The sequence below is a fragment of the Trematomus bernacchii genome, unplaced genomic scaffold (genome assembly GCF_902827165.1).
Source record: "Trematomus bernacchii unplaced genomic scaffold, fTreBer1.1, whole genome shotgun sequence".
NCBI classification, from domain to species: Eukaryota; Metazoa; Chordata; class Actinopteri; order Perciformes; family Nototheniidae; genus Trematomus; species Trematomus bernacchii.
In genome coordinates this window covers 10,907,763-10,968,710 of record NW_022987828.1, presented here as the reverse complement: position 1 = coordinate 10,968,710, position 60,948 = coordinate 10,907,763, and the positions used below count along the sequence as shown (strand labels likewise).

General features: G+C 39.3%; 2 protein-coding genes across 2 annotated transcripts; one reads left to right on the top strand and one right to left on the bottom strand.

Moving 5' to 3' along the window:
• Nucleotides 1-16,192: 16,192 nt before the first annotated feature.
• On the top strand, nt 16,193-21,099 carry LOC117499780 (indoleamine 2,3-dioxygenase 2-like). The gene is made up of 10 exons (XM_034152407.1): nt 16,193-16,301; nt 17,673-17,768; nt 17,904-18,023; nt 18,613-18,731; nt 18,915-18,929; nt 19,064-19,163; nt 19,323-19,440; nt 19,553-19,604; nt 19,826-19,974; nt 20,131-21,099. The coding sequence occupies exons 1-10, from the start codon at nt 16,212-16,214 to the stop codon at nt 20,499-20,501; spliced, it is 1,230 nt and encodes a 409-aa protein (XP_034008298.1). The 5' UTR covers nt 16,193-16,211; the 3' UTR covers nt 20,502-21,099.
• A 3,025-nt stretch (nt 21,100-24,124) lies between these two features.
• insyn2ab (inhibitory synaptic factor 2Ab) lies at nt 24,125-38,175 on the bottom strand. The gene is made up of 3 exons (XM_034152675.1): nt 37,010-38,175; nt 33,440-33,511; nt 24,125-24,334 (listed from the first exon to the last, which is right to left on the bottom strand). The coding sequence occupies exons 1-3, from the start codon at nt 38,173-38,175 to the stop codon at nt 24,151-24,153; spliced, it is 1,422 nt and encodes a 473-aa protein (XP_034008566.1). The 3' UTR covers nt 24,125-24,150.
• Between the last annotated feature and the right edge of the window lie 22,773 nt (nt 38,176-60,948).

The following is a 60,948-nucleotide window of genomic DNA, read 5'->3' as shown; positions in this document are numbered from 1 at the left end:
CATTTACCAGATCTTTAAAGAATAGGGCTATGATTGGCGATTTGCAGGTTGTACATGTTGCTGCACTTTTCCAACTACACTAAAAAACCCAATGTGGGGGTACACAGATGTAAATGTTATTTATTTTCTCTCCGTTGCCAAACATGTTTGACTACACAGCAGGCACACTGCCTAGCAGAGCCCGGGGAACCTTCTTTAGTTTGACTGACAGGCGGGGAGAGGATATGAGGCTTCACTGACCTGACAACCCTGGCAGAGAGAAGCTTATGAACTTTCACTGAGAGAAACAAAAATGGTGGAACTGCATGGCATTTAAAATGTTGTATAGGTGTTTTACATCAGAGCAAAGACAGTATTGATGACATTGTTCCTAAGCCTTGCCCCCGAAAAAGTCAGTCCAGCTATATGTTGGATGTCTCAATGATTCAAATCAGTTACTCGTACTCATATTTAAGCCTTTGTAAAAAGTTTAGTCAAACCCATTGACTGTATTGTCACCTAAGTGTGTGGTTGGTCTCAGTCCTTCTTTAGACATTAAGAAAAGTGACTTTGTTCAGTTTGGTGAAGCCTTGGAGCTCACTGTTGCTTGCAGCTTTATTTTAATTACTAAATGCATTTTCATAGCTTACTACAAGTTTGCTTACTTCTGACAGGGTGTGTTGAATGCTGGTAGGGTGAGGTTATTCTATTTTCTCAATAACTAGCACTTCAGCAATTGCTTTATCTACTTTTCTTTGCAGTGAGTTTAAGCAGCTGTTGTCAACACGGTTAAGACTCTCTTTCTTATGTTAGGAATACATTAAGTAGGACTTAAGTTACATATCTCTTCTTGATGTGAAGAATGTGAAGGACTGTATTTTTCTGCCATGGAGGCCAGGGAGATAGGATGTCCTTGACAGTGATAATAAGCCTCTTTTTCTAGCAATGTGTTGACTGGGACTTGAGGCACAATCTAAGTGATCCAACGTAAGGTAAGGAAATGTACTGCTTGCCCTTTTAACCATAAATATTAAATTCAGAATTGATGGTGACTGCATCTCTGTATTCGTTGTATAAATCATCCTCTCTTCTCTCTCTTGTGCGAGATCAATTCAACTTTCAGCGTCAGACATCGCGTCGGTCTCCTGGAGGCTTCTTTGATTCTAATTACTGGGCTCATTAAGGTGTCCCTTCACAATTGGTGATATTCTTACAGTACATTATGTTTAGAAGTATGTGCCAGGCCAACAGCTCTTCCAAAATAAAGCTGGGAGCGAGTGCACGGCCCGAGAGTAGTTATTGTAAAGGGCAGTATGTGCAAAGAAAAGAGCAAAAATTGGCCAAAATATGTGTCTTATTACTAATCTTTACAATATTAAAAAGTGTAGGTATAAATCATTTGTATTCCATTGAAATCTGACTAAAAAATGTTAAGATACCCTGCTAATGAGCGAAGTGACACGCATACAGGATGGTACACATAGCCTCAGTGGCAGAAGTAATTACAGTGAAGGTATAAGGGAGGCAGTAGAGCTCCTAATCAGTTTGTCAGCCTTAATAAGACCTTTCTCCTGCTGAGAGGAAGTAATCTACTGGAAACGTATTTGACTGATGAAGCCCCAAATCAACCACCAAGCCAGTGAATCCATCATATTATACAGCACATTATCCTGGTGTTATTATGGTGATCAAAGAGGTTAGAGTACAGAATCTGTCTGTCAGAATTCTGGCAGTGTACCCGGTGATGATATAGCACTTAGAATTATTTATGATTCTGGCAATAGAGATTACAATTACAATGAGCTCTGTAACACGTCCTTGCTAGACCTAAAAGTTAAATTAATTTACAAAATAAATCTTAAATTGAATGCAAAAGCTTTTTTATTAAAAGGATGAATTTCATTGAGCTATTACATGACACTTTTATATTGGTTCTGTGAAGGTCAGTCAAGATTTTATGTAATTCTTCTTCCAAATTCAATGTTATAACCAATTTCTTTCCTGTGTTAAAACTGCAAAGCATTGAGCCGAGTAAGATTACGTTTCAGTGCCAGATGACGTTGTGATATTCAGAATATCAACACAGTAACTGCTCTCCCCTTCCCCCCTTTATTACTTAATGCAATAAAAAACACATTGTGTATTGTGGCCATGATGAGAATGTGCTAATCATGATCACTTAAGCCCCAGAGGTTCCACCAATTGAAGGATAGCTGAATGTGCACTGTGACATGATAAACATGCAGTAAAGGGACCATCTGCCCATATGGTCGCCAATTACCTTACAGTCCCAGCTCTATAATGGTGATCGAGTGAGTCAGAGCAGTAGAATTATACACTGGGAATGACAGGTAAATGTCCCATGTGGCCAATATGTTTTTTTTCAGGATGATCCACTGGAGATAGAGTTGTTCTTCTCCCATGCAAAACTTAAAGTGTCTTGGCAAAAGACAGATTAATTATACATTTGCTGGCCGTCTGTCTTTCACTCTCTGTGTAGTTCAGTGTTCTCTGTGCAGAAATATGAAAAGGTCTGCTGTGTATGCACACCCTCACAGGACACGGTGATTCTAGTGACTCATTAGAATGAAAGTGTCTCGTGGCAAATCGTGACAATTGTTTTGCACGGGTAACAGTTGCCCCTGTCCTGGCAGTGTTACACAGGACGACCATCTGCAGCCCACATGTCAGAGAGCGGATGCCAACATGGTGGTGGATAATTGGTGAGGGAGGAGGGCTGGAACAGGGGGCTAAACCGAGTGAAATCAATTTGGAAGAGCTGAACTAACAGTATAAACACATTTGTGTGCACAAATACAGAGTGAGAGAGCATGGTACCATTTACACATCCTCCATGTATTCTGCAGTTTATGCAAGAAGCCTTTAGATAGATTCACTGACTGTGAAGGTCTTGGAGTTATTCATGGCCTGAGGGGAGCCATCATTCTTATACATTTCACTGCACCATTTGCTCCCATTTAACATCACTCATGTGAGGTAATGACAAAAGTCAATACGTAAAAAGACACGAGGAAGCACTACTGTAGCAGGACTGTTGACTCACACAACCCTAATGTACGTCTGCAGTAAAGTGCTGTGCACAATGATTTTGCATTTAAGTAAGCATTTGCATAATGTGTTTATTTTGTGTTGTTCAGAATGACAACCCATTCAACATAGAATAAATCATGACATTATTTCCCATGCCATGTTAAAATGGACTTATGTCTTCTTCAAGGTGATTTTTCTGTTTGTAAGCGGCCTCTTTGTTGTTTGACATTCTTCAAACAACACTCATTTGTTTTTGAGGTGTCACACCCAGACAATCATACACACACACAGTCACAAATACATTTGCACCAAAAGCTATATAATACTGAATGACAGACAGTCTGTCAAAACTTGCGAACATCTCATTTGTCTGGGAATTAAAACTGGAAGACAGCGGAGGAATCTCAGACAGCAATCTATCCCTCAGACAATATGCTTACCCGACTTGTATGAGCCAAATTATTATTTACAACCTGCTGTCAGCACAGAACGAATGAATACATTCACAAGAGTGCTTCGGACTGCATGAGGCGCAACATTCAACGTGCACGTTTTTCATGGATGAATGTGAGGTTATAGATTCCCAGATGAGAATCACCGCCGATCCAAGTTAGAACCCAACTTGTATTATTTAGTGTTTATGCTTTATTTTATACTGCTAATCATGTCTTTTTTGAGAATTTGACGTGAATTTATATTATTTACAAAATCGTAATCTTTGATGTGTTCTCTCTCTCTCTCCTCCCCTCCCCCCCCCCCCCCCCCTTTGACTGGGGTCATTAGTGTTGATTAATGTTGTTTGTTTGGCAGCATTGCAAGCCTAATGTTGAAAAGACACACTACAGTATCTGGTTCAGTGCATCTCTGGGAGGCTGCATGTCAAAGTTGTCAGAACTGGCTTCCAGGGACCACTGCTGATCCCAGGCAACTCACTTTAATCATCCAACAGCTCAGGGCTGCTGTTTCCTCACAAGACAAACTTAGGCTCAGCTTGCCGATGAAATGAGACCTACAGGTCAGTTAGTACGACGCAGATCATTGGTAGCAGCGATTGTGGGTTAAAAGACAGAGAATTCAAAAAAGAAGACGATATTTTGCCTCCATCTTAAATCTCAATTACAACAGTTTTCCCCCTTTGATCATAATAAGATATTAATATAAATGATTTTGAAAAAGGGTTTAGCAAAAAACAGAATAACCTTCTCCCATTCTGTCCATCCATTTGTCTTTTTTGTTCTAGTAATGTAGCCCACAATAATGCTTACATTAATGTGTAAACGTGTTGTTATATGCCTGGATATGCACCAACATTACAAAACCTGTTAACAAGTCTTTGGATTATATATTTGGTAAAATGATGGCTGTCGTCAGATGTAATCTTTTGCAATGCAGAACACCACAGACCACATGACACTTATTACATTACAATGAGGAGGTACAATATATATCTTCAATTGTAAGAAAATGAGATTAAAACGATCATTCTTAGACTAATGATAACCTTTAAGGTCAAATAAGTTTACGAGCAGACATTAGAAAGAATACTTTTAAAGTACAGAGAGATGAACACTTTTTTTCACATAGTAGATTACAATAAATGCTATACCATGACTTCTAGAGGCATTAATCAAATTGCGTACATAGGTGCATTTATTCAAGTGCAACTGTTGTCTGCATTCAACAGCTATTACACAATCTCCAACTGTCAAAAGGCATTTTGGGATTTTTCTGCATGCTGAAACCCTGGCACATTGGGCTTTCACACACAATTAACCAAACGCTATGTTGGCAGGGTGACTTGAATGTATAAATGGGACATGTTAATTACTATAACTACTAATATTCCGTAATTTAAGGATGTTCCAGAGATGCACAACTGTGGATTATTTTCTGATGTGTCTTAATCATGTTCAGGATATTCTGTTTAAGTATAAGTAATCAACTGCATGGTGCATTCCATAGTGTAAGAGCCACTGGAAATACAAATATATTAAAGCTTGATTACTGTGACATGTATACCCATTAATCACCATAAACCCTTTAAAATGCTCTGAGGTCTCGATCTATCACACATAGAAGTCATTTTTACAAATCTTACAATAAGGAAACTTTGACATCTGAGATAGGAATGAGGGCTTACAAACTAACCCATCTTTTACACAATGTAAGCAGTGAGGTGTCGCGGGGTCACACAGTGAACACATCTGTACACAGTGTCAGTCAAGTGGTACTATTAGCAAGGATCAACACTGCTAATGCAAAGGTCAACATCGAACAGCGTTATGCTGCACAAGCATTCTAATAGAGATAATGGGAATTGCTAATGACATTGTCAAGAGAAGTATATGAATAAACCCACTTAGCCTTTCACCAGTACTTGCCTCGTTGTGTAATGTTATGATGATCCATTGCGAAAATTGGTGGTAGTTTCAGATATTGTGGTGAAAAACACACAAACAAACTTGTTCTCATTTCAACGTATTGATAAAGGAGACCCAATGAGTGATACAGTAACCTGGAGAGCTGTGAACCTTGGAACTTATCTGGGTTGCTCTTACTGTCTAGATAGAATTATAAATTATTTACCAATAAGAGCAAATCTTAGTATTCAATTTATCTTGGTATCAAAACCTTGCACCTTGAATTATTGAAACACCAGCTCTATTTTAGCTGTTTGACTTTACCACATCACACATTTAATCACAGGGGTTACTGCACACTTCTTTGTTACAGAAACAGCAGCAATTCCAAACTTCATTCTTTTACCGAATGTCTTTTGCAGCGTTGCCCTTAACTTTAGTCTCTGTGACAGATAATTTGAAATATGTAGTTCAAAAAGGACAAAGAGAAAGCATTCTCTTTCTCTGTCCATTCCAGCATTTGTTCATTGCTAAGAAAGGCATCCTACTCTAGGGCAGAATGGATACCATCCAATCCTATCAAATCATCCTCTAGCTTTGAATAATAACCAACTTGACAGTGTCCATTTAGGGGGCTGGACTAGTGAATGTTGTTCAAAATAATGGACAGGCTGGCTTAGTGGGGGCTGCTGACATATATGTTAGAGGCGTGATTAGCAACAGGAAGGTCTCTGTACCTGTCTGGTGAGACATCTTCAGGAGAAATACTAGCGTGTGGATAACAAGGGAGACTGATAAATTGTCTGTCATAGTTTATCATCCCTCTCATTGTTCAAAAGAGTCACAGTTTTCACAGCTGAGATAGAAAGATACTGTATATCAATGACATGCTAAGGGTCCTGCTAACAAATGTTTATTTGATGGGTTGAATAATGCATTAACATTGCTAATCTTTTAGAATGCCTTCAATTATTTACATATTTTAACTGATATAGCTGCTAAAATTGTGTTAATATGGGGGAACACTCAAGCCACAGGAAGCGGTAAGCAGATGTTTTACTTTGAATCGACATGTCTTTGCTATTGATTCATTTGAATTGTCCTCTGTGAGATATTCATTATTCACAATTGTTCATAATTTGTTCACAATTTTGGGAAATCTCACATTCACTTTTCTTAAGATATTTTTTGGCATATTTGCCATATTTTTGGCTATCATTTGATAGTGATAGCTTGTATGGAGAAAATAGCATACAACAAAGGACCAGAATCAAACCAGGGATGCTGCGTTTACGGACTCAGTCTTGACCCTTAGTGCACAGCTCTACCAGTGTTGTGCACTATGCATTCTCTATATAGCCCTTTAGTTTTTAGTTTAGTTAGTCATCTTAGCTATTGCCTCTCCTCTTACTCCCCTGTTTGACGCAGGCAAGCAGCCTTGTAGCTCCACAGCTTTGTATGAACCTGATGAGTTGATTCAGCTTGCCCAAAACATTCATAAAACAGTGTCTTCTTCAGATAAGAACAGGACCAAGATGACATACAGTGTCAGAGAGCAGTAAGGACATCCGTGGTTCCATCTTATCAAGTGCAAAGTTCCCTGGAGCAAATCAGTCCCTGCTAACAGCAGAGCTTGCTTTTACTTTTTAGGAATAGTCAAATGTAAACATTTAGATCAAAGAGATAGTGTCTGACATCAGTTCAAGCTCTCCAGTTTTCTCCTTGTGTTCGAAGTCCTTGCTCCAAACGTTTCATCACAAATAATAAAACATTTAAATTAACTATATAAATTTTATAACAACATTCCCCTGAAGACAGTCTTATAATTGACCTGGTTTATTGTAGATATTACAGTGTTGGTCTACACTTAACTATAATGCATTATGTGAACAAAACCCTAATTAGACCAGGTTTAGCCCCAATTAAGCATTCCTCTGCATGCTGTAGACTAGAGGGTTAGCTCTAAATCTCAGGTGTGATCATTCTCATAGGCAAAGTACAAAGATCTTGACAACAATTCAAACCAAACTCTTTGGAGTTTGATGACATAGAAAAAAAATGTGTACATCCATAGAGCAATAAGTAGTGTATGGAACAGCACTTTCTTTGTCACTACCAACTTTTGAATCACATAATTAAAGCCAAGGAGAGCTGTGTGTGTACTGAGGAGTGAGTTGCTGTGAAATTTACTTTTTGTTATTAGTCGAATTTTGGGTAAAAAACTGGAATCAGGCAACATTTGAACAAGTTCCCCTGAGGATAGGACTGTCAGACTTAAACAGGCTTATGTTTGACACTCCTTAACCTTAATTTCATTGCTCAGCTTTCTTGAAGCCAGGATGAATCAGAATGAGCACTTATTAACTCTGCATAGATTATTTGTTTGGTAGTGTTGTGCGTGCATGAGTTTGTGTTCCACTCTCTGTCTGTCCATTTCTAATCTTGCATACCAGGACTCATCAGTTTGGCATTTTTTAATTACATTATGACTGTTTGCTTAAGGACTTTCTCCCTGTTGCAGAGATTGCCAGCTGCTACAGTTACGTTGGTACTTTATTTTTTACACTTAAAATTACAATATTTTTTATTTGAATATAAGGCTACATTTGACACATTTTTGAAGAGAAAGAAATATGTATATTAATCAGACAAATACTTATCACTATCTTGTTGAAGAGAGGTTTACATTTACCCCTACATATATTGGGTAAAATGTATGATGAATGGAAAGGAGCAGGGTTCGAGTTATAAACTGAGCTCTATGGGGGTCTTTGAAACTAACGCGTGCGCACGCATGCACGCACACACACACTCAAACTCAAACACACACACACACACACACACACAAAACACACACACACACACACACACACACACACACACACACACACACACACACACCACACACACACACAACACACACCCAATAATAAACATATGGACAGGGGTTTACTATTTTAAAAAATGTGCAAATGTATTTGGGAACCTATCCATGTGAACATATTTTGGGGGGTGGACCTCAAATCCTCTAGGGGGGTCCGGGGCATGCCCCCCCTGGTAAGATTTATTTTTAATTTTGGAGTTAAATGCATCAATCTGGTGCATTTTGATGGGAAAATAAAGAGACTAGATCTATGGAAACACCCATATGAAACAGATGCCACATCATGTAGACAGACAGTCACCCTGTGTGAGGCAAACCCACATTTGCGCAGCGTTGCGTTCACAATAGCCTACATTAAAAAAAAAAGATCGCTAGGCCATCGGGAAACCTCTCGGCCCTCCCGATGGCCAGTCCGGGCCTGCCAGCAGCCCTCTACTTGCTACAAACTTAAATATGAAAACATAGCCGTGGGAACATGTTTCAAATGGGGGGTGCTGCAAGAATTGAAACTGAGCAATCTCATTCCTCTGCATGTTTTTAAAGCTAGGCTAAATGAAATGCTCGTTGATACTATGGGTACTTGTAAATGTCTATAACTATGTAAATGTATCCTGTAAATATAATGTATGATGTCCTTTATTGTTTTATGTTTCATGTGGAACCTATATGCTGCAGGTCTCCCTTGAAAAAGAGATCTATGATCTCAATGGGACCAATCTGGTTAAATAAAGGTTTGAAATGAAATTGGAATGATTTCAAACCTGTTTTTATTTATCCTAATAATTATAAAGGTGTGCCTTGGAAATATTTGTTTACATAAATTGTGATAAAACCGTTTGAGACACACTGAGATAACTTAGACTAAAGTGAACTATCTAAACACTCAGAGTCCTTTACCTCACTGAGCCTCTCAGGGCAAATGGAAAATGTAACCGGGGTGAAAAGGGTGTTATCTTTACTTAATTATGAATGTGAACAGTTGTATCAACAGCTTTTACAATGTGCTGCTGACTGCTGGAAAGTGGTTTTACTTTAATGTATTTGTTTCGTCCATTGTGCTAATGCAGGTGGGGCCGACCAGTTATACAAGAGGTAGATAATAGCTGTACAGTCTGTACTTTTTTATTAATGAGCCACATGCCATGATGCACCAACATAATTGTATTATTTAGACTGATATTAAGAAGTTGAATCAACTAATTACAGGGCGAGAGAGTGAGAGAGAGAGAGAGAGAGAGAGAGAGAGAGAGAGAGAGAGAGAGAGAGAGAGAGAGAGAGAGAGAGAAAGAGAGAGATCAGACAAAGTGATATGAGTGATAGTGAAACGTTTTAACTTTCATTTAGCAAAAAATAGCGTGAAACTTTACATGCAAGTTCCAAAGTAACTTCCTGAAATGTAATTGTCTGCGGTGATTCTACGGAGTCCCCAAAGGCCCAAAATTGTGCACACAAAACATATTTTCGGCTGCCCGGGCATAAGGAAGTTGCTCTACTTATGAAATCTCTGTTAGTTTAAACTCCCACTTCACTACTTTACATTCAAAACAAATAGCTTATAAAATGTGGCACGGCATTATTGATAAAGCTACATATTAGTCTATAAAATAGTGACATCATACTTATCTTAACCAGCAACACCAATAACATACTGCTTCACATAAATGCATCGCAAATAATCATCAGTTTTTATTCAATGCATATAGAGGAAACAGAACCACACATCAACATTTCATCCATGCATTTCTTCACTTGTCAGTTGTTGTTCAAGCTCTCAAACAAACAAGCGGGCAGTACATCACATTGGCTCTTTTTGCTGCTACTTTGACAACATGGTTGCAACCAGTTTTGTTTTCGTGCTGTTGATGCCAATTTTCATTTTTTCATATAGTGAGTTGATGATTTCATAAACTAAGAGTGAGGTACATTTTCGCCTCGCAAATTTTCCATCCAAATGAAGCAACATTTCTAAATCATTTTCAGACAAATTTGACTACACATGTTAGTGTTGTTAGATCTTATTGTCTTATATTTTTGTACAGCACTTTGAATTGCTTTGTGTTTGAAAGGTGCTATATAAATAACTTGCCTCGCCTTGCCTAGTGATGACTCAAAATCTACTGGGATTAATAAATGTCCAAAGTGTCTATTAGCTTAGTAGGAAATCAACTAGAGCAATTGAGCATTGGAATAGAACATAGATAGAAAGAATAGGGAGGGATGAAACCCTCTTTAATGGTCACACATGCAGAGCACATAGCACACACAGTGAAATTGGCCTCTGCTTTTAAACCCATCCTAGTACAAGGAGTCTAGTACTAGGAGCAGTGGGCAGCTATTGTACAGCGCCCGGGGAGCAATGGGAGTGGGGGGGGAAGGGGGGTGTCCGGTGCCTTGCTCAAGGGCACCACGGCAGGGCAGGAGGTGAACTGGGACCTCTCCAAGTAGAAGTCCACACTCCATATTTAGGTCTGGTCGGGGACTTGAACCAGCGACCCTACGGCTCACAGTCCAAGCCCCTACTGACTGAGCCACTGTTGTTCCATAAGGCCCAATGAGAACAAACACGAGGCAGAATCTAAACAGGAAAGTGTAAAAACATGTTGAATCATTAAACATCTGATAGAACAAGAACAAGACACACCTAGTTTTTGTTTTTCTAAAAACAAACAATGAGGTAGATAATTGCTGTAAACATGTTTTAAGGAGGGGCAGCTTGGGCGTATTGTTGTACATAGCCGTGGGGAACATGTTTCAAATGGGGGGTGCTGTGGGGATGACACCAGAGCCGGTTTCTGACCAATTTTGCTGCCCTAGACAAGATTTTTGCTGGTTCAATTATATGTTATTTTATACAGTTAACATTTATTTATTCATCCATATTTTTAATCTCTCCAGTTTTAAAGGATATTGTTGGTTTACTGTCCTATAGTATACATGTGCCAAGAGCAAGGACTGTCTTAGGTAAGACAGCTTTTATGTGCGCAGCTCCACTTGCTTGGAACAATCTTCAGCAAGAATTGAAACTGAGCAATCTCATTCCTCTGCATGTTTTTAAAGCTAGGCTAAATGAAATGCTCGTTGATACTATGGGAACTTGTAAATGTCTATAACTATGTAAATGTATCCTGTAAATATAATGTATGATGTCCTTTATTGTTTTATGTTTCATGTGGAACCTATATGCTGCAGGTCTCCCTTGAAAAAGAGATCTATGATCTCAATGGGACAAATCTGGTTAAATAAAGGTTTGAAATGAAATTGGAATGATTTCAAACCTGTTTTTATTTATCCTAATAATTATAAAGGTGTGCCTTGGAAATATTTGTTTACATAAATTGTGATAAAACCGTTTGAGACACACTGAGATAACTTAGACTAAAGTGAACTATCTAAACACTCAGAGTCCTTTACCTCACTGAGCCTCTCAGGGCAAATGGAAAATGTAACCCGGGGTGAAAAGGGTGTTATCTTTACTTAATTATGAATGTGAACAGTTGTAATCAACAGCTTTTACAATGTGCTGCTGACTGCTGGAAAGTGGTTTTACTTTAATGTATTTGTTTCGTCCATTGTGCTAATGCAGGTGGGGCCGACCAGTTATACAAGAGGTAGATAATAGCTGTACAGTCTGTACTTTTTTATTAATGAGCCACATGCCATGATGCACCAACATAATTGTATTATTTAGACTGATATTAAGAAGTTGAATCAACTAATTACAGGGCGAGAGAGTGAGAGAGAGAGAGAGAGAGAGAGAGAGAGAGAGAGAGAGAACTACGCACTCGGCTCGCGCAGCACGCTCACAGGCATAGATTGTGCAATAAAGTATTGCGCACCTTGGAGGTGCAGTGCAGGCATATTGTTATTCAAGAGATGCGTTGTTCTTTTGGAAACATGTTTTTCTTTTAGCCTATTTACCTCGTTAAAGGTGGGGTAGTAGTTTGATGAAACCAGCTCGAGATCGCTAGAATTTGAAAATACACAACCGGAGAAAATCTGCCACTTCCTTATAGAGCCCCTCCTCCAACACACAACGAACGCGCACATGACCAATGAGGGCACGAGATAAGTTTGTGCACAGATGGAAGGCTGACAGGCAGGTAGGCCATCCAGTTATTTTAGTCGGGCCGGCTAAAATGATTGGTCGTACTTTTTACAGTACTACGGCTTCCACAGATGAAATTTTTTAATGGATTTTTTGTCAAAGCACTTAAGATATTAATTGCTATCGGGATGTTAAGAGCATTCCATGGAATATAACAAAAAGTGTATCTCGAGCCGGTTTCTCAAACTTACCTACCCAACCTTTAACGTAAATAATACTAATAATTACATTGACACATGCATTATTTGTGATTAAAATAATGGTTGTTGGTAATGTATTAGCGACCCCCACAGATATATGATTTCACTGCGTCCGTGGGAGCTCAGACCCCTCCTTATGGGAGCTCAGCTCCCATTGGCTCCCACATAACTCGAACCCTGGTATCTACCCTTTAAGTTGAAAGCAAAACAAATAAAAACAAAAAACATACCTTTAAAATAAGGAAAGCTCAAATAATGACCTGAAAACTACAGTATACTGTACACAACAAAATGAGTTTATAGCCTACCTTAATGTTAATCCACACAATTTGAACACTTTCAAATTTTCTTTGGGCAACATTCGATTTCTCTCCACCCCTTTAACTAGGCTAATTATGTTATGATCTGAACGCACATTGGGCTCCCATCATTAGGAGAGCAATATCACAGAAATTCACACATGAGTAACTCACAGTTTGGTTTCAGTCCTTGAGAAAAAGTTTGGAGTCCGAAAGAAGAACCAGCAGGCAGTTGGAGATAAAGTACTACTCTCCAAAAAACACGTAGGCCTATGGCCATTTCTGGGTAGCAGTGGCGACTTTTGATCCAGCAATTAGACGTTAGCAGCAGTTAGTCGACGTTAGCTTAGCAGTTAGTCGACTTTAGCTTAGCAGCTAGTCAATGTTAGCTTAGCAGTTAGCACAGACACACTCAATGATTTCACCCTAATCAACTGATATTTAACAAGAAGTGTGTGTCCTGGTCTACTGAAAACAGATTTCTTCTGTTTGGCTACATATACCAGGCTAAACGACCCTGGTGTTTTACATAATGGATGTACATCACAGCATGTAGGTTGTGTAGGCTTACTCCTGTTTTTTTCCCCTATTTCTTTTTGTTTTCTTACACCCTCCCTCTTCCTGACCTACAACCAATTATCACAGGCACGAACTGATCCTGACAGGAACCAATCATCAAAATAGCTGAAACTAAATGCACAATTAGTGTATTTGTATAGTTCTCCCCACTGTTTGCCTTCCCATTTGTGTTCAATTGGTATCCAATTGTTACCTAGCCTACATTGTTTATGATTAAATTACCTTAATTAGTTTCAAAATGTTTCTTTCTTTAGTTAATCACATTAGGCCAAATCAGTTAACTTGCTGGATTATTTTCCTGAAGTGTGTTTATTTGTTTTAATCCATTGCATTACCCCACTACACATAATATTGTAGATGTTTGGAGAGTTGGACTATTAAAAGTAGACCTATGCAATTCTGGTATTCACTTTTAAAAAGTGAAGTATGGACAATTCAAAAATGTTAATCTTATTCTCATACAAAATGTTACACAACCAACACTCAAAGGAGGAGAACAAATAAAAGGTCTTTCTCTCTCGTTCTGTAGATCTGCCAATTGGATACCATTCCTCAGCCTCCAGACAGTGTGGATGTGGGAGAGAAAAGAAAACAAGTTGGGAAGTAACAGACAGTGAGCGAAAGAAAGACAAAATGAAGAATGACCGGATAAAGGATTTGTGACTGAAACAGAGAACAAATCTACAAGATAAACTTCAACACTGCTACACCCCCTTTCCCACCCTGAAGTATAACATCTCTCCACAGATGCTGGCCTGATTCCTAAAAGTCCCTTTTAACAATTTATACTTCTCCTGTAACAGATTAATATACTGTCCTTTGCACTCCCTGTGTCCGTTAAACTTGGTCTTGAAATTAATTTGCACACCAAAGCTTTCATCCCTCCGCCTCTCTGCTGTCTCTTTGGAGGGTTACATGTTTGAGAGATTGCTAGCTGTGGCAGTGAAGCATAATGACAATGGGAGGCAGAAACTGAGGGCTTGCATGATGGGTGGTGGGGGAGACAATTGCTCTATGTTACTGTGATACAGCAGTTTGACAAAACAGCTGAGATATTCGTTTTGTTGGAGCAGAACACCTATCGTGGTGGCTGATAGCCACCCCCTCTGCTACGCGCCGTTCGTTGGATGAGGCTGATCTCTATTTAATAAAGAAAGGAATTGAAAACACCGGAATCAAAAGTTATAACAATTATCTGAGTTTACTGTGGTAGAAAACAAAACACGTATACAAGTTTTACAGAGTACTCCGGACTTCAGGTTTGTGATGCGGTTTACAGGTAGACAGACCAGCCTTCAGGAAACCAGAAGTACGGACTTCAGGTTTGGGATGCGGTTTACACGTCTCTAGACCAGCCTTCAGCAAACCAGAAGTATTTTTACATACAAAAACAACAGTATTTATATCCATATTTTGGGGCGGAGATGTGTCGAATCTTCCTTCCCATTTTACTCCGAAGCGAATCAGAGAGTCCGTGAGGAGGAGCTGTGTGAGCTGCTCACTCCCCCAGGTGTCCTTACTGGTTGGATCCACCTCTGGCCGGGTTCAATACAGCGAATCAGAGTTCTGACCAGAACGTGAGATTCTAAGGTTCCACAAGGTCAAAGTCAATCTTATCTCTGTCCCGGTATTCACGCCCTTATTTTCCCAACGAATATTTCACATAAACTGTTACTCTCAGACAATTAAACATTGTACATAGATATAATGAGCCCAGAATTTCCCAGCACCTCCCACTGACAGACGACAAAGCAGCCTCCACAAAGCATTTATGGAACCGGTGTCGCCATTCAAAAATATATCAAGCAGTTTTAATGTATGCATGACAAGAAAAGTGCCAACTCAAGCTTAATGTATTATGATATTACTAGAATGATGGTGTATCTATAGATATGATTTACGATTATAGAGTTTTTTTGGGGCTTTTCTTGTTACTAAAATCAGCATGCTTTGGAAACAAATCTAGATATTAAGAAAAATAATATATTCTATATAACATACTGATATGGTATGCAATGAAATCAATATTTTCAGGCACATCAAAAAGAACAATCACCTAGGCCTATGTAAAAACAGCTTGAACTGAAGGAAACTGACACAACCCTTTGAAAGACTCATATTGGTACACACAGGGCCGTCCCTGGCCAACATGAGGCCCCACGCAAAGTTATATGATGAGGTCCTCTGTTTCGCGAGCGTCGACGGAGGGGGCTGTGGAGCCGCATAAGCGCATTTTCGGCTCATTTTCGGCAATCCATTTATTAGAAAGTATAGTGTGCTGAAAAAAGAATAAATAAAAACGAAATCCTCAATGAACTTTTCTTGATACACAAGACATTTAAGACAGTTGTCCAAAAGGTTAATTCGTTGTGGAGAATCAACATTAAATGTTTATTTTTTTGTAATAATTCAAACAAAAATATAATCACTATTATTGCAATAAGGCGTATAGCATAACGTGCCAGTATACTCTTATTTTATATATTATATTGCAGCAGATTTTGTTTCAGTTTCTTTCATCAAAAACTGAAGAAATGGGAAGATGTCCTTTGTATTGCACTGGGGAATTGTATCTATTCTCTGTGAACTCCTTCCTAAAAGAAATGGGATTGGCTCTTTACTGTTGTGATTGTGCAAGAAGAGGAGGTGACAAATTCCCCAAACCAGGTGATATACCCTATTGATATCAGTGTGTCACATGAGTAATTCACTTCTCTAAGCAAAACTCCCTCAGTAGAGTACAGGGCAGATCATATGGAGACCAACAGCAGAGAAGCACTTCAAGAAGACTACGATGCATTTGATATCTCTGATGAGCTTGGATTTATCCTAGAAGAGCCACTGGTATGTTCAGTTGTTCTCTTATTTCTTCTCACAAAGGAGATCTGAAACAAGGTTGCAATATGTTATGAAAAAACAAAACTAGACTGGACATTCTGTATTTGCTTACCACTGAGGACTATTTTCTCTTATCCATCTATTGCCTTTGTTAAAGTATTTTGTGTACAGCACAACTATTCCCTCTGGTCTGGGACTCATAATAATGTTTGTTTCTAAGTAAGATTATAAGGGATAATTGATCTGGAGAAGGTCTGTCTCTTCTTAAGCCAACCATATGACCAATATTTGTTTTACCAATATAATGGCTAATTTGGATATACTTGCTTAACTTCTTATCTAAGGATATACCAGGAATAAATAGTATATAATCAAAAGATCAGTCGACAGTCTAGAGAATTGTAAACGTTGCAAGACGTATACATATCAGTCAGTATGGATGTTAATTCTGTGTGACTGGCGAAGCCACACACAGTATAGTATTCAACATACTTATTAGTGCGAATGTTGTTCAACAGTATTCCACTATTGTTCTTCTTTTCTTTAATCTTCATCATACATATTGTTGTTTATACATTTTTTTACTTTTCTTTGAAATATTAAAGGTGGGGTAGGTAATTTTGGAGAAACCAGCTCGAGTGCGCTAACATTTGAAAATACACAGCCAGAAAAAATCTGCCACTTCCTTATAGAGCCCCTCCTCCAACACACACGAACGCGCACATGACCAATGAGGGCACGAGATAAGTTTGTGCACAGATGGAAGGCTGACAGGCAGGTAGGCCATCCAGTTATTTTAGCCAGGCCGGCTAAAATGATTGGTCGTGCTTTTTACAATACTACGGCTTCCACAGATGACATTTTTTTATGGATTTTTTGTCAAAGCACTTAAAATATTCATTGCTATCGGGATGTTAAGAGCATTCCATGGAATATAATAAAAAGTGTATCTCGAGCCGGTTTCTCAAACTTACCTACCCCTAAGCTTCATCACTATTTTACCTCTTCCAGTTTAACATTTCACTTTCAAGTTTTTAACAAAGTCATTGCAATGCATTTGAGCTGCAACAATTTTGATTCAAATTATTTAACTTTTCTGCATTTTTTCACTAAATTCACCAACACACTTATTTGGTTTCTGTAGCTAAAAGCAGCTATTAGGCCATTCCCTGTTTTCTGCTTGTTTTTTTCAGTTTTCTACTGGCTCCCCTGTTTAAATAGCTTTCTCTGTCTGATTGAAAGCACCGGGCATTCCCTGACATGCAGTTCAGAAATACAAGAGCTGATTATGTTACTGATTACACTCTACATGAAAATCCCCATTGCAAAGAAACATTTTAAAACATCAAAAGTAATTTTATTGTTATTATCCTTCAGAATCACCTTCCAGATCACTATCAGGTGTGGTTGGACCTGGCAAATAATCTCACACATCTGATACAGTCACGTGAACTACGGGATCTGGTTCACAAGGTGAGAATTGACAAAGCCTTTTTAATGCAACTCCGTAGTAAAACCATTCATGTAAATGTGAAACCTACAGTTTCATTTGTGAACTCTCGGTGGAGTTCACTGTTAATGAAAACAGACAATGTGATCACAATCCAGATGCCGGTGTTGAGTCCCAATCTCCTGAGCAACCATCGAGAGCTCAGGCTGGCTCACCTAGCGCTGGGATTTATCAGCATGGGATATGTATGGCAGGAAGGCCAACAATCACCTGCTCAGGTAAAACACTAAATTGCAAAGGAATCAGGGATGGTTCAGAAAAGATGCGCTAAATCCTGACATCAACATGCTAACAAGCTAATGTTAGGATAGTAGAATGTTGTGCCCACCATCTACATTTAGCTTGTTTGTATGTTATCAATGGTGAATTGGTACTGAACCAAAAGTGTGGCTAATGGGAATGTCATTCGTTTTGCAGGTATTTGGTTTTAAGGCAAGTTCATTTTAACAATTTTGATGGGGCTATATGTCAGGTTAATCATCTTATTAGAAAACATAATCCGTAATCAGCAGTTTCTGTTCTAAATATTGGTCTAATCCATTGAGTAGTTGCCATGAGTACAAGTTAAAGCTTTTACCAAGAAGTGGCATTAAAGGAAATGTCAGGGGACTCTTCAAAGTCACTAGGATTCATCCACTTGGCACCAAAGTATCATTGCATCCATCCTTTTTTGTTTCAGCCTGGTTCAAAGTGGTTTACTGACCAACAGCCATTGCCTTCGCTATCTAAATACCCTTGGCTCAAAACCTTTAAAATCTCACTAAGACATCACTAGATTGGGACTTCACTATTATTCTTGTTTGACAGATTCTTCCTAAAGCCCTGGCTTTGCCTTATTGGCTGGTATCTGATAGGCTCGGCCTTCCTGCCATCCTGACTTATGCAGATTCAGTTTTATGCAACTGGAAATTAAGGGATCCCACAGGGTGAGTATTGCTGTTTTATTGCCCTATTTAATGACTTGACTTCATGTCGCTATTCCACAGACACTATTTTATTATAATAGTAACATTACAATAAAACTGTACATATCTAATTTTCAATCACTCAAAGATAAAAATAGCGAGGTATTTCTCTAACCACTGAATGCGCTTCTCTTTTCATTTTAGGGATATGGAAATTGGGTGAGTAGAAGGAAAACAGAAGTCACTATCACATTGTTTCAAATTGCTGAAGTACAATTTGACCATAATTTTTGTAGTTTGGTACTTGTGATGTTCACGTCATAATATTTTCTAAACATCCTTTTCAAAAACAGGAACTTGGATTTGATATTTTCCTTTCCTGGTGGGGAGAGTTGCAGGGGATTTTTTATTGTATCTTTGTTGGTCGAGATGGCTGCAAGTTCAGGCATTACGGTTAGTTCTGACTGCTGTAACACTTCCTCTTTTTTGTTAACTCTTTCAGAACCTCGGCCCAATGACGTCTGTCCATGTGTCCCCTTGTTTTTTTAAGACACCATCTCATTCCTGTGTGTTTTTCACTTGCAGCTAATTGTTTTTAAAAACTCTAACCAGGGAGCTCTGGAGGTGATGCGCGCCATGAACATCTCTGACCTCAGCAGCCTACAGAGAGGTCTCGTGAAAGTGACTCAGTCTTTGAAGAAGATGAAGGAAACTTTCAAACTTATGCACAGTAAGTTTGAATTAACAGAGCAATCTCAATTGAACCAATTAACATGCTGTGCCTGTGATGAAGGTAGAGAAATTCAAGGTTATTACAATAAATGGAATTGTGCTCTTTTCAGATCATGTGGATCCAACTGCGTTTCATGGAACATTGAGGATTTTTGTCTCAGGGTGAGTTTAAGGTCCGTGACAATATGCTATTGTTATTCATGTTCTTAACATTTATTTCATCTGGTGCTGATAAAATGATGAAATTCCCTTCTGCTTCTACCTTCCTTTTGTACTTTTCTCTATTGCTGCACTATATGTTTAACTGAATAAGGTGAAATGGTATTGTGTTCTTCTTATTTGCACAAAAAGGATGTTTATGTATGTGGTTTGACCTGTTTAAGGTGGCGAGACAACCCCATGCTTCCAAGGGGGCTGTTGTATGAAGGTGTGAGCAATGAGCCAATTTTGTTATCAGGCGGAAGTGCAGCCCAGAGTTCAGCCCTTCAGTGCTATGATGCGTTGCTCTGCATCCAGCATGACGATGAGACAGGTAAAGATGCATTTCCCTCAACCTTTGACCCATCTGATGCTTCTCATGAATAAATCACGCTGTTTGTGCAGTCAGTTGATTGCTCCGGCAGAAAGTGTTTCCAGGAAAGGTTCTAAGTCTCTTTTTCTGTCCTCATCATTGATTTGGTCTATCTAGGAGCCTTCCTGACACGCATGAGGGAGTACATGCCTCCCGCCCACCGTCGGCTGATTGAGACTCTGTCTGTCTGTCCATCTCTGCGAGACTTCATCCTGTCCCACCCCAGCTCCGATCTCTGCCAGGCCTTCAACTCCTGTATCTCAGCGCTAGTAGATTTAAGGAACTACCACCTCAAGACTGTGGCCAAGTACGTTATTTTGCCCGGTTCTCAGGCCATGGGCTGCCCACTGAGAGGTGTTGGCACCGCGCTGAACACCACAGGGACCGGTGGATCCAGCTTCATGGTCTTCCTCAAGAGCACTCGTAATGCCACTCAAAAAGCATTGATCCAAGAGAGGCCATCTGCGTCAAGAGAAACTGAAATATGATTTACACTACAGCATTAATTATAATATGCACATTATCCAACACTTTTTTATACACTACACTCTTGCTGTTCTATTTATAAATGGAATGAAAGTACATGCTGTTTTTGTTGACCTCCAGTGGTTTATCTTTGCGATGTGGATGTGTACTCCAGGGTGTCAGTGCACTGTGACATCACTATTGGGTGTGGCCTAAACAGACTCCATATTTGCCATATGCCATATTTCGTAAGCCACTTCTGCCATGCAGGGTTAAACAGAAAACATCTAAAACATCATGAAATAAAAATATGGTAAACCAAAATGATGCTTAATCACAATTGACAGAATGTAGATATTTTGTATCCCAAACTAAAGCTTCTTATGTATTCTTGGCTTCCATATAATATAGTCCTCGATATTAATGAATAAACTTCACTGTACTTGACATAATATTTCATATGATCATGTAATATCCTTGTTACAACTTTTACAGACAGTGCTACAAAGTGGAACTACATCTAGGGATGGATTTAATGTATTCTTTTTATCTGTTTTTAAAAAAAATAATGTATAATTTGCAGTACCTCGAATCTGTACACCCTTGAATCTTCATACTATTTTTCAGAGAAATGATTTGAATGTTGAAATAATGTAATAAAAAAATAAAATAAACATATTCTTATCAGTTTCTTTGACAATGCTCAATCATGTTTTACCCATTTTAAAACTATTATCATATGGATGGAACTACATAGAAAATAGGTAATCCCACATGCTTGAGATTAAGAGGCAGATGGCAGAGGAAGGAGAGGAATGCAGAGAGAACAAAAGGCTGTGGTAACAAAATAGAGGAAGAAAGTGCTGTAGGAATGATGGAGGACACTGGTAAAATAAAAGCTACAGAGAATCAGCTGAGGAGAATGAAAGAGACAGACACTGTGCGGTGGATCAGGGGGTGAGAGGGATGGATGTGGTATCAGGTCACTCAGATTGATGGCCTGGAACCCCTCTCGCCTCCTGGTCTTGACTCTTCTTGCGATTGAGCACTAATCACATTAGAAGGGAGAAGAAGGAGCTCAACCACAATACAGCTGCTGAGCCCTGGTCATGGTCCAACTCTGCCTCACTATAGCACAAAAGATGTAACATGTGGACTGTCAGACAGCGGCTGAATGCAGCTCTGGCTGTAACTACACCTATTCCTGGTGTAGTTGTCTGCAGTCACAAAGAGTTGCTGTCTCCGGTCTTTTTCTCATTTTGAATTCACATTTCAAATTTGACCCTCAATGATAATGTTGATGTAAAGTGATAAAATACGTTTACAAGATAGGTAGTGCTTTGGCTAATGCTTTGAATAAATTAAACTGTGATTCTGGCATATCATATTTTGTCACATCACATCATTTTGGCATGCGGACAGCTCTCCAGTAAATACGATACCCATGAGCCTCAGCTGCTGTTGTTATGGAGAAGAATCCAAGAGGTGCAAATCAGCGCGTTGAAGCATTAAAAATGCCCTTTGATCATACTGTAGTTCTTAACAAAGGGCAGCGCTATAGTCTCTAAACCAAACCAACATGAAAACAAACACTAAAATTGGTCAGGCAGATTGCAAGAAAAAATGTTTTTCATTTATTGCACATCAAATTATTTTAAACTGAAGTGATGAATGTTTTGAGTCCTAGCTACCTTTTCTCCTGATCCTCCATACAAGCTTGTATTATTTTATTTTTGTTAACACTGCTGTTAATCTTTTGGTACTGATGAGTCAAGAAGGAGAGTTCATGCCAATACAACTGTAGAAGTGCTACAACTGTGAGTCACGTAACATTGACTATGAAAAAATGAATGAAAAGGTCTTGATCTCCCAAAATGGCTCCTCACTTAGTAACTCTATTGCCTTTAGCTGTCATAGACATAGGAGCACACTGATGCACTTTCAGTTGAAAATGTTTTAATCGAGATGTAGAAACAGTAGAAAAATGCATATTATTTCACATAATAACTAAATTGCACTTTCTCAAGGTACAGATCTTTGCATGGAAATTGGTGACCTGAATGCTGCGTGGTCTAACGATGGGAGGCCAGTATGAGTCTTCCTGACATTTCTCCGACATTAAACAGTACCATCATCTACATAAGAGCTGCTGTTATAAAATCACTTTAAGACTTCAGTAAATACCTGCTTTGTTCGGTACCATTGCTACATCATCAGTGTTTTTTTTTGTACTTTACCAAAGCTGGTGGCTACAAGTCTTTTCTGCTGTAAGATTGCTACCATACTCCATTAGCACTGTATAGCCCTTCTACTCTTGCAAGTTCAGTGCGCAGTTGTTTGTGTGGGTTGTTAAACAGATGTTTGGTGTTTTGTAATGGTGTTATGCAAATTAAAAAAGAAAAAAAATGTTATATTTCACAAGATGGAATGGCAAGATAAATTATTTTTACAAAACACACTTCAAGTGTAAGCCAACTGGGCATGAAACAAATTGCTCAGAAGTAGAGTCGGTTCAAGACATCACATCAGAGCTTTACTGTGACCCAATGAATGACTGATAGGCAAGGCAAACTCTTAGCAGACTTAAATAGAAATGTCAAAATAGCCTTTACGTTTTGTTTGAAATTCAAGAATAAACTCCAAAAAACCCAGACACTTTCTCAGATATAATAGAAAATATTCTGCCTTGGAATTAGTCAAAACATTATATATGTTGGTAAAAATGTGACCTAACCCAAGATATTTTTTTCAACAATTTGACCTGCTTCAAGAGCAGGCGCTCATACATTTTAAAATGTCACAATACTTTGCTAAAAACAAGCAGATATTCTAAAATAGATTCTGATCATTATGTGTCAGTGTAGCCAGCAGAAAAGGACGGGATGACTGAGGCAAAGTTGGCTGGCTAGTTGTTTAGTTGCACAGTGAGCTAAATGGAGAGAAAGATAGAAAGGCAGAGAAAGATAAAGGGACATAGATTGAAAGAGAGGGAGGAAACAGGGGATATTAACAAATGCAGGCAGACAGTCAGTTGGACAGACAAACTGAGCAAGAGAAAAGGAGGAAGAGGAGAGAAGAGACAGGGTAATAAGAACAGCGCTGACACACTGCCATGTACTGTACGGTATTTCAGTCTTTGACGCATTTTCTTCTCAATAGTCAAATGTTTGTGCTTTGCCGTAGGTGGGGCTGATGTCCATTCAAAAGGTTATAGCTTCACTTAAAAAAGGCCCTCCACATGGCGCCTCCTCTTGTGGCCAAGCAATATGCTCTAAAGGAATAAGATCAAAAGTGCATTGCATTGGAGAAGGCAATAAAAAGACGCGCATATAAAGTGAGAGGTGCAGTATTGAAATAACATCCATCTTTACACAGCTAAGAAACATATGTATCCCAAAGCTCACCTAGTTTTTTGCAGGTGTGTGTCCATCCTCTTCAGCGAACAAGCCAGGAAAAGGTTTGGCAGACCTTAAATTGTTATTTGTCTCTGCTGTCCCCTAGCTGACATAATGTGCAGTCTCAACTCAGATCCCCAAAAATGAACTGGTTTCTGTCCTTATGCATCCTCATGTGGTGATTATTCCCTCTGAATATTCCCTCATCCCTTTAGAGAACAACAGGGGTATTAATGTGCCCAACAAAAAGGCTGTTTCCAAAACCTTCATGTATTATTCAAAGGAACCAAAGTTTCCAACGAGAATGCTTTTTGGACTCTGTCTTGGACTTGCGCTTGGGGGTGGATGTGAACACTTCATTGGAGTAAGGCAGAGCGGGGCATTGTTGACTATCCAGAGGGTAAAGTCTCTTAATCAGGGGCTGTATTTTATCCTCCTGCAGTTTAAAGTCCAGCTCCACACTGTAACACAAGCAAAACAGGGAGAAGTTTAGTACATATATGTACATTATTCAGTTTAAAATTGAACTTTAAATGTGAGGATTTCATGGTATATATCTTGATTGCCAGTAAAAAGTTGTCAAAGTAGGCGATTTATCTTTTTGGTAGTGTTAACATTCATGAGTCAATTTCGTTAGTCAAAAGTGGATACTGGTAATCCACTGATGTCCAGATGGAGGCTGGGAGGGAGGCAAACAGTTCAAATGCACTGACAGACACCCTGGCAGCACACATGTCTTGCGGCACAGATCTACATTTCACAGACTCCTCCGAGTAATAGAGTTCCTTTGCATCCTCCCGGTATCTTTCATGCAATGCAGTCAAAGGGCTTTTCCTGCACAGATTATATTTGTATTAAAAAAAATGCCAAAAAGTGGGTTGCTCCTGACCTTCACATCCGCAAGTGTAATCCCAGGCTGGTCATTGTATGATTTTGTTCCGCCACCTTAGTTGAACTCTCTCCCCGATTAAATCTCTCAGGCTTGGGAGAAATGTGAGGCTTAATCCTTTCCAAATGAAACCATTGAGAGGCCAAGCAGATCCTGATTAACTGCCTGTATTCAAGCTAGGGATAAATGCATTATTATACACCATCTCCTTTCACTTTATTACTATTGATTTGTAGTGCTCTGTTAATGTATTTATTCCTGGGGTATGCAATAAATATTTGAGAGCATCCGAATGATCTAAAAGAGAATGAATTATCTGCTTTATGCATGCAACAGTGACACTCATCCTCACCTCAAAATAAAATGTTGCTTTTTGGTTTTTGGCATTTTTATTCATCCTCTCTTTTCATTTTTTTTAATACTAACCATTACTCAGGGCACTGCTTTTAAGAAGCACAGTGAATACTACTGCTTACAGCTTATTCTTGTCATTCAAAGTCTGGAGGATTAAAGGTGGAAGGGAGAACTGAAGCTGCCGAAAGAGATGACATCTGACATGTCAAGGTCAAGCATGAAGTCCTCTTCTTGTCTGCAGGCACACAAGTACAAGTTAAAGTACTAAGCTTTGTATGATAGGGTGAGGGCTTTGATGGGCAGTGTAATTAGTTAGCTCAAGGATATGCTGTTCTCAAAGTGACAAAATTAATCCTGGGAACTGTCCTCACCCTTAAGATAAGTGTCGATTAACAAGAGAGCTCTAATAAAGCCTTCAGGGGAGAAACTGGATGGAGCACTGCATAGATGTTTGGAAGGCTTTGACTTTTAATGAATCAAACTCTGGATCAAATGTACAAGAGCCTGCATTGGTTTGTGAATTTATATAAAAAATATGTTTTGTTGCACCACAACAAAACCTGTTTTTGCAAACTGCTTCCTTTCTTTTTCTTATGTACGGTTTCCTTTTCATACTTCTATTCAAATCCAACACTTGAATCCTTGACAATGAGAAGGTCTTCGTCCTGACAATTTCTATTTCTTGCAGTATGTGATGCAACTGTTTTACAACTTTAACTTATACATATTATCCATTGTTCAATTTAAAAGTGTCTATTTCCACCTGGGTGAAAATAGCTACACCACAAATATCATTGTAGACTATAGTCACCCGGGTGTAAATAGCATTGTTGACTACAGTCACCCGGGTGTAAATAGCATTGTTGACTACAGTCATCCGGGTGTAAATAGCATTGTTGACTACAGTCATCCGGGTGTAAATAGCATTGTTGACTATAGTCACCCGGGTGTAAATAGCATTTTTGACTATATCACCAGGGTGTAAATAGCATTGTTGACTATAATCACCCGGGTGTAAATAGCATTGTTGACTACAGTCACCCGGGTGTAAATAGCATTTTTGACTATATCACCAGGGTGTAAATAGCATTGTTGACTATAAACACCCGGGTGTAAATAGCATTGTTGACTATAGTCACCCGGGTGTAAATAGCATTGTTGACTATAATCACCCGGGTGTAAATAGCATTGTTGACTACAGTCACCCGGGTGTAAATAGTATTGTTGTCTACAGTTACCCGGGTGTAAATAGCATTTTTGACTATATCACCAGGGTGTAAATAGCATTGTTGACTATAAACACCCGGGTGTAAATAGCATTGTTGACTACAGTCACCCGGGTGTAAATAGCATTGTTGACTATAAACACCCGGGTGTAAATAGCATTGTTGACTATAGTCACCCGGGTGTAAATAGCATTTTTGACTATATCACCCGGGTGTAAATAGCATTGTTGACTACAGACACCCGGGTGATTATAGTCAACAATGCTATTTACACCCGGGTGCATTACATGTCACTTGTTAGACGCTTTTATCCAAAGCAACTTACATACATTCAATACTGTGGGCAGTCCCCACAGAAGCAGAGTATCTTGCCCAGGGACACAACGATATGCTGACTGCAGTTAGACTCAAGCTTGCTCTCCTCGATCCGAAGACCAGCGCATGATCCCACTGAGCCACACCACAAATAGCATTGTCACCCGGGTGCAAATAGCATTGTTCACTAAACTCCCCCGGGTGGAAACAGCATCTGTCATTTAATTTCCTCCAGCTTAATCTCTATTTGTATCTTTTGTTGAAAAATGTGTCTTTGCAACTGCTGTTTAAAGAATGTTGACTTGACAGAAAGCAGACCAGGATCACAGTGTGAATAGCCTCAGCAATTATTAAGCAATAAATCACTTGGCATATCACTGCAATTACTAAACGCCGTGGACAAATGCCTCGGTGGGAAGCCGGAGGCAGCACTGTTTGATGTGGGTGGCTCTGGGGAGCAGGTGCTGCAGCAAACAAAAGCCTTATATCTAAGATCATCTCTCCACACAAACAGATTGAAGCGGCTGGAGACAGGGAGGATTTGCTTTGGCCTTTAGCAAAGCAGATTAATCATCTCTTTAGCTATGCATTGTGAGTAGCTGTTGCTGATCAGTGGCGAGCTGTTTGTTTGTCTGTGGTCGTGGTGTGCTGAGCACCGTTCAATTATTGTAGCTCCTGGGAGGGATTGTGCTGCTGTGATGAGTCTTTTTAGCACAGCATACTCTATTCATTCAGCAGTGTATACCTGCACAGCCTCTGTTCTCTCACCGCTACTGCCAACCTTTCAGCGTAAAGTCATTTCCCCTCTCTTGATTTCCCCTTTGGCCACTCAAAGTTCAAACCCTTCACTTGACAAGATGAGTGGTTCAGACCCAGTATAGTGTAACATCCTCAGAGCTACATGACAGGGCATAGTAGATTGAATCCCTGGAGACTGACAGTTATTTCCTCCAGACAGACAGGCAACAGTTGAAGCAGATACCTCCCACAGGTTATGGAAATCAGATGCTGGGATTCTTCAGCAGTCATGTTTCTCTCTTTTCAGCCATTGCTGTTGTCTATTACATAGCTTTCTGCTTCACAGAGGCTCAAAGAAAAACCCGATCTCATTAATGAGAACAAAACAGAATAAGCAATCTTGACAATTGTTCACCAAAACAACCACGGCTCCTCCATCGCAGCGTGGGATACAAGTGCTAATTAGCTCATCATATTGCTTTGCAGTTGCCTTTCCCTGAACTTAACTCTTTTTCAAAGTCATTGTTACTTCCAAATTGGAAACAACTACAGAGTGTACTTTGATTCCAGTGCTAGTTCTTATTCAACGCAGCATGATAGGGATAAAATGCTTTAACGCTTTGATCGGATTTTGTTTGTAACACTGGGTTTGTATTCTATGTTGACTCAGTGGTGGGACACACATCATTTGCAACGGATGCTCTTAGAAATCTTGTTTGATATACAGAAGTAGATAACAAGGGACTATAAAGAGCAGTTTCCATCTTGTTTTTGTCCATTAAGTATACTACAACCCCTATATTGTTTTTAAAAACCTTCTTCTAGCAATATCGGTGTATCAGTGTATCAGATTGGATCACAATGTGGTCCAACCAATTATCATTTAGTTACTTTTTCCAATTAAGAAGTTAACTTTTTATTGTTTTAAAACATTCAATGATACAATGCTAAATATTATAACTTCCTTACTTAGATGGTAAAAACAATACTAGCTAATAATCAAAATAAACAAATGAATGTCAACGGAAAAAACAAATGGAAAAATACATATGAAAAACGAATTCAACATTTGAAAAGATTGTATGTGGAGGATCATAATTCTCTAAAATTTAAGACACACCAAATTAGAAAGAATTTTGAGCAGATGGCAAACCCCAGTCGTTCATTTTGTTCATTAAAAGCTAGAAGCATCTGAAAATGGTATTAATCTTAATAAAGATCCACTTATCTTACTACTTGGAAAAAAAAAAGCCAGTGGGGATCAAGAAGAAGATGTTAACTTATTTCTAGTAATATGGGTAGCAAAAATGTAGCAAATGACAAGCTATTGGTTAAAAGAAAACTGTTATGTTGAAATTGAAGGACTTGTGAAAAATATATTTGAATAAAATCCCATAAAAAGAAGAAAACAGATGGGGAATTCACAACATAGCATTCACAACATTCTACTCTAAGAAGATTGTATGTGCTCTGTAAGTACTGTAAAGTGTATACCATACTATTATTTTTAAATGTATTACAAAAAAACCCAAATGTGACAAACAAGCGTTTTGAATTTGCTACCACTTTTTGTATATCCCTAGCTTGCCTATTTCCCATTGCACTGGCAGCTGAGGCTCATGGGTAATAGTATTGAGTCCAGTTCGCCATCCCAAAATATGGACAAAACATGCATTCTCAGTTTTTTTTTGATAAATGGGTGAAAGGACCCTTTTTGACATACCTTTTCTCCTGATGTGATAGACAGTAGCATTATAGTTATTTCCTTAAATGATCATCCATACAGTCTTTCCATTCCTCCCTTTTACTCGCCATATGTATGTATCCCTATTTGTTGCAGTGATGTATGAGATGCTGCAGTATATCGAGGGTGACTGTCGGGGGGGGGAGCTGAAGTATGGATGAGACCTGCTGATACCTGAGCTCAGCAAATACTCAAGTGCTGAATTTATCGAACACACTGGAGGTTGTGGACTGCTCTAAAATTAAGGGCTACATCTCAGGGGAGTCTACCTCAGTTAGAGTTGCAACATGCAGTTCCAGTCTAACCATTTGAGGCACTGACTTTTCCAAGCCCTATTTCAATTTTCCTCAGTGTAATGTGATTTCTGCTGGCCGTTCAGCAGGTTAATTCACTGTGATAATAGACTATTATAATAACAGGGTGCTGCTAATGAGGTGAGGAAGTTGCACATGAGATTAAAAAGGCTATTCTGACATCAAGAGCTGAGATAAACAATAAATACATGCTTTTATTTTTCCTGTGTACAAACATAATTCAATCTTGGAAGGTTTGTGCAGCTGAAGAATAATAAACAGCACTATTTGCAGAATTTAAGATATTTATGACAACTGCCTTGGCAAAGACACAGAGCACCATGATGGAGCACTACACTGCTGCCAGCTAAGGCTCTGCTCTACTCCATGACTTAAAATCTAATCGGGTGATCGGAAATAAACAGCGTTTAATGATACAGACCGCAGATGAAATAATAATCTTCCACTTTATTACTACTCCGCAGAGTGTGCCTTTAATGTGATTTTATTACCGTACATGCTTTGGTTTAGTGTCAACAGACTGAGGGGCGCGTCTTTGCCATCAGAAATTGTTGGTAGTTTGTTGTTTAAGCCAAACTGCCTCACCGACATGGGATAGGAGCAGTCAGGGGAAAAAAGAGAAACTCAGCCGTAGGCTTTAGGAGTTTTCTTTGCTCCTCTACGTAGGGGTATTATTGTTTTAGTCATTATGTAGCTATTAAATCTATAGAGTTTTCTTCTTAGTTAGAGGAATCCTAAATGCATTCTTTGGCCACAAACAATATTAACCACAATAAGTCCAGTCAAATCATATCCTATGACATTTATCGAAATAGTTATACATATTCTTACATAGCCAATCTGCCTTAACCCCAAGATTGAAACCCTCACTTACTTACAGTACATACCTACATACCTACAGTAATGATATTAAACCGATAAAAATAGGGAATACAAATAGAAACAGACAGACTCACTGCAGTAATGTTAGATGTTGGCTGTAATAAGTAAGGAGTACTGCGCATACAATTTAAAAAAAGAAAAAGTAACCCAAAAAGAAATGTGCACATCTGCTTTGTCACATCTGAGGATCTGTAAATTATAAAGATTAAAATCATCTGCTGTCAGAGTAATCATACCATTTGTTTGGCATGAATGAGACATTTCTTTTTATAACACTAAGCATGGCCTTATTTACTTCAACATCTTGAGAAGTGGTATGAACAGCTGGGTGAAGGAGTAGGTGAAGGTGAACAGCTTTATCCTATTTAAGTGAACTCCATCTGCCTCGAAAACATCATTTAGTCCCACATGTCTTTAAAGATAGGTAAGCAGACAAGACTTGAAGGATTTTTTTGTGAGGTCAGACACCAGGTCCTCAGGAGAGTAGCTATTCTTCCTCCCGACACCTGCCAGTGTCTCTTATAGAAAATCAGATTCAGATCCAATAATATCTTGTTTTGCCCAGAAGTGTCGAGTTTCTCTTATTTCTTCACATTGGACTGATTCAGGTTTACATCTGTGCTCTCAGTTCACTGGTGATAGTGTCTGTCGTTCTGCAGCCCTCTGTCTGTTCAATTGTGGTGTTTTTGGAGAGATATCACAGGAGAGCATTTTGTTTCTATTTTTGACTCTACCTGGAGCAAAAACAGACCAAATATCCTGGTTTGTTGCAGCAGGAGAAGAACATAAAATATTGTTTAGTCATGCTCCTTAGGCAAGTCGGCGGCTCATGTCTGGGTCAGTTTGGGTGTTAACGTTCAAAAGTGTGAAGACTAGTGTGAGGTGCATTGTAAGGTTACAATTGTAGCTCCAAGGTGTTTTTTTATCCTTAACATAATTAATAAGCTTTGGGTCCTACATTTAAAATGAAAAAAAAGTAATGGTGTAAATGGACCAACAAATATAAGGAATATTACAACAGTTGTCGTCTACAAAAATGTTGCAGCAAACAAAAACAAGGACAAAGTACCATATCACTCACATTGTATCAGCTCTCACACTGGCTCCCAGTAAAGTCCAGAATCACATTTAAAACTCAACTACAAAGCACTAAATGGAAAGGCACCATTATACCTAAAATATATTTGAATCCCCTATTGACTCTCTAGGTCTTTTGGTAACTCCCGGAAAACCAGAGCAGGAGTCAGAGCTCCGGAACCAACTGTGTGCAACAAATTAAAGAACTTGTTGAAGACTTTCTTTTTTTAATAAAGCCTATACTTAGAGCTGGTTCTAAATGTCCCTATGTGTGTCCTCCTTAGTCCTACACCTTATGGTATTTAATTTAATTGTTTTTACTGAGTTTTTGTTGTACTCTCTCATTTTAATCTGTTTTGTGATATTGGGCAATATAAATAAACTTTGATTTGATCTGAACAGAGGTGCACTGACAAAAATAAAGAATGGTTCGACATGAATTAAGATGCCAAAAAAGTGCCTTGCGAGTGCAGAGCAGATGACAGAGATGGGGGAGGTTAAGGAGACGTGACAGTTATGGAGATGGACGAGGAAATACATTTAATTATAGATGGATTTTAGAGTGCCGGGTGCAACAGAGGAGGTTCCCCTGGACAGCACCTTTTATGAAACCCTGCAGCATCTTTTGGAGTATAAACATTTTTGGGTAAAATATGTTTTCTTTGCTTGCTTATTAGCTTCTAGCCCCAACATGTTGGATATGAGGCGTTATCATTTCAGAATCAAACACGTTTTTTTTATTTCTGTGACAAAAGTCAGATAATACACGAATTGTCATGCTACACTTGTATAGGAAGGAACACATCTGTGAAGGGCGATCATTCATTACCCCCTGTATCTGATATGAAATAGCGAGCCTGTTTCAAGGTCATATATAGTGTTTAAACACAATCTAGGTCAGCTTGAAACAATGCACTTGTCAAGGGAAAACAGAGATGAGGATCCTTGTAGAAAATGCAACATAAAGTTGAAACCTTAAAGAACATTTTTCTTTCTTTGCGAGAAATGTCCATGAGTATGTGTCCAAATTAGTTTAAAACAATAACTGTGTTTTAAATATCTGAAATTAATCAATAAGAATCCAAAAGAAACACAATCTCCATTTTGTAGAAAGAGAAGCATAAAGCAGAAGTTTGGGAAAAATATCATGTTACATTAGCATGTATCATATTTAGAAAGGAAAGGAAAGTTTACATCAATGATTTTGTGCTTTTTGAGCTACTTTCACTTATGCACAATCGAAACCCAACCCCAAAGGTCCAACTGTAGAGAGTGAAGTGTCTGATGAGCATTTTCCAAACAGCTGTCTGTTTCCTGTTTTAGATAACAGGGTAACAAGTGGGTTCAGCAGAACAGGTTTCTGGAGTGAAGTGACAACTAAATTAAGGGTACCATTTCAGTGGATTCCCGCTTCTGAGCCTTTTTCCAGCTCGTCACACAGAACACTTACACCACACAAAACCGCGGCTATACTGTGTATTTTTTTTCAAATCAAAAGAGTTAATGCATCATTTGTTCTTTAATAGAGAACAGCGTTTTATGGGTTGTAATGAAATTCAAGGTCCTCATATACTGTGCAACAGGGCCCACTGTAATTTCCTACCCTATCTAATTCACTTTCCACTGCTGTGTATGATTACTGATTTATTACAGAGAGGCCATACATTCCCCAGAAACCTTCGCAAATGATAATGGAGGTATTATGTATTTCATCTTCCATTGTAGAAAAACACACCATGGTGCAGTACAGCACTGCCAGTAACTGCACATTTAATTATTTTCATAGCCCTATGCTCATTTTATAATTTAATACTACACCCAAAAGCTTTTATTTGCATCTATTCAATTGATCAAACCGTATTGCCTCTGTCAGATCCAGATACTACATATCCTTATACATTTTCTAAACAGAACACTGCACCAAATACTCCTGGAAGCATCCCTCTTTCACACTGAATCACATAATCAAACAGAAAACACAATTTATTGCAGCATTAATGAAACACTGGCAGTTAAAAAGGGCCCACCTGTAAATGATGCATGCGCTGTTTCGACAAGTGTCACAATTTGCTGTGTCTTGTCCTGTTCGGTAGGTGAGCCTGTAAACAGAGAGATGAAAAGATGTATGTGATCTCAAGTGACAGGCTTTAGCATTTATATTTCAACACCTTTGGGCATCATGTATCACACATAATTTGTTCAGCTTGGTTTTTACCCAGTGTTGTTTACTCCTAACAGTCGAACATGCAGCAGGGGCTCTGATCTGATCCTGCAGTTCTCTCAGATTTGGTTAATCAAGTGTGTAGACTTACTGATTTTACATAACAGGATTACTTAGCTTTGCCATGGCATAGTTATCAAATCTGTTCTGTGTCTATTAGCTGTGCAATAGGAAGAAAATAACAACTAAATGCTGCATGAATCATATGTAATGAGAAATCAATACCGTAACATTCTGCGCTATGCTGTATATATCTTTTTATATTCTCCTCCAACTTAATTTGCTTTAGATATAAAACATAAGCGATTAAAAAAAGCAATCAAAAAGACAAATTGCACCTGCTCTGTTCATGGGATAGGTACACAGACCTGAGGGGCCAGTGTCTTTACTGTAGAACAGTTTTAATTTGTTCTGTTCAAAGACCTTCACAAAGGAACAACCTCAGCTATCTCACCACAGAGGTTTATGCATACATATGTCAAACGTGACGTGTTAAATATACAATGCCTTTGGTGTAACACTCCTAGTCTTTCATATGGCCAGTTTTTCATTTATCCTCATTTGAATTTACCATGCAGGTCTGCTTAATGTTATGTGCACTATAAGTCACTGCATGCAAAGGCAGGCGGCAGTGGTGTGGGGGGGGATACGAGGGGCTGTGTTAGAGCCGCACATGTTCTGTAATTGCTTGCTGTCACTGCAGCCCCTCACCCTGTAGGATGACATGTGGAGGTGTCACACCGCAACGGTTCACCCTGACATGAGAAGTGACCTCATCGGGGGAGAGAGAACAGCGCGAGGATCGAGAACGCTGATGGGAGCTCAAGGTCAACAAGTTCATCCATCCTGCCCTGTTCCCAAATGATGTCTCTGAACAGCTGTGTGCAAGGACAGTAACTCAGCGCAGTGACAGGGTCCACAGAGTGCTACTGCTGCCGGCCGCTCATGTACAGCCTTGAAATTTAAAGAGCTTCTCTCTTATAATCAAAGGGTATTAACCTAAATTCATAATCACTGTGTGTACTCTGCACAAAAACACACTCCCATTATGGGTGAAATGCTCATGACCCAATAAAGAGCTGTATTAAAAAGCACCCATTGTCACAGAGGAAGGTTTCATAGATGCGTCATGGGGAAAAAATAACTGCACCTCTGAGAACGGTCAAAACGGTCAGGTTTTTTTAAGCTGACCATTTGTTGGCACAGAGTCACTATCTGTGTGGTTTGCCCATGTCAGCTGTCCTGGGATCTGTCCTGCCCTTGGCATTCCACTTTTACTGTCCACACCCCCCACTTTTGTGTCTGCTGCTCTGCCTGCCTGAACACTGCATAGTATTTTGCATTTTTATCGATAACCTGTGAACAAGAACTCAGCAGGCCACACTGTCTCATGTGGTATGATGTGCTTCAAACATCGGGTTTGTCATTCTACATGAAATACATGTTATGTATATAGTATACATAGCAGACAGTCTTTCTATGATGATGATAATAATGACAAATGTTGCATTATTGCATATGAATAACAGTACTATGGCAATTGTATTCAAACAGTATAAGATACAGTGTGCATGCATCACACATGGAAATAATATTGACACATGGACTGTTGTTATCATAAAAAACGAGGTCATGCCACAGAATAATAATCTTCTTTCACGTAAAAAACAACAACAACAACATTGAATATGGAGGGTTATACAATGCATACTCTCTGGTCATGTATTCTGTAACTGTATTATCCTCAATACCAAAAATCAAGTGTCAGCAAACCACTTCCTGTTAGGTCTGGAAAACCTGATGAGATGATAAACAGATGACAAGCACATGCATTGTTCCTGTTTACAAGTCAATGGTGAGTATCTGTTTTGTGCAATATTATTGTACTAAAGGAGATGTGAAGCAGCTGTCGAGCACATGCTTCATTTTGAGTTCCTGTTGTACTTTTGCAGAACATTTTCTGTTTAATTTTATTGTCTCATGCGGCACATGAGCGACAGTAAATAAAATCGGCCAAAAATGGAGAAGTGGGATATTTTGTAATAATTTGTAGTAGTTATTTCCAATATAAACAGTAAAGTGAAGACAACATTGTGCATACACTCTTGCACGACCTATAGACTGCTTCTTGGCATTGCATACATTTGAAAAAATTGGCTTGAAAATCACTGTACATAACTTATTTATCCCAGATGAGAACAGGGAGGCTTTTAGTTGGATTATTTTCAAAGTGTATCATTAAAACAGGCTATTTGACTGCCCAGCCATGCAACAAAAGGAAGAGTATTTGGGAATGCATTGTGTAAGGCAGGCTTTGCATCCTGTAACTGCACCTCTCTAATAACACTTAAGCAACACAACACAGTGAAGGCTCTATAGCAGGCTCAGTTCTGTGGAGATGAAAGGCAAAGCGTTATGAGCCAGCACTAATTGAGCCTTCACAATCAACTTCCACAGAGCCACACTGGGGTGCCTTGTACTTCACTGGATATGGTTAAGGCTTAAATACAATTTGGTTTGTGTTGCTCTGAGTTTTTTTTGCGACGGAGTACTTAGCATTGATTCCTACAATTGCACTGCCGTAGGAGTCTGGCTGTGGGAATGGCTCGAGGACTTTATGAAGCTTGTTACTGCGTTTTCTCCTTTACAGGTAAGTCTTTAATGAAATATGACACATAAAGAAATAACAGAGAAAGCTTGCCCTTGGGTTAAGATTACACAGGAAGACAGTATTAGAAGGCATTTGCATTGTGCTGTTTATTTGAAACGCTACATAAAGACTTGATGCATCCACTCGCGCCACAGACAGATCCATTTTAATTGATTTATTCAGAGATATATATCAACACTAACTTTAGCACATTCTTTACGATTATATTCATAGTTCCAAGAGAATAAGTTGTTTGTGGGTTCAAATTATTTTTCTATTAGCAGAAGCATGAGGTGGACTTCTCTGGTTTGTTAAGAAAATATCTTAAAAATATTGAATGCACTAATGTACATTTAGGTAAAGACACTAAGGGTTTGCAGAGGACCTTTCCTCAAGCACCATCACAAGGTCAACATATCTGTTTATTCAATTATTTGGTTTGCCTTCAAATACATGCATACCCAGCTTTCTCAGACCTCCTCTGTTCTTGGTTCTAAATAGCAAGTTATATCATGCTGATATGCTAAACTTGATGGTTAACAACATACCTGCTAAACATCATCATGTCACAATGGTCATTATGAGAGCATGTTATCATGTTGATGTGAGCATTTAGGTCAAAGAACCACTGTGTCCAAGACATTGATAGCCCTTCACATCACACTGTGAAACATGCATATGTGTAGAAAGTTTGTTTGGTTGCACTGTAAAGCTAAATCTACTCACCCTCCTCTCTGCGCTTCCCCTTTCTCCAGCTCCTGAATAACTCCAAGTAGCACCTTGATGGTCTCTTGGCTGGAGTTGATGAGGTTCTCCATCGCCTGCAGCTGCACTTTGATATCCTTGTCTTCAGATAAGGGCATTATCTGCTGGCTGCTCCGCATGCCTGGGGCTCGTGTGTCTCTTGGAGGAAAGCCCTCGTCCCCCCCAACTGTTTGCTGAAGTTTAGAGGAGGCTGATGCATGCCTGGTCCGACTATGCCCTTGTGACTGCACTGAACATTTGGCACTATGGGGAAGCGTCTGTGACTGCTGTTCGTTTAGCTGTGTACCCTTTTTCCGTTTACAGCTCACAGACGGGCTTCCTAAAGACTCCACCTGTGTCAAAGAGTTCCACGCAACAGGGCCCGCGCCCCTCGACTTGTCCTGGGAAAACTCTGAGTAAGCAAGCTGGCGCTTTGAGGAAGTGCCAGCGTCCGTATCTTCTTTGGGTAATCCTTTGTGTTTGGTCCTTGTCCCACAACCCTGGTACTCTGTTTCTCTTTTTGAAGCAGGGCTAACCTGATGGCACTCTTCCGAGAAATGTGAAGAGTCAGGACGAGAGGGTCCATCCAGACAGTTGGCACGCGAAAGCAAATCCTCCGTATCACTGGTGTCATCAGTGTGGTGAAGCAAAGCTTTAGTTTGCCCCACAATCTTACCCTTGTACTTTGAGGAATCGCCAATGGGTTGTCCTTCATCTACTACTGTCTTTATATCGCTCAAAAAACCATTATTTTGTCCTTTATAATCTTCCACCAAAGCAGTATGTTTGAATGTATGTCCTTTTTTCCTCTCGAAAGGGAAAGTCTTGTATCGTTTATTGAGGTCCGGCGAAGTCTGGACTCCGGTGCTCTTGGTCACGTTTGGAATAGAGCGTCTGGCGGGCATGGTCATATACTTTCTCTGTGTCACTTTGGAGGAAATGGATCTGGAGCGTTTTCCCCGAAACTCATTCTGGGCCTCACAGATATCCCTAAAACGAACTTGTAAAGCCTTGTTTCTCTTCTTCACCTGTGGCTTGCCTGATTCTGGTCCGGACTGTGCATCAAGGCTGTGTGAGGGGCCTGTATCTGAATCGGAGTCATCTGAGTTTGAAAGAACAATGTAGTTGGCGTCTTCTTTGCTCACCATATTTTCTGAAAGAGGTAAAAGAAAAATATAATCAGTGTTTGTGTGTCTAACCATATTTAGTGGGAGAAATCAGAGAGGATCTAATCCCTTTAGTAAGGTACTGTAAACACATGTTTCCTCTGAGACCATACATTTAAATCCTGGTAGTAAATGATAATCCTTAAAGACACAATATCTGATATAAATATAGGTTCCACAATTCAGAACACATCATTTATTAATATACATGTTGAAATGTGACAAAAGTGAAAACATTTATAACCACTCAAGACTGAAGAAAGAAAATCAAAAAGTCAAACTTTCCAAATGTCACTACACTTTGGTGTGTTTTCTATGACTATATTAAATGCTTTTACTGGCATCCTCTGTGTTGACATATAGAAACAAAGGACTCAATGTAGCTAATCTTCAGTATAGGTTTATGATACGTCCACCCCTATTTCCCGCATTTTTTGCAACACGTAACATAAGCTAAAACTCTAACGCTAAGACACTTTTAATTGGAAACCCAGCTCATTGGTTCCTCCAACACTTGCAACTGCTAGTTACAGTACGCACTATAGTTTTTTATAAACAAGCATGCCTGCCAAAAATTCTGATAATTTGCTTCTGCACACCTTTTTGGAATAACAATTTTGTGTGCCTCTTGCTCGTGTTGACACCTTTCAGAAACTCTATGCGTTGACTTATGTCAGATGTCAGCCTCATTACACGCATTGAGCTTGAAGCACGGTTTTGCTTTAACTTGGGGTGTTATGCTGTCAAGTTGCCATATCACGGATGTGTCTTATCGGGCTAAGTATTTGCCGGTTATCTTAACATATAGCAGCATATTTAATGTGAGTGCATGTCATTCAGGAGATGTTTGTATGCTTGACAATATCATTAAACTTTAGGAGTGCCAAAGCTGGCGGCTGCTGTTGCTGCTTTCCCGTAGGTGTGCTTGTGAATGCTATCTTTGAGTAGCAGGCCTTTTTTTTTCATCTGGCATTTGTTTTACAAACGCATCGTGACTCATTTATGTTATTGATTTATATAGTGGTAGAATAGCAATACTCATGTTTCAGCATTAAGTGATTTGTGCTCAGTTGGATTTGTGGCCTATTTCCCACTCAGCTCATATCATTTCTGGGGTTTCCTATTGTGTCACTGAAGGCTTAAGGGAGAACCGTGCACATGAGCTTCAGTGATTTAAACACACTGCAGCCCTTCCCTTGGCTTTATGAGAAACTCTTTTGTCACAAATACAGTACAGTTTATTTTCATTTGCATTTTACCCACACAGATCATATTCGGCTATACATTAGGAAACGCTCGTACTCCACAAATGGGTTTATATGACAGCTCGCTCTACTGTTCTTCATATCATAATTACATCTAAACGTCTGAGCTCCAGTTCTGTGCTCTACACTGGTACACTCAGCCCTAATCATTGTCAATCTCAAGCTCCCTGTGTACTCACCCACTTACGGTCATCTCCTTATCAATGCGACATAACATTTCACGAGACATATTTTTTATGCATTCTTCTGCACTTAGATTGCTTGATAGTATGTTCCCCGCAATGGTTAAGGGTGTTTTTTTTTTTAAGGAATAGCTGTGGGGCAGTTGGCTCACTATTAATAGGTGTTTGGTAAATAATATATTCCCCTTGTGGTCTAAAGTAGCTGGCAGAGGAAATGACTAAACAGCAGCCCATATGTGCAGCACCTGGATCCCCCTTTAGGCTCTGAGTCTAAACTCGTAGGGAGGAAATGTATTATCTTCACTTCAAAATCTGCATTGCCTAATTAATGGCTTGAAAGGACTTGGACATATCTTTAAATTAGTTTTCACTTGAGTGTAGAAGGGTTAAAGTCTCCAAAAGATATCTGCCTATATATATATATTAAGCCCATGGTTTACAATAGCATGGGTTTGTAAAACAGTTTGCTAGAAATTTCAATAATTGCTTGAAGCCATTAAACCATAGTTGTTTATAGATAGGTAAATCAATACAAATTATAACTTCTTGTGCTTGAAAATGTAGCATTATGAAGAGTGAGAATCGATGTGCTTTCACCACTGTCACAGAGTACTAATGATCTACCAATCATAACCGAGTGAATATCTCATTTAATCAGTAAGTAGTTTTTCACTTAAATTCATCATTATCAACAAGATTCAATCAAGTTTTTCCAATATATTTTACATGTTTTAATGGGAAAGCTTGATTTACTTTGATTATGTAATAAATAAACTGCCTTTGATCAAACAAGGAGGCCAAAAAACCTTTTTGATAATGCATAATAGAGCTCGCTACTGTAGTCACTCCCCATGCAGAGTATCAAATTAAGGTCCATATGATCAAATGAGAAATATTGCATTTTCTGTCTCATCCGTGATGAAACACATTTCTCAGCTCGAGCATGAAATATATCAAGAAGCACAAGGAAATGAAATGATGTCTGATATGGTTGAAAGGAAACATCAGGAGGAGCTGGTTAATCATTTTCATATGACAAGACGCCACGCAATAAATAAACTCAATGAATCATTTATTACCACACAAAAGCAAGATATTCATGGTTTCGCAGCTTTTCTTAAAGTAATCATGTTTTATCATTGGGAGAATCCATAAATCCATCAATGTGATTGTTCCAGTTGGGGAATTTATACTGACGAGACATTTCCTTACTGTCAGTTTAACGACTCCCATGAAATTAGTGAAAGGAGAAGCTAGATGAGATTAATTTTCATTTCTGATCTGCAGTCGATGTACATCTGCAGTTTCGAGTTCCAGTGACGTCATAACCAAATAAATGATACGCACTTTTTAAGGATTGCAAAGCTATGCTATGTGACCCTGCATAGTTTTTAGTGTGAGTGTTCATACATACATATGAGCACTTTAATGTTTGTGTGAAAGGGTGTGTCACCAGAGTGTGTTTGTGCACACACACACACACACGCACACGCACACACACACACACACACACACACACACACACACACACACACACACACACACACACACACACACACACACACACACACACACACACACACACACACACACACACACACACACACACAGCAGACAGCGAGTGATAATAAAAGGCATGGGGTTATTCATTGGGAGTCCTGCCATGTGTTTAACCTTGCAGACGGTCCGCTGTAACCTAACCCTCAGCCCAAACTGTTAATGAAATGAAAATATTTAGAGCCAACTGTGTTTCATCTCACTTCCTATTAATGCTGCGAAAAACTCATGCCAACAACAGTTTCTAGTGTCACTTCAGTCACTGCGATGGATTCAATGCCAGATGAGAAAGAAAAAAAACAAGCAACTTGTTCAGTCTCATTATGCACGGACAATATGGTGTGCTGTGTCATGAATTTACCCACAGTTGTTGTGAAATTTGGAGCAGCTGAATTTTATTCGCGGTGGTATTTGTTCTGAAACATAGCTTAGTATGCACTTTGATTTTAGCGTGAGATGTTTTTCAGAAGCATTTCCCACGGATAAAAGGGAATTTGTTTGAGGCTGATCCACATGTGATCATGCCATTTTACAGTCACATGTGGCAATCTAACACTCCTGAAAAGGTAATCACATCTGCAGGAAGTCTCCTCTAAGCGCATACAATTTCTCATGCCGTCATATAAGGCATGTAAAGCAGCTAAATGGAAATTCACACAATGGGAATCAAGAAAAGCAATGACTTATTATTGTTGGAAGTCAGATACACATACAGAATAACTGAGACACATGAATATATTTGGATGGCTGAGTGAGAATCTCCTTTGCATCGTCGTTCTCCTCCTCCTCCTCTTCTCAAAGCATGCTATATCTCTGCTAATGACCTGAGGTCCTTCCCTGATTTGGCCTCAGCTATCCAAAGGATTATGAATAATGCATTGACTCTAAAATTGCAAAAGTAATCCTCTCAAATCTCCTTATGTACCCTGGCAGAGCACGTTGTCTGTTCCAATTGCCCCTTCAGTTCTTCACGCTAAAATGCTGCATGTATAGGAAAAGAACACCTTTCACTACAGTATCATGATCGATTTATTATGACCACAATGTTGCAGAAACGTGGTTGTTTGTAAAGAATTTTAATAGGGAAGTTGAATCCATTTTCCATGCCATAGCAAGACTACAACACTGCTGACTCATGATTTAAGCCCCATCGCATAGCAAGGAGAAAGAGGCAGCTTTGCTTGGATCGCCTTACATCCCTGACAGCCCTCATCAACGCAATAATTACAGGAGTGCATCTGTAAGATGATTTACATAGCATAACACTGTCTAGCCAATCTCATTAATGGTTACGTAATGTTGTTATAGTGGCCTTAAACATGCCTCTGCTGCACAATCAATACAAACTGAGTGCATCATGAATGGTAATGTTGGTCAAAGCAACAGCTCATCAATTTAGTAATACGTTCTAAAACATGTGTATCACAAGTACTTCACTCTTCATTACGATGCAGGTTGATGCTGTGCTTAATGCATCGTACAGTACGCATTGTTGCTCTGCAATGTATCCATTTTGTATGAGGATTTTTTTTCTCATTATTTGCATAAATTACAGAGCGTGACATTGCACCAACTTAGCACAAAGAGATATTGCAGCCTTTATCCAATCCATAGGGTTTGCGTGCATGTGAAGTCTTATTCATTCCTACTGTGCAATAGTACAGTATAGGTTCCGGCCCCTACACCCTCCGCGTTGCAGTAATCTTTTCCCCAACACATCATCACGCTCTTCTTCCAGAAACAATGTAAGCCCCTTTGGTCTCAGATTTTTATATTATCTTTTAGAGAACAATCCGAGCCGGTTTCCACATCTCCACAGTTATACACACCATCTTATTCCAGCTGTCGTCCAGAACTATGTGTAGCTATCTGGGCTGCCGGCTACACATGTGAAAGTTTTTTCATTATGACATTGGCTTAAAAGATTTATGACTGAGCAGCACTTTCCTGTATGGGGAATAGTGGGAGGGTTTAAAAGGGTCCCATCCTTATTTGTCCTGGATGAGAACACTAGATGTGAAATGGATCCTTGGGAAGAGTAAGTTTGGAGAGGCTGATATGCAGAAGGGCATTTCAGGTTCTTTTCTAATCACTTGCTTTGCAGTTAGTGTGGGTATCTTTCTGTTTAAACCAAACGGAGAAGAGCCACTCTGCCTGCATCACTTCAGAGGTTACATCCCTGGTGCATCACCCTGATGAGTTCATTGATTAATAAGCCGTCGGGCTACGGGCACACATGTGTACTCAGGTGGATGTGGTGATTGATTCAGGTGTAGTGTAGAAGGTGATTTATAAGTGAAAAAACTGGAGATAGACAAGCGTCAGTGTATTTGTCACCTCAACGCTGTACCCTTTCAGTGTTTCCTGTAAATTCAGGTAGTCAAGCAATGACATGTAGAAAATAAGGGGGACAGAGACGGAGAGAGAGAGGGGTGAGAGGCAAGGGGAGGGCTACAAAGACTGAGAGAGAATATAAGTGCAGCTCTGTATGTGATGCAGCACCAAAGAGCTTCCTAGATCACACATGTCATTAGTCATGATAAGTCTGAATCCAGCTTTCATCAAATTCAGCCTTGAGTAGCACATCACTCATCGCATACCAATTTGTCATATAGCCTTCGCCACTTAATACTGTGGGTGTTTTCTAATGAATGATCATCACTCCCTCAGCCTTTTAAAGCACAACATATGATAGTCTATTAGTGAGCATTCATCAATATTCTTCACCATAAAGCCCAGAGAACACACAAGTACAGAAATCTCAATAATCAGCCTCTGCATCGTCAGATTAATACTGCATGTCTGTCAGATGCTGCAAAGACACACGTTATAATAAGTATATACATCAAATTACATCACCATTCATCCTCATTTTCAAATGTGGAGAAAAACCTTGACGTGCTCTCCTGATTAGTCATTAAACCTTTCAATGCTTGGATGCAGAAATGCCCCCTCCCTAATATATTCACATCTAATACATACAGGGGATCATACACACGCATCACTAACCAAAAGTCATAAATCATACATGCTTTGGATATCAACTTTAATTTAAAAAAGCAGACCAGATGAAACCCGGACTCTTTTCTTTGCAGTACCTGTGAATATGTGTGCAACTCCAACAAAAAAAGAGGAAACTCTTACCTTGAGAAACAGATCAGAGGTGCAAAGGACAAGAAGGCGCAGATCCCCTGTAGAGCCAGTGTTCATCCATGTATTCAGAGGGTGCCAGGGTGCCGTCCAGCCACTGGAGCAGCTTTCAAAGGCTGCGGGAGGACACAGAGAGAGGCAGCCGGCGCAGTGACAGCTGGAGGAGTTGTGGCACATCCGGCAAAAGATTCAGGTTATCGGGATGAGAAAAGGAAAAAGCAGAAAAGACATAGCCTCAAAAACCTCATTGGGTCCTCACTGATATCCCCCTTTCTTCCTTTTACTCTGCTCTCTTCTCCTTTTTTTACATCTCATTCAAGCACCACTGACACTCATTCCCTCTTGTCCCTGCACTCACCGGGAATAGGCACTCACACACGCAGCGGAGATCTCCATCTCGCTGTGCTGCTGCTGTTGCTGCAATCCCTGTGCATTCGTGATTGAGTGTATGTGTGTATGTGTGTGTTAGAAAGACAGGGAGAGGGTGGGCTGGTGGGTGGATGGGTGGGTGGATATGGCAAGGGGAGGGAGGAGGAGGAGGAGGAGGAGGAGGAGGAGGAGGAGGAGGAGGAGGAGGAGGAGGAGGAGGAGGAGGAGGAGGAGGAAGAGTGAGGGGTAGTGTGCTATGCGAGCTGCTGGGGAAAGTCCAGAGTCGCTGAGCTGCATCATCGGCGAAGACCCCCTTAACTTGTCCTCCACAGGCTGGGCTCCAGTGACACTGAGCTGTTATATAATCTGAAGGGCTTCGGGAGGCTGCAGAGGGGGGGGGAGGGGGATGGGGTCCGAAATAATAATGCATTGTGCTTTTAATTGGATGTCTCCGGCCCCCCCCTCACTTTCATACATCCGACACATTGTTTATGAGAGGTGGCAAAGGGGGCTAAATGGAGCAAAGGAAAGGAGAAGTTGGGAACAGACGAGGCGAGGAGCCAACAGGGCGGCGGTGTTAATGAGAAACTGAGACGAGAGAGAAAATGAAATGACGTGGAGCAGTAATAGAGACAGTGAGACAGAGACACTGAAAGGAATGTACCTCACTGGAAAATGGAGAATATTGATTAAGCAGACTTCTTAAATTCCTCTTATAAGTTCAAGGCTTAGCCCATTGGTGTATAAAGTCTTATTATTAAAGCATACCTGTGCTGTCTAATGCAATCCAAAACATACTGGCTTTCTTTAGTCAATGGGAACAACAGCACACAGCACACAATGTTAGTTTATTGGAATAAAGTCTAACTTGTCTTGTCCAAACAAGTTTGTATCATGCAAGAATAAGTTCATGAAGCGACGTTTGGGTCTATGTGTTTGCAAAGCTAACATTACGGAGTTAAAACCGACATTTTTTGCAGTCATTTATCTGTTTCCATTGGTTTTCAGTCCTGCAGTTTGCTTTATAAAGGCTCTTACGGGTAGGATTGATATCTCTGTGCCTTAAAATGGCAGTATACAAAACGACAGGCCAACACTAAACAAAGAGTGTGTCCCCTTATGTTGTTTCTATTTAATTGTATTTCCTTCCCTCAGGCCATCCAGCTAAAGTCACTGGGGCTTTTACTTATTTATCACGCAATTTATACCATTCATTTAGAGGATATATGTACTGGTTATATTGTTTACATTTTTCTGAGACTCACTCATGCTCTTACTGTTTTATTGTTTACAGTTTTATCATCTGAAACCCTAACAAAATGTATTTTATTTGTATCCTAATAAATTGTAGGCACACAATAATTGTACGTGTGTATGATTGGGACAAATAAACGTGATTTGATTGGATTTGTGTACTCGCACTATAAACCTCACAGGTTGAAAAAGGTAAAGAAAACTAAGAGAGCTGGCAGTAAATTCATTGATTTAATCGTTTTAATGACCTGGGGAGACACACAGAGTTTCATTGTTTGACTCTCTGCTTCATAAGATTGCCCCAAGAGATGTTTGTAGTCTTGCCAATGTACCTTTCACAGTGATCCAAGTTTAGTTATTTACTGTAGAACGAATACCACAAGGGCTTTAAAGTTTTATATTTCAAAGCACTGTTTGTTTTTGTATTTATCTTTGATTACTGTAGGTTAGATATGTCATTAAATGGATCAAAGTTTAACCATTCATTTCCTATGCGAGCAACCTGCTTCTGTGGAGGAGAAAACATTACAAAAATGTGTTTTTCTTCCAAAATAGCAAGGGGGAGCGGCGCAGTGATCTGCTGACTGCTGTCATATTGATTTAATTGTCTGTTTTCCTCCCAGCTCTGCCTGCTCATAGACCTATGACGAGAATCTGACTGTGCCCACTGCTTGAATGCAGATCCAACCTCGCCACAAACCACAGACCCCCCCCCCAGTCTCAACACCAGCTTAATCTCACTGTGCTTAATGAGTGGAACAACACAGAGCTGACAACCCCTCCACCCCTCCACCACTTCCCTTAATCTCTTCTCTACTACATCGTTTATTGACCTGCCAGAGGCTGTGGGGGGAGTGTCCAGATTTATGCAAAGAAGCCTGCATTGCTTTCCGATGACTGTCAGCTTAACCATTCATTATGGTTGGATCCCTGAGGACAGATTGTACATGCAGAGACTTTAAAGTGGTTGCAGGGACATTTGTACATCAATGAAAGTTAAAAAAAGAAGAAGTGTGAAACAGCTGATATTTCATAAGAGAATAAAGGAGAATGTTCAGGTGCAGAAACAAACACTATTCTATTTTTTCCCCCCGATTGATTTCCCTATCTCTGTGCAGTCTCACAGGTGAAGGAGAGTTTGCAGTGTCACATGCTTCCTTCAGATCCACAGAGCATCCCAAGGCGAAACAGAAAGGTTTAATTAGACTATGAAAATACAAAAGCAGTAAATATAAACTTTGATCTTTTATCTAAATTATTCATGAGTATTTATCCTACTGTATGCAGCACACACATGGGGATCAGAACAAGTATGATCACTGCGTATATCCACAAACATGCATAAACAGGGACTTCATCACTATGAGAGGATGCTTCACACCTCCTGATGGAACAGGCTCAATGAAAGTGTTTGCCGAATGATAATTGGAGCATTGGAGACACCAGGTATTGAGCACAATGATCACAGTTGAGGAAGTCACAAAAGGATAGTTGCTGTAGTCTTGCAAGTGGAAAAGCAAAAACATTGGGTTGTTGAAAAGTCGGTCCACTTATTTGGTGCAGACATTGCCATGAAGCTTTCTTCTAACATTTCCAAAGCATGAACGTAAATTCCTCTTGCACCACCAATAGGTCAATTTCCATATTCCGGATGGATTGGCACAAATGTAGTACAGATATACATTGTGGGTAATGGACTTTGTAATTTCCAGACAGAGTCAAGAGGCTTTCTTTCTACTGGGTTATTTGAATCTTTTGTTCTCCAAATGCAATGTGGAAACAGGAACATTCAGACAAACTAACAACAATACCTTGTTGGCTGCATGCCTTGAAAAGAGGGAAGTCTTCTAGTTTTCATATAACTATATTAAAAAGGGGCCATTTTATGCTCATTTTCCGGTTCATATTTGTATTGTGTTTAAATACTTTAATGTCTGAAAAGTGCTTTATTTTTGCTGCAGCACTTCTTTTTACCTTCTTTTCTAAAACCAGAAGCAGTTTTTGTGTCAGAAAACATGCAACCATGCCAACGTAAGATGGTGATAATGGTCAACAACCTACAGAACATCACATTTGTAAGCATTGTCATTGTGAGCATGTTAGAGGGCTGGGGCTAGGATTGAACCAAAGCACAACTTTGTCTAAGTCCAGCTTGCTAGCATGGATCCATCTCTACTTGGAGTAATCATATTATTTGTGAATTTACAACAAATGCAGTAATGGATACACACACAAACACACACACTCACACACATACTGTGTGCCTTGTGGTACACGGATGGTGGTCATTCTCAAAATTGCCCTCCTGTTAAATTATATTGTCCTGGTTAGGGAGATAACACTTCTCATGCATTGACTCTGCTATATTTTAAGTGTCTTTATACAAAAACAGCCACTCGTTTTATAACAACAAATAGCATTAAAAACAACATCATTAATCACTATTAATGTCTCTGGAAAATTGGCTTAACTATCTGTAAAAACTCCCACAGAGAAGCCAACGCTAATGCTGCTTAACTCATTTCCATTATACAACACAGGCACGTAAACTCAAAATAAATAATCAATGTAATATAGAATTGTTACATAACCCATTGTTTCCCTGTTGGCTGCAGATGATTACTGAGTAACTATTATGGAGTATAAAAACAATAACAAATCAGTTTTTATATAATAGTGTTATAGTGTAATATCTTAGCGTCCCTCTCATCCATAACAGTGACACAACTCTATCAGAATACAATCCAATTTCAATTATATCTGCTCATCTAAGTCAATTTGATCAACATGTTTTATCCCTGCGTCTCTGACCCTCAGTCACGCTTTGCTTTTGCCTACTTCATTGAGAAAGTACATGTCTCTTATGTGGCCTACTCTTGTTTGAGGACTTCTCAGAGTAATTGGTTGTCTGTGAATGTATTTGCATATGCACTGTGTTCCCAGCCCTCCTGAGACCACATTCAAACACAGCTAATCTGGCTTTGGAGACTTAGAGCAGCATGCTTTTCCTTGGATCAACAAACGACTCACAAGTAGTGAGGAACCAATCTGTTCAACATGTTTTCCGTCAATATCCCTTTTAAGTTAAGATAATGCTTGAACTAATGAGTCTCAGAGAGTTAAATGTTTGCACACTATAAATATATGTTGACTAGAATACTTTAATTTTTTTTCATTTTAAGGTAACTTTTCAGAAAGATTATTTTAGTAACAATTAATCAGTGGATTTTGCATAGCTGAAACTCATGAGAAATGTTAGTTTTTCAGGTGTGTGGTCATAAACAAAAGTATTGGACAAATGTTGGTGATTTTCAAAAAAACAACAATTCCAAACCTCAGGTTGTTGCTGGAGGAAAAGGCAGGGGATCACCAAAGTCAGTATGATTTATCGTCTGGTAAACTTTTATGTTTACACCTAAACTGGATCAGTCCCTTAAGTAGAGTTAAAAATATTTGATTGATTACAACTTTGATTTGTTGGTGGTGAAAGAGTAAAAAGTCAGAGGATCATCAGTGCCATTAAAATGTATGTGAAGGGTCCTCGAATATTTGTGGAAACATTATTTTGCAACCCATCCCATAGCTGTCAAGGTATTTCACTTTGAGCCACACATTTCCACCTCAGAGTGGCGCTAGAGGAAACGTCACGGTATCCCCAATGTTTGCATAATCCTCTGGGGACAATGAATCTGCTTAAAATAAAAAATGTATGGGTTTAGCTTGTGAGATATTTCAGTCTGGGCCAAACTGGACTGAGCCAATGCATGAATATAGTGAAATTAAATGCCACATTTAATTTATTGTAACCTAGACGCACAAGCATTTTGATTTGATGCAGGATATGGCGGTTCATCACTATTGTATAATAGCCCAGATAACCCTGCCTGTATCTTTTCTTGTTATTGTTTTCAATGGCATTGCAGAGGGGCCACTTCAATATTTGCACATTTTGCAGCCTCAATATTATTTTTAAGTCTCTGCGGTGGTGCGCACATGCTGCCCGCAGTGCCTAGAGAGTCAAAGTGACAGTCTCTTGGGGTGGGAGAGCTCTACCTCCTCTTCCATCATTAAATACATAATGGCCCAGATTTTGTTTGCTCTGAGACTGTGTCAACACCAACTGCAGGCTCAGGCCCACGACACACTTCAAAGTGAGAAATGATATCTGAGCCTCAGTGATGCTGGATGTTTCTTGGTTCCCATTTATCTTTACACGCGTTACTTCAAAACTGGAAGATGAGGTTTCCATGGCAGCCCATATTGTTGCGACTAATCAAGATATTTTCAGATATGCATTAGTATCAAATAAATGTATGCATCTCAGAATAGCACAGAGAACAGAACCAATTATGTGGAATTAGTAAATAGATATGCACTGTGCGCTGCTCTGTAAAATAAATGAACTTCGAATAATATTCAGCGTGGTAGATGAAAATATGTTAATCACACATGTGTAGATAGGACTTTAATATATCTCAGCTAATTTAAGAACTCCAGAAAACCACTCTAAGAGGGCATCAGTTGTGACTCACCAAATATGGCTTTGAAGTTTCTTCATGCGTGAAGATGTCATCTCTGCTCAACCCCATTAAAGCACTGTTACTCATCAGTTTTTACATCTGAGCTCATATATACTTCTCAGTGGTAGCTAACCCCCCACTGGCCATTTAGTGAAGCAGACATGCAGACTGCGCTGTGTGTGGCTAGAATATCAGGGGATTAACCCCTGATACAGCATCTATGAGCCATGATTTATGACACTTTATTGCCAAGGAATGCAATATTCCCACACAACTATTAGAGTATGTAACCCCGAGGGCCGTATCAGCATGGGTGCGTTTTTAAATTAGATTTAGTATGTCACTCAAGACCTTGCAAGCATGAAGGCCATTTCCATTCAGTGCTCAGAGCATTGTTATCTTTTAAATATGTAACGTATGACATTCATTTATCGGCATTGTTTAACACATTATCCCTTGTTTGAACAACACTATTGGCATACTGTTCTTTACTATGAATGAAAGGTGAAATAGCAAAGACCAACTTTTCTTGATTACTTTTTATGTTGAATTGTGTTTTTCATGGATCTGCAGGTTACTGAACTATAGGCTACTCCATTATCTAAATCTACCTGTGTTGTTTTGTTTTAGATGAGACCCAAACAAGAGATTGACTTCAAAATTGCCGTCATTGTTCAGCGACTCGCAGCAATTACTTTTCAGGGCAAATTACATTGTAAAGGAAGTTTTCTTCTCCATTTTCTAGCTCCTAAACTCAATGGAGTGTGTGTGGAAGGTACCACTTTCTCTCAAACAGCTGGTGTTTGATTAACAATAATACAAATTAATGAAAACACCGTAAACGTATATTCTAATTTCTATGCATGAATACAAAAAGAAAATCTCACCATGTCTTCATAGCAGCTATAGTATTCAGCTCACCATATGGACGTCCATTTTTAACTAGACACTTGATATGATGTTTAAGGACCTGTAGACAGCAAGCCATTACTTGCACACACACACACACACACAAACACACACACACACACACACACACACACACACACACACACACACACACACACACACACACACACACACACACACACACACACACACACACACACACACACACACACACACACACACACACACACACACACACACACACACACACACACACACACACACACACACATGCAGTCAGTGCATACCCAGACCTGCAGACACATATTACCTGGAACAGAAGACTTTGCTGTTAGCACTGCAGTAGTATAATATAAATTCTAATCACGGTGGTGCATGAATATATCAGCTACTCTGGAGGTGAAACCACTTCCCCCCCACCTTTCTAACTGACTTGCAAATCCTTCATTTTATTTAAAACCTCCATCTCTTTGCATTCTTCATTTCACATGTACTCAGTACCAACACTGTCCTTTGCAACATAGTGAACACTAATCTTCTGAATGCACCTTGCACGACTACGTTCGATGGAATAATTTCCTGATTGTGTCTCGTAGAACCGCTGTCCAAGGCGGCCCCCGCTGAATCGAAGCAGATTGCATTGAGGACTTAATAATGACAGTTTTGAATCACTCCCCAAATCTGTCTCAATTCATAAACCCTTGAGATGAAACTGCAGCTCTGTATTACTGTAGAGAATCTGTCAGATATGTCAAGAGCAATAGTAGAAGTGCTTACTCATCGTTGGGTTTGCACACTGGGCTTTTGAACACCCTCTGCTGATCCTGCCCACAGACTGGACTCAAACTGCTTATGGAACAAATCTGAGAAGCAGCCAAGGCCTGGTGACTTATTTTTGCAAAAACATGTGTACACTACTATGAACTGTGACATAGAGGAAAGGCTGCTTGCTCTTAATGTGCATCTGTCAATCATTCTTTACCTACACATCATTTGCAATCCAGACACATACTGTACACGCACACATTCAGGTCCACATTTTCCCTCCAGCTGCTGTGACTCAGCAGAATACCAGCCAATTACATTTTCGGGGGGCTGGGACCACATATTCAATGGAAGGCTCCATCCTGATGAAAAGAGATCAAAAATCAAAAGTGAGTATTCCCTGCAAAGTAAATTCAAGGAACTGGCTGTTGGCTGAGCTAAAGATCTGTCTCTAATTTGATTGAGGTAATTATCGCTGTGTGACACGAGTTGCAGTTAAATTGGTTATTCAGGGATGAAAGCAGGAGGTTTCCAATTATGTAACCATAAAACACTGTTTTCCCTAGCCTTTGCCTCTTTCTTTGGCATGCAGGGGATGCTTTTTCTTTTTACAATCAGGTGTTTTAGACAAAACGTTAGACATTGAGTGATCTATAGACCACATGAGAAAAGGGACACATTGAATACTGTTCAGAGATTCAAGGCTTTCTGAATGATGAAATATAATTCGGAAAGCACAAATTGGAGTCTTGCTAAAAGGTGCTTCAGGTAAGATTTGGCCCATCAGAGATATAAACCCAGGATATGTGACTTTAAGCCTACTAATGTTCCCCGAGTGTTAGGAAGAGGAAGAGTGACTTGTTGAGAGTTGTGCTTCAGGAATAATGGATTTTCTCCACAATGTTCTATATCCAAACAGCAGGCAGATTGTGGGTTGTAAAATTATAGCATCTCCGTTGTCAAACAGATTTTGAGTGTGTAACATGTGGATATAGGAAAGACATAAACATGACATTTTAGTGGACAACTTTCCAAGTTGATAACATTGATTTAGTTGGAAGAGATTATTATGTGCTGCAGTTTACAAAGCAATATTTGCGGATGTTCATTCCAGTGAACAACAATGAACAAAGTATAATGATGGTAATTTGAGAGTTTAAACGTCATGCATTAAAAATGAATGTTTTTCTGTTGAAAACAGAATTCGCAAGGAAATAACTTGCTACCGTATACATCAAACCCGAGGGCATTCTTTTTCAAAACTGTGCTCGCTGTCCAAAAATGTTTTTTAATCTATGTAGATGATCATTGTGGATGCATATCCAGATATTTTCCATCTAATTGTTCTTTCTTTCTTTCTTAACAAAGTACTGCTTTGGTCTTTGGGAACCCTAGTTGCTTAGAAACAAAGACAATGATCCACAGATACTTTATAAATACACTTCGTAGTAAACAAGTAAACAAAAAATGTGTGCACCCTAATACATTATTAAAAATATACACCAACTCCAAACACCAAACACTTTGGTCTATATCTCGTCCAGGAAGTTTGTTGTTTGTTGGGAATTGATTGAAGAGTTTTTCGTGAAAGGAAAAGAGGAAAGAGGATGTTGGACGGACAACAAAATAGACTCCAATCAGCTGGTGGCATGTTCCCGTGTCAGGTACAGCACAGCAAATGTCAGTGGTTTCTATAACCTGCTCTTCTTAACAATGCTTCTCTGCATTGCACTCTAGATCAGGATAATTAGTATTAACTTATTGACTTTTGTTTTGTATTCAACACTTGGGTGACCTTTAAAAACAGACAAGGCATGGTTAAAATGAATGGCGTTTAGAAAACAGATGGTTAGGGACATCGGTGATGGGGTTTATTCTCTTAAAAAGGGCTGCAATGGAATATAATGGGAAAATGGTGGGATGATAATTTCATATATATGATATACTGTATATTTCATGTATAATGTCATTTGAGAGGCCTTCGGTTACTTAGACTATACCTCTAACTATACCATCTATAGGTTTGTAAAATAAGATTAACTTCATGTAACCACCTAGAAAATTCTGTTACATGCAGTAAATCTCAATTTATAAACCATAAGAGATGTTTCTCAGAGGCGTCGTGACTAAAGACACTCTTACATCATCGCAATTTCTTGAGCACACCTAGGGGAGTAATGATAAAGAAAATAGCATGGACTTATGCACTGGTTCAGGCAAGGGTTGATTACATATGCACAGTAAGACATTCAGTCGAGTGTGCATATAGATATGTCCCTGTAATTGGTCCCTTAAATACACAAAATAATAGTAATTATCTAACACTCGTTTCGTGTTAAGTGGTAGATTATAATCCAGAATGAACAACAACAAAAGTTATTGTTACTTATTTTATGATAAAAAATACCCTCCACAGAAGGGGTGGTGGTGCCGTGAAGAAGGACGAATATGGATGCTGATGAGCGGACATAAAAGCACCACAAAATCCACCCCCCTTTTAGGGTCACCGGGGGCACGAGGTTCTGGTGGGTGTGAATACCTGGGTTTAGTCTGTGGGGGGAGTGCTTAACTGCGGGGGCCCGGGGACTCACGGTGTGCAAGGTTATGGAGGTGCCCATGTCAGGGACACATGCTGGAGGTCATTAGTCCGTCCTTTGGGGGTCTTGGAGGGGCCACAGAGAGGTGATTTCTCCGGTCTCTATCCTGGATGTGTGAAATAAACTAAGTCCCCATTTCAGGGACACATCTTGAAGGTCTTCAGGCCGTCCTTTGGGGGTCTTGGAGGGGCCACAGAGAGGTGATTTCCCCGGTCTCTATCCTGGATGTGTGAAATAAACAGAGTGCCACTCTTAGAGATTCATGCTGGAGGTGTTTAGTCCGTCCTTTGGGGGTCTGTGAGCCGGCAAAGAGAGGGGATTTACCCGTTGTCTCTCCTGGAAGTGTGAAATAAACAGAGTGCCACTGTTAGGTCAAAAAGGCACACATTTTACATTCATGCCTATTCTTACTTACTGAAGAAAAGAAAATGTGCTTGTGAAACCAAATTGATCAAATTATGATTTTGAAATTTTCGGGGGGTTGTGATGGTCAAACACAATTTGTGTCACATTTTTACAACAGTAACGACAGAGTATGCTACAGCAGAGCATATGACCTACGTTTATCTGACTTGGTTGTGACTTGCCAACGAGGCCCAACACTGGACTACACACACAGCAGGCTCTAATGCCATCCCATTTGACAGACAGATAAACAGGGCAGGGCGACTTAAAGGTCACCTATTATGCAAAGTCCACCTTTTCATATCTTTTATACATAAACATGTGTCCCCTCTGTGTAAAGAGATTCTGAAAGTTTCAGGAAAAAATATTTGCTCACTTTTTGTCCTGATCCATTTATATAAAAACCTGTCTGAAAATGAGCTGATCAGATTTTGGCCACTTTATGATGTCATAACGGTTTTTTGGCTTGTGTAACCATTAGCCAATCACCAACCAAGGTAACCCCCCCACCCACCTTATCACCTGAATCTCCTCCTAGAGCACCATTGTGTTCTTTTTAACCAAATATCTCTCAGAGGGGCGTGGGGAGAGGCTCCTTATTTTCATCTAAAGTAACAGACAGAGAATCAGCACTTTTAAAACAGGGCTGAAACAGAGGGGTTTATGGGATGCTACAATGCATGATCTGTATGGTATTTCAAGCCAAACACTTCAGAGACATGTTTTTTTTTATTTTTTATATCTGAGACCTATAATATATTGATGAAAAACAGTATAATAGGGGACCTTTAAATAGACTCAGACCATTCTTAAGTAAGACTTTTACTTAAAAAGTAAGACTTCATTTTCTCTCACCATGTCTATTGCTTTTTTTCAGTTCTCATCTTCTAAAGGTTACCAATTAAAAATCAGAGTATGAATTCCATGAAGGCTTCATACTGAATGTATAATCCTCCTTGTGGGTTGTGTGAGACAGATTTGCAACAGAAAACTTTGTTGAGGGCGGCAGTGATCAACATCACAGTAAGAACAAGGGGAACGGGACTGTGTTTTTGGAAGAGCAGGCGGTAATAGTCCAAAATCCTGCAGGAGCAGGTGGGTGTGGGATTAAGCCAAAACAGCCCTGCTTAAACCTCTATCTCCTCTACTTAATGTATGACAAAAGTGAATGCGTGCACAGACTCCCGATCAGTAGCCCAGATCATCTTTCATAGGTTGCAAGTTGCAACAGTGATCCGCATGCCACTCCGTTTTCAAAGCACACGCACACAAACAACGCCATACTTGCATTAGTTGCATCTCACGCCACTTCTCTGATCAGCTGTCAACGAACATTGTGCTTTTTTGGAGAGATCTCTCATTTATTCAGCAGATGTGGGGATGGGAGCTGCTGGATGTCCCTCGTTGCTGCATGCACACGTGACCCATTAGGCCAGCCAAGAAATACTGGAGCTGCTCTAATTGCCTCTTGCTGTGCTGTCCTGTTTCTAGAGTTTCATCTACCTGCACTCACTCATATAGAAGTAAACACTGCCAGAATATGCCGTATAGGATTATGAATGTCAAACATATTAAACTAATAATCATCAGTTAGCTGTGAATACCAATTCTCTCATCATATTTTTTTTTAGACAAGAGTCCTGCCTTTCAATGCTATTGTTTTAGATTAACAGAAACAAAGAGCTTATAATTACAGAGCCTGGGGTGTGTAGCACAAAATGACTGTTCTGTAGGCTACACTGTAATGTTATGTGTCACCCCTCCAGTTGTGGTGCGAATTGAATTACACACATTCAGGCAATAATGAGCAACTATCAATACACAGCCTTTAATATTTATAACATGTTGTATCCGGTTAGAGTCAAGGGTTTTGTAGCAGGATAGCCCACAAGGGGGAAAAAAACACGTCTGTGCCAAAAATGTTTATGTGTATTGTGCAAAATATAAATCCAGAGGCTATTTTAGCTTTTAATAGGCTCCCTAGTTAGAGTATCTCTTTTCAGCCACAATTCCACTTGCTTCCCTCATGGCTGCATTGATGCAAATGAAAGGCAGGCTTTTCATTTTGCCTGTGTTGAGTAATAGCCCACTGAGTGAGCCCTCCTAATTGTTCCTGTCAGGCTTGTAAATCATGGGAGTCTACCCTCCTCTCCATCACACACAGCCTCTTCTTGCATAATCCTATTAGGCGCAACACTATCATATAGAAGGGAGCAATATTGCTTACAATGGCTTACAACTTTTTTTCCTTTTTCTAAGTATTTCTCAGTGGGAGATATGACAAAAACAAATCCACCAATTTGCCGACTCTTTTCTTAGAAATATCTTCACTTTAGGTTCATGACAAGGCTACCTAAATCAGACTGCTTACATATAGTACAATTAATGAGAAAATAAACCTGTCTTTTTCAAGTTCGATGGTAGTTGATTGGTTTCCGTATTTGTATCCATTCACGTTTTTGTGGACCTTGAATTGACGACCATATACTACTGTGTCGCACTGTATCCTTGAGTCAAAGGAGCACCATTTTGCCAACTGCTGTAAAATGTTGTTACATTGTTGCTGAAAATGATTCAGTGAACAGATATTTTAGAAGTTTTAACTAATTAGAAATCTCATCATGGCATTGGTCATGGTGAAATGACTGAGCGGAAGATAATCATCAAGAACAAAACATCTCTTACACTGTGCTATATGTCTAAGGAAGGGCTAAAGGATTAACCATTCCTTTCCTAAATCACCTCCCCCTCTTCCCTCTATCAGTTTTAAAAGTCATAGACCACTAAAGTCAGCTACTATGAGGGACTTTCTGCAGACTCACTGATGCATGAACATATCAGTGATTCCCATCTAGTGCAAACCAAAATAATTGGATGGAATTAAAAGATTGAACAGATTAAACCATACAGCCTTGCACCTATAGGTGGGGTGTAATAATGGCATGACCCACCACTAGCTCCAGATGTTTGCTTTTCTCTTGACCTACATCAAGTTAAGCTGATCCAATCCCATCCTGATCAGTAGCCAGGAAATTAAGTTAGACTATGGCCTGCCCCAGACGGTTTGTGGCAGGTCAGTTTGTCCTCCTGTTAAGAGCTCCAAACACTTAAGCTATTAACCTTTTTTTGTTTGGACAACCAGGATGAATCACCTCATCTGCCAGTATTCTCATTACAGCTTCCCATTTTCAATGTTTTTCTTTAAAATTGCGGCAAGATTGAGGCTACTCTTTATTGTTATATGCCAAACGGGAGACAGACTTAAAAATCCCCTCAAGCAATCTCCTGGAGACAGGCATGTGCTTGGACAGCCAAAGAAAGCCAAATGACTCCATTTCCAGTCTATGAGCCAATTGTGGACAAAGCGATTGGATGCCAGTGCTGATGTTGTTGCACTGGGTTTGTGTTATAGCTGCTGGGCTTAAAGTCATCTCTGACTGCTGAGTTACAGGAAAACAAACAGAAACCAAGACTGCAACCAACACACATTAAAAAACTCATAATTGTAATATTTGTTAACTGCTTTTGTGGGGAATACAATTTGATGTATCTAAAAAGGGTGAAATATAATTTAACTTAACTAAAGTCACAACATATAACAATAAGAAAAGTAGTGACAATAACATTGGAGCTCTGAGGTCTCTCTGAGGAAATCAGACTGTTCACATGCCAGGCGTTGAGAGGTATACATAATATTTTGACATGGATTAACACTAATAGTATTTATCTCAGTCACAAAGGCCTTGAGTAACGAGGCACTTTTCTTAGACGACTGAACAAAGACACATTTATTTGAAATGGAAATCAAAACAGCTACCTTCTTAGTAATTACTGAGCAAATTACTGAGATTTTGAAAAGGTTTATACAGTTATTGAAATGATTACGTGATATACAATTCATACAGCAATGCAATGCGCATAAGATTAGACAGAAATTGCATATTTACCTGTTTATTCCAGAGAGCATATACTGTATGAGCTGCAAAACAGTTTAACCATTAAACATGTTTTCCTGAGTTTTCATTATTCAAAGCCCAAAGATAAATATATTCACTTACTTTATATTCACATACAGTACAATTCCATTTTGTTTGTCCATTTCTAAAATGAATGTTTTTAATCCAATTGATCACAAAACACTTAATATGATTCCCTTAATAATATGCCTTGTATGTTGTACTGCCAACTCACTTTGTTCCATTTTTACGTTTTGTACAGTACACATAAAGCACTATAACATACATTAATCATGCACCTTTTACATATTTGATATTGGATAATGTACTTTACAACCATTTCTTTCAAAGCATCCCATTTATTAGAACTTTTCTGATCACATGAATTGAGACCTGGTTGAATTCACAATGCATTTAATTATTCTATACTGTCACGTAAAATGTAGAATTAGCTAATATACTGTATTGGAGACATGCAAGCTGCTTTTTGTGGGTCTGAATGTTTGACAAAATGTTGATTATCCTTTCAGAACAGCAACTCACTTCACTTTGCTTTTATCAACTCCCAGTTGGTTTATGTGCCTCGTGTTCGGTGTAATGCCATTACACCCGCCAGTAAGTCCATGAGTCTGTTGATTGAGAGTTGGCCTGTGGTTTGATGCTTCTTCTATGGAAAATACCAGATGGTGTATACTGGTATGAATACAGCCACTCAAATATGTTACTTGGCATCAAAAGGCTAAGGCAGAACAGATGATTGCCATATTGTTTTTGACTGGACCCAAGGGTACTTTCAAGGACAATGAATCTGTGGGGACTTCAGCTAAATGCATGTGGACAATGATGGATGTGTGTGTGTGAGATCAACGTGACTCTTTAACATTAATTGATAACAGCTACGTGAAAACATTTCCCTACTCTTTGAAATATTTAAGAAGCACAAAAGTAAGTCTATTTATGCAACCTGTAACATGCAACAGCATTTATTCACAAAGTGCTTATGAATACTAAATGACATCTCATTGTTTTGTCATGGTGAATGCGTGCAACACGAGACACATCATGCTATTCTCAATAAGACTGATAAATCTCTTAACGAGAAATTGCTTTACATAATTTGACTTTCCTTAATGAATTTGAGTCTTCAACTATAGAGATTATTTTTGTCTGATTCTCATTTACTCTGTGATCAAGTGGATATGGATAGAACAGGGTTAATTGTATTTGTGCCTATCAAATTGTCCAGCTTGACGCCACTAATGAAATGCAAGTCTATCATTCCTTGCTTCATGCTTCTTTCAGTATATTGTTTTTCAGAAACAACAAAAGATATGCAAATATGTACACTCTAGAAAATTGTTGTTATCCCACTAGAGGCAACGTAAAACATTTGAGAAGCCTACCAGAAGCAGCTCTCCATTTTTTTGGGACTGTCAAACTGTCACTGAAAAACGTATTTGAAATATCAATCATCAAAGGCATCATTATCGTTATCAGTAACACCTGTGCTTTCCAAAAAAAAGTCTTATTCCCAATCAAATACTGTCCATACTATAACCTGAGCAGAGGTCTAATCAACCAGAATATCAGGAACAAGCTGTGCAGGTTTGCAAAGTATATCGAGCCAGAAACACACTTTTTCTTTTGTGATGAGTTTTCTTTTGTGATGAGTTCAGAAAATGTAGTTGTATGTAGTTGGACAGGTGTGAGCCTCAACATATGTAGTATGGTATGGTAAAACCAATTCCCCCCGCCTCATTGCTTACATACTTTGCAGTCCAGGACAGAATAGGTTCAGCATAAACAGCTAATGTAATTCATTAGTT

What these genes read in the sequence shown, in the direction of transcription:
- LOC117499780 (XM_034152407.1), top strand. Translation starts at nt 16,212, where the DNA reads ATGGAGACCAACAGCAGAGAAGCACTTCAAGAAGACTACGATGCATTT. An exon ending in TTATCCTAGAAGAGCCACTG is followed by an intron (nt 16,302 to 17,672) that starts GTATGTTCAGTT and finishes ATTATCCTTCAG; the next exon opens with AATCACCTTCCAGATCACTA. An exon ending in TACGGGATCTGGTTCACAAG is followed by an intron (nt 17,769 to 17,903) that starts GTGAGAATTGAC and finishes ATCACAATCCAG; the next exon opens with ATGCCGGTGTTGAGTCCCAA.
- insyn2ab (XM_034152675.1), bottom strand. Translation starts at nt 38,175, where the DNA reads ATGGTGAGCAAAGAAGACGCCAACTACATTGTTCTTTCAAACTCAGAT. An exon ending in GGGGAAGCGCAGAGAGGAGG is followed by an intron (nt 33,512 to 37,009) that starts GTGAGTAGATTT and finishes CTCTGTTTACAG; the next exon opens with GCTCACCTACCGAACAGGAC. An exon ending in AGCGCATGCATCATTTACAG is followed by an intron (nt 24,335 to 33,439) that starts GTGGGCCCTTTT and finishes CTTGTGTTACAG; the next exon opens with TGTGGAGCTGGACTTTAAAC.